Below are 68,689 nucleotides of genomic sequence, written 5' to 3' on the forward strand. Positions count from 1 at the left end.
GGCAGAGAAGGCAAGGCCCACAAAACCTGGAAGACTTACACCTGGCCTTTTACAGAAAAAGCATACCAGTTCCTGATACAGAGCAATGGGCCTCTTGAGCACCTAGAGGCCTGGACAAAATAAAGAGGAAATGGGGAAAGTGAAGTAAGAATGCTTTACCCTTGGGGGGCACTCTGCTTTTTTTTTTAAACACACCCCCACGTCTGAGCAACATTCTGCTTTTAAGAAAGGATCTTTGCATAACTAATTCTCACAATATAACCTGCAGAGATTGATATCACAGACTCTGGCACATGTAGGTGCTCAAGAAATATCTGTTGGATGCATACATTCATTCATCCAACAAATAATATATCAAGACTTATTATATGCAAGCACTATTATAGGATTTGTGAAAAGAGCAGTAAGTCAGGAAAAAGTAAATTCTACTCCCATAAGCTTTCATTCTAGTGTGGGGAGACAAAAAATCAACATGTAATTATACAAATGATTAATAATATGTTAGCACAAAGAACAGTGGAGAGGTACGATTTTACAGAGCAGTCACAGAAGGTCTCCCTAACTCCAAGACATTTGAGCAGAGACCTGTAGGAAGTGAGGGAAGTTACAGGCTACCTGAGGGAAATGCAAAGGCCCTGAGGTGGTAAGGGGCTTGGTGGGTCCCAGGAAGCCACTGTGGCTGAAATACAGTGAGGGAAGCGTCCTGGCAGGTCAGAGGTCAGATGGGGAAACAAAGCAGCAGCAGTTAGGGCCCTGAAGGCCACATAAGAAACTTGGGATTTTACTCCAAGCTATTAAAAGTTTTAAGAAAAGGAGGAGACACAACCTCACTTGCATTGAGAATAGTCCCTCTGCCTACTGTGTGGAGCACCAACTGTGGGGAGACCAAGGTAAATATCTTCATAGGGTAGACCAATTGCTATGAAATCAAACCAACAACAACAACAACACTTCTTCCACTTCCACATAGTAGGCTCTTTCTCCCTTAGGAAAAACACGTTAACAAACTTATTAAAGGTAGACCCCATATGGCGCCCCACCTTGAACATTTCCTAGAAGGCAGAGGTATAAAAAGAGAAGAGTTAAACTGGCCTTTACAATGAATTGACAAAAGTATTTTGTATTCCCCGCAAGGTAGGGAAGACACAGATTTGGGTTACTCTGATGTGGGATAAAGAAGAAGGTTCTGGGAGAAAGAAGTAACCTGAGCCACAGAGCTGGGGCAGGGATATCCGACAGCACCAGAGGTGGAGCTGGCCAGAGACTTTGAGCATAATGATGTTTAATATTCAGTTTTAAGCCGTTTACTTCTCTCTGTTTTGAAATGTAACAATCCCATGCACATTCTCCATTACCCTCAAATATTTCATGAAAATATGTCTGCTATGCACAGCTATTTGGCGCCAGTGAGGTTTTAGAAAATTTTGAAAGAAGAGCAAGAGAGAAGGAGGTTTCGTCGTAATCTGCATCAGGAGAAACCTAAGCTCTCCCATTCTCTCCACCAAGAAAAAAAGAAAGTGCTCAAAAATACTGGTGACGACATGCCATTGTGTGGGTTAGGAAATCAAGATACTTCATTTAGAAGTTCTTTAAGAGTCATTCCAGAATGTTAGAGGGTTTGTGGTCTATCATTTTAGGAGCCAAAACTTTGGTTACATATGCAAGTTCAAATTAAGGATATCAAGGCACTAATAAGGTAAGTGGCCTTGCATACAGGTTAGGTGAAAGTCATAAACCTGGTCTCCTGGTAAAGCTAGGGCCCAAGCCTAGCCTTCTAATTCCATGTTAAGTCTACTCCACCATAGCTGCCTTGCCAACACAACTTTTCCTAAGCCCAAATGTGTTGATGTACATTGCACCAGATTTCTGAAGACTTAAGCCACTTCCTGAGATAAATTACTCATACAGGAAAGCAGACTAGCAGTTATTGCAAACTACTCTAAGACTCTCATCTAAAGAGCAGATATGCCTTCCTGAAGGGCATGCTCCAAGGCAAATAAATCCTTTGCATCTAAGTCTACCTGTTAGCACACGCAAGAACACTTTCAGCTCATTGACCCAGAAGTGATAAAGGAAATGAAAAGTTCAGCCAACCAAAATGGGGTGCTCAAAGGGATTCTTCTAAGGTCTGGGCTGCACAGGGTAGTTCTGCTTGTCCCCACCAAACTTAGCCTCTGCCAAAGAAATGATCCCAGCTCTGGCCACCACATGTGCCTACTACCCCCAAAGTAGAAGGCCTGGGAAAGAATCACATGCCCATAAAGTCCCCATAATTAGGCACTTTCACTGGGAATGGTCTTTAAGTTATCAATCATAGTGCACAAGAAGAATTAATAAAATTCTGTATATTTTTAAAACCTTTTATAGAATCATACATTACTAACATTTCAAATACAAGAATGAAACTGACCAGGTTTTGACTGACTTAATTTTAGCATTTGCATAAGTTACTTAGCCTCTCTGAGGCCATTACCAATAAAATGGAGAGCACAATGTCTACTTTATATGATGGTTTTCAGAATTGGAGATAGTGTATATACAGTGTGTAGCACTATGCCTGGTACAGAGATGGGGTTCAATAAGTAATACCCATTATTATTAATTAGTAGTAATAATATTAATTATTTGAAGTAAGCAGAGCTGATCCCATGCTGAGGCCATGCTGAGAGCCACCCACCTGATTTGTAGAGCACCCTTGAGTACTTGCTGACAATAGTCAAGTTTCAACCTAAGGGTGCCATATACTTCCACAGGTGCCATATACTTCTCTTTTCCAGAATACAAAGATCCAAGAGGCACGACATGGTCAAGATAACAATAGGACTTGAAATTTCTATAAGCAGCATAAATGCCTCCCAGACCTATAATCTGTTTCTGTCCCCAAACTAAGACATTGTATAGAAATCATAACCTTGGCTATGGCCAGGAAAACTCTCATAATCACCATATTTGAAAAATAAAAATGAAATGGTAATTTACTTACTTCTTACCAGGACAAACCTTTGCAATCTTTATTTAAATGACTAATAATGACAAAGTCATAAGTGAATGCAGTAAATAACTCTGGAAATGTTTGGGTCAGTATGGCCAGGCAATAGAAGGCCCTGGGCAACTCAGCCTGAGCCACTCTCCTGGGAAATGTTTCAAAATAAAAGTTGGCACAGAAGACCACACAGATCTCAAGCCAGGGGAGCCTGAGTTCTGGTCTTAACCTCCACCATTTACCAGTCACATAAGCATCTGCAAGTCAAATAACTTCTCCAAGCCTCAGTGTTCCTATCTGTAAATGGGGGATAACAACTTACCCACCTGCTTTACCGGAAGACTGAAATAATGTACATGCATGTGCTTTATAAACTATGAAGCGCTGTGTGTGACGTATTAGCATTATTTGTCAATTCTGCTCCATATACAGTAAAGCAAATAAGCTTTTGGTTTATGAGTATCCAGTAAACTGACAATTAGATATAGGGGTATTTTCCAGTTTTTTGTTTCTTTGTTTCCAGAATTATCTTGTTCCTTCTTTACACAAGTTCCTAAAATAGATAGTAAATTAGGCAGTTGGGACTCCCATAGACCACCAAGTGACCTGAATTCAGTAAGTTTTCACTGCACTCATGATCTCATTACAGACAGAAGCTTTGCTATGGGCAGGATGAATAGGGTTCCCTATGTGAAACCTGAAAGCTTGATTAGTCTTTAGCAACCCCTCCTCTCCTCTTCACCTCTCTCTCTTTTAGTAATACCCTAAACTCAGTACTCAGGATTCTCATATTTTTCCCTGGTCAACAACTCTACCAGCAGCCCACTCCAGCCTGGCATCCTGAGGAAAGATCCCCAGTTTGGGCCTTTCTAGTCCCCCATCCTCACCTCTCATAACAAATTGTACCTGTTCTAAGTTGCATCATTCTTCACAAGACCTACCCTCTGCTGACCTGCTAATGAAAGACAGTGACGTCTCTCCCACATAAGGGATTTTCATTTGGGTCTTCTTAGATAATGCTTAGGTTTCAAAGGAGAGACTACAGCAGCAGAAAATTTGAAAACCAGCACAAGAGATATTTTAGGTATTCACACACAACCTCATTTATTCACTCATAAAGCATGTATTCAACATCCACAGTGGATTAAGAATCAGTCGGGGAGACAGCGGTTACAATGACAATAAATGCAGTGTGTGATAAGGGACTAGGTCAGGGCTAATTTGCCTGGACACATAAACCAGGGGAAAGGCTGCTCTCAGCCAGAGCCCAGAATCTCTAACTAGGTCAACCCATATCCATTGCATAACACTGCTACCCAGCAACAGACTCTCAACTGCAATAAAAGCATTTCTAGTTGCAATTAAAAATTAATTGAAAACGCAGAAGATATAATTCTTACCCTCAAAGATATCCCAATCAAATGGGAAAGACAAAAAAACAGTATATTATAATACAAGGAGATATGGGCTGATTATTGGTCTAATCAGATACCTCTAAAACCAGACAAATATCAGGAATTTAAAAGAATTTTATCCTCTAGCAACAGAATGCAAGAATCATGTAACACTAATAGCCCATAATAGTAATGACAGTTAGCTTGTGCCCATCAGGAGCAAAATTCTAAAGATGTTCTCAAATTGGAAACTAACAATCAAACCCCTAATCCTGGTCCTGTTCCTTAGAAACTCACAATCTAGTAGGGGAAACAGATAATTTTTTTAACAATGTGATAATCGACATGAGAGAACTGACAAGCTACTGTAGGAATAAGAGATGGAAACAACCCAAGTGTCTGTTTAATTGGGTTATTTGTTTTTATACTATTGAGTTGTATGTGTTCTTTATAATTTTTGAATATTAACCACCCATCAGATAAATGGTTTGCAAATGATTTTTTTTCCCATTGGGAATCGGGGGGAGAGGGGAAGCTACTTTTGTATTTTGTTGATTATTTTCTTTGCAGTGCTTTCCTGTGTCTTTACATGGTCTTCCCTCTGTACCCATCTGTGTCCTAACTGTCCTTATGAGGACACCAGTCATATTGGATTAGAGTCCACACTAATGACTTCATTTTATTTTATTTACCACTTTTAAGAATGTGTTTCCAAGTGCAGTCACATTCTGAGGTACTGGGGGTCAGGACTTCAACATAAGGATTTGGTAGGGACACAATGGAACCCATAACGCTTATGCAAATAAAGCCATTAAGAGGATTTCTGCAAGAAAATGACATAATCCAATATGTATTTTTAGAATAGTATGGCCAAAAAAATAGAGAAGAGGAAAAGTGGTGATGGGAAGATTACTTTGGAGATTATTTCAGTAATCTAGACCCCAAAAGAGACATTCTTAACCTGGAACCCACAGGTAGGCTAGGACATGCTGTATTTATAGAATCACATGAGGATGCATATGTACCCATAGTGTAATTAGTCTAAAAGCCCTATCATATCCAAGAAGCACCGTGCAATAGCCAAAATAAATAAAAACTCATTAACAAATCCCATGCTTTACTCATATTACTCAAAGGAATTCCAACAGAAAACGCATAAAAGCACTTGCTAAAATCTTTTGTTCTCCTGCTCATTTTGCTCTTGTCCTAGAGGTATTTCAGCATCTCTCTCCTCAAAACCCTCAAAGAGAAATACTCATCCATCACTCCTCCACTGCCTTCTTCTTCCATCAGAACAAGAGCCCTTTCTTTTCTCTCTGAGAACTTTACCAGGTACATCAAATTTGCTTCTCTTCTGCAAAAAGAAATATTTGGAGAGAGAGAAAAATTGCTTCACGTAAACTGAGGATTCTATTTATTAGGCAGAGAAGCTGTGGGGAAAATCTCTGAACATTCCCACATTAATCATTTTTGTCCAAGTTCATGCATTCTTTCTTCTTAAAGAGTCTTGATTTTTTTCAGGTTCTCAGAGTGTTTAGTAAATATGTTTGACAGGTATTAAATAACTGTCAAAAGAAAAAGAATGTGGTGGGGGGAGACGGGAAGAGATTGTGATTGTCTAGGAACTGAGCAAGGCCATCTACCATTCTCTAACAGTCAGACTGGTCTTAAATAGACCACCACACCTATGATTATGCATCCTGCCCATATTGCATTCCAAAGCCAACTGTGCACTGATGAGCCTTCAAACAAAGCTGATACAGTGACAGGGTATTGCCTCAAAGGACAAGGCTCTTATAAATAAATGTATTTTGCTTTGAAGATTATGCACTGAGAAACCTTGAGTAAACTGCTGATTTGGGTCATCCAATCCAGTACTATGTGATCTTTTCATTCCACTCAAGTAAGAAGTTAATGAAGATATGTAAATGATGATTCTCTGAAACCACAAATCTACTGTGTATAGACCGTTATGAGATGTTGTGGTAAGAAAGGCTACAAGAGAGGGAAATAAAATGTGCCTTAACCTCACCTTCTTCTCCCAGCTAATTTCTTCCCAGCCTCCTAAATGAGGGCTTATTTCTTTGTAAGCTCTCACTTCAGGCTTAGCCAAATGTCTCATCTCTTGTGCACAGTAGCTTGTCAGTTCTCTCATTTCAATTACTACACTGTTATAAATATTACCTGTTTCCCTTACTAGATTGTGAACTTGTATGGAGCAGGACCAGGATTTTGTTTGTTTGTTTATTTGTTTGTTTGCTGAGTACCTAGAAATTCAATACTTCAAATATTTATGAAGTAGGTAAATACTCACTGATAAGCCTGACTTCAAATTTTATGCCATTTCTCTTACACTACCCTGCATCTTAGAATAAAAAGATGTAAGTACGTTGGCAATGATTTAGAATCTGGGAAGTTTTTCGGAGAAGCTAATTCTAAACAGGAACAGTGGGTATCCTCAGCTCAACCTTGCCTAAGGATTAAGTAGCTGAGCCCATTTTCTTGGAAAGCATTAGGGGTCAGAGGCAGGAAGTTGATGGGAGCTGGTAGAGAAATTAAAGAAAGAAAGTTTCACCCATTCTTCATTCATCTGTGGAAGCATGTTCTCATATCATTCAACCTTTCAAAGGGAACTTCCCAAACTGCTTCTAATATATCCCATCCAAAGTTTCCCTCTGAATCATTCAAGAGCCATCTAGTTGTGGGTAGAACAACACTAAGTTATTGCAATACTGTTTTTCTTAAGTATCATGAGTATTTCCACATCTCAGTGAAGCTATTCATGGTTTGAACCTCCTGAATCAGGTTACATAGAAGTCCAACATGTGAGACTCATTTTGTGGAAGCAAAAAAATTTAACCCTTCTATGAATCTAACTGCATGAGAACTACCTACTAGGTAGGCATGTAAAATGCAGATTTTTAAGTCTACCCGAGACCTAGGCAATAAGATTCTCTGAGGTTGAGAGCTAAATAGATCTCCCTTAACAAGATCCTTGGCCAGGCGTAGTGGCTCATGCCTGCAATCCCAGCACTTTGGGAGGTGGGGGCAGTTGGATCACCTGAGGCTAAGAGTTGGAGACCAGCCTGGCCAATATGGTGAAACCTCATCTCTACTAAAAATACCAAAAAAAATAGCAGGGTGTGGTGGCATGAACCTGTAATCCCACCTACTTAGGGAGGCTGATGCAGGAGAATCACCTGAACCCAGGAAGCAGAGGTTGCAGTGAACCAAGATTGCACCACTGCACTGCACTCCAGCCTGGGTGACAGAGGGAGACTCCATCTCAAAAAAAGAAAAGAAAAAAATCCTGGGTAATCCCACCCATCTATTTAGACTCAGTTCAGAGATTATATCCTTTCCTTTTTTTTTTTTTTGGGGGGGGGGGTGCCTCAGCCTCCCGAGCAGATATTTTATCTTCTTCAAGGAAATATTTTTGGACCTTCAGCCTGGATTGTGAGCTACCCCTAATGTCTCCTCTCATTGTGATTGCCATGTGATTACCATTGTGATCATTGTGGTTACTCATGTTATCTGTCTCCTGTGATACACTGGGTTCCAAGAGGTCAGCAGCTTTGTCTTGTTTACATCTGATCCCCAAGGTTTTGAACAGGGCTGATGAGTTTAATGAACGAATCTTATGCACTACAAGATGAACAGCCAGAATGCTAGGGTTGAAGCACCCTTCCAGGGCATGCAACATACTCTGAGGTCTGGCCCCTGTCTACCTCTCCATCTTCTCCCTGCAACTCTCTTTTTCACACTCCCCTACTTCCTATGTTTTTGTTTGATTTGTTCCCTCTTCTGAACTCCTATCACTTTGTGCCATCTCCTCCATTCACACCATCCCCCATGCACACCTCCCTGCCACTGAATAATTCCTACTCATTCTTTCTAACTTCCCACTCAGCCATCTACACCTTTCAGGAAGTTCCCCCAGCTCACACTACCCCAGCATATCTTCTCTCCCCTAGGGTCAGTAGCAGACTGTACATATTTTTATGTTTTCTTTTACTAATCACCTCTCTATGTTGGTCTCCTATGAACTATGAACTCATTGAAGATGCAGACCATATCTTATTCATCTATTCATCCCTAGTTTCTACTCCAGTTCTTACATAGAGTAGCTGTTCAGAAAGTTACTATTAAAGAATGGATGAATAGACAGGCAAACAAAGCCAAACATCCAGGCACATCTGTAAACCAAAGCAGAAACAAATGCATCTGAACACTGCCGAAACAAGAGTTGAGGGCCTATATGTATAAGTCAGGCATCTTATCACATTGGCCAGGAAGGATAAGCCAAAAAGGACTGACATGTGCATCACTTCAAACCAGACAGAAGAGAAGCTGAGGATTCTAAGGCTCATTAACTAAATCATAGTGAGAAACTAGATCATAAGCCTGGGTACAGGTCAGTGACCAGGCATGGTGGCCAGAGAACATGGAGGGAAGTAAAGAAGGCAGGGAGAGAGGGACCCAAGGTCAAACCCATAAGACAATGAGTCAGTCCTTGAGGCTTTTGGGTTAGCAAAACTGCAGCTGCTTTCATGAGACTATCACAGCTTCTTAAAGTGACAATGCTCCCTGGACAGGACCTGTCACTAAGTTTTAGGTTAAAAGAATGAAAATCATGCTGTGTTTTTTACTAAAACTTCCAGTATTTTAGTTTTCTATTGCTGTTTTAACAAATTATCACAAACTTAGTGGCTTAAAACATCACAAATGTATTATTTCGTAATTCTAGAGAAGTCCAAAAATGGGTCTTACAGGGCTAAAGTCAAGGTATCAGCAGGGCTGTGCTCCTCCTGGAGGATTTCAGGGAGAATCTGTTCCTTGCTTCTCCAGCTTCTAGAGCCTGCTTGGTTCATGGCTCCTTCTAGCATTGGCATCATTCTGACCTCTGCTTCCAACATCACATCTGCTTCTCTGACTCGCTCTCACTCTGAACTACCTGCTTCCCTTTCATAAAAACCCTTGTGATTACATTGGGCCCACCCAGGTAATCCAATATAATCTCCCATCAAGATCTTAACTTAATCACATTTGCAAAGTACCTTTGCCACGTAAGGTAACGAACAGATTCACAGGCTTGAGGATTAGGACATAAACTTCTTTTGCAGACCATTATTCTGTCTATCACACTCAGTCATAGAAAAAAGTATTTTTAAAAATCGAATCAAATTTTGATAGAAACAATAAGTATATAACTCTAAACTTTCTATCTGTGACAGGAAATAACATGACACAAGAATCTGAAAAACAACAAATGAGGAAAGGAAAATTAGAATTGTATTATAATTTATAGTTTCCATTGGTTTTCTTCAATTAAAATTCTAATATAAATATAATACTGTCACTTCTAAAAGATTACAGCTGAGCACTACTACCTTTGTTTTCACTGGTTATGCATCTTTCCTCTCCAAGTCCCTGTCTTTGTGGGCAAGGCTACATGCCTCAAAACTTTAGGTGGTACCCTCTGGAATGCATCACTGCCAGCAATCCGTGTTGCGCAGGAATTCAACTGAGAAGCATGAAAAGGAAAAGGGTAGAAAATAATTCAGTCCAAGACATGAAAAGGAGAATAGTCCATTTTCTTCAAAGAAAAAAAAAATAGCAAATGCATAAAGAGGAAGCTCTACATTTAATTGAAAGTATGAATACCCTAGGATTTTCCATCTATAAATTATTGAAGATAAAAATGAAAAATATTTTAAATGCCATGTATGACCATGATGAGAGTCCACATTTTCTGACCAGGCTGGACAAAGACAAGTTACAAACTCATGTTTTATATAGCAGCAGATGTGGCCAGGAGGGGCCAATGTTGAGTATATCAGTCTGGCAGGGATGGGGGATTGTCATTAAGAGATATTTACCCTTCCCTCCAGGCAGGGAAGAAGAAAAATCATTATCAGCAAGCAGACGGTAACATTGGCAGACTTTCAACATGGTCTTCTAATGTGTCCGTTTTCCTCCTTGATCAAAATGGAAGAGAAAGAAAAAGAAAAGTTCAGAACTCTTTTCAAAGACAATTGACGGTGTATCACTTTTTAAGACAGCTTGGTTTATCTCTACAAAATTGTTCTCATTTTAACAGGTCAGGTCACATAATTATAAAAGTGTTGAGTACTTGGTATTGTTCAAAACAAAAAAGATGTCAGCATGTTTATCAGCACTGGGAATGGATCCCATAGAAAGAGCTAAAAATATAATAGAAGAAGAAATAATAAACTGAGTCTTCAAGAACATGGACAGAAAAAGTCAACAATACAGAAGGAATGAGGGGGATGTGTCTTTCTCAGAAACTGGAAGACAGCTGAGGTAAAGCTATGAAACTTGGTGGGGATGGGGATGGGAATCTGAGGAATTTTATCCCTGAGAACCTTGAAGTTTCTCCCATTAAGGACAAGGATGGGAGCAGCACAAAACAAAGTGGAAGAGCTTAGAAGGCAATGATAAAGGTTTGGAAGAGTCACTGGGGACAATTAGGAGAGGCAGCTGGCCAGATTTTTGGACCATTTTGAAGACTTGCCTGAGACTGGGGACTACGAATGTATAGAGGGAAAAAATCCACACAATTATATCAGTTTTCCCAATAGCCTAAAGGTAGAAGTAGAGAAAGTATATGGTGGGATTGATCCATGTTTGAGGATTTGCAGGACCAATGGAGTGACCAAAAAAAGGGAGGGGGGCAAGGCGGGCCAAGGCTTCCCTGCTAAACAAGCACTGAAGCTACAGGAGAAGAGAGAATATATGATAGGTGGAGGGAATTAGACAGATTTAAACATGGAAGGGACAGGGCCAAATTGAGTTTTGACTATAACTATTCTGGGTGCAGAATAGAACATGTAACATAAAAGGGCTAAGACTGGAGACAGAGAAACCACTGGGAAGCTCTCTCACTAATCCAAGACAAGGATGACAAGTTTCTGAACTGGCAAAGGGAGTGCATTCAATTCCTGTGGCTGCCATAACAAATTACCACAAACTACATGGCTCAAAACAAGGAACATATACTCTCTCACGATCTCACATTTCTAGAAACTAGAAATGAAAATCAAGCTGTTGGCACGGCACTCACTCTGAAGCCCATACAGGAGAATCTTTCCTTGCCTCTTTTGCCTTCTGGAAGCTGTCATCATTCCTTGGTTTCCTTAGTTTGTGCCCACATCACTGCAACCACTGCCTCTGTCTGCACCTCCACATTGCTTTCTCCTCCATGTGTCTGTATCTTCCCCTCTTCTCTGTGCCACAGTTCTCCCTCTGCCTTTCTCTTGTCATTGGATTTAGGGTCTACACAGAAAATCCAGTATTATCTCATCTCAAGATCCTTAACAATAGCATCTGTAAAGACCCTTGTTCCATATAAGGAGCACAAGTTCCAGGGATTTGGTGTGGACTTATCTTTTAAGAACTATCACCCGACCCATTATAAGTAATAAACAAAAAGAGGGAGAGACAAAACTCAGAACTATTTGAAAGGTATAGCCAGCAGAACTTGACGATTAGTTGGCTGTGGAGAGCAAAGGAGAGAGAGAAGTCAAGGGTAACTTATAACTAAAGTATCTAGATGGTGCCATCCCCCGTGATAGAGAACATGAACAGAAACCCAACGTAATAAAGAAGATGACGACCTTTTGAACACGTTGAGTTTGAGGTGGGCCTGGGACACCTAGAGGGAGATGTTCAGCAGATAATGGGACCTATGCATCTGAATAGCAAGAGAAAGAACTAGGCTCAGAATAGATACTTGGGAGTTTATGAGCATATAAGTTGTCACTTAAAACCTCAGAGAAGATAACATTGCTCAAGAAAATAAATAGGTGGCAAGAACTCCAGAGGACTAAAAGTGGACAAGTGGCAGTTAAGGGACAGACAGAGGAAGACAAGCTTATGAAAGAGATCAAGAGAGAGTGGTAAAAATTACAAGTTCAAAAATTTAAACAGTAATAATAATTAAAAAAAAGTCTGCCAACCAAACAAAGCCCTGGGCCAGATGAATTCACAGGCAAATTCTACCAGACATACCAAGAGCAGTTGGTACCAATCCGACTAAAACTATTCCAAAATATAGAGGAGGATAGACTCCTCCTCAATTTGTTCTATGAAGCCAGCATCATCCTGATACCCAAATCTGCAAAGACACAATAAAAACAGAAAAATATAGCTAATATCCTTGATGAACATAGACACAAAAGTCCTCAACCAAATATCAGCAAACTGGACCCAGCAGCACATCAAAAAGTTACTTCACCATGATGAAGTAGGCTTTTGTCCTGGGGTTGTATAAGTTAGTTCATCATACACATATCAATAAATGAGATTCACCACAAAACATAATTAAAAACAAAAACGACATGAACACCTCAATGGATGCAGAAAAAGCTTTTGATAAAATTCAATATCGCTTCATGATAAAAATCCTCAACAATTGGTATCAAAGGAACATACTTCAAAACAATAAGAGCCATCTATGACAAACCCACAGCCAACATCAAACTGAACAGGCAGAAGCTGGAAACATTCTCCTTAAGAATTAGAACAAAACAAGGATGCACACTCTCACCACTCCTATTCAACATAGTACTAGAAGTCCTAGCCAGAGAAGTCAGTCCAGAGAAAGAAAAAAAAGGCATCCAAATAGGAAAATAAGTCAAATTATCTCTCTTCCCTGACAGTATCACTCTATATCTAGAAAGCTTTAAAGACTCCACCAAAAGGCTCCTAGATCTGATAAATGAAAAGAAGTCAAACTATCTATCTTCACTGACAATATGATTCTATTTCTAGAAAACCTTAAAGACTCAATCAAAAGGCTCCCAGGCATGATAAATTACTTAAGTAAAACTTCGTGAAAAAAAATTAATGTAAAAAAATCAGTAGCATTTCTATACACCAATAATGTTAAAGTTGAGAGCCAAATCAAGAACATAATCCCATTTAAAATGTCCACGAAAAATTGTTCTCCAACAATTATGAGAACAAGAGATGAAACTCAAAAGACAAGTTGGAGACTGACTGTATGTATGGGTCTTGAACACAGATAAAATGGCTGTGTAAATATGAGGGAGGATGTACATAGGGAGATTAGTTAGGAAGGAAGTGATTGCAACAATCTCAGCAAGAGATGATGGCAGCTTAGAACAAGGTGCTAGCTATGAAAGTGAGAAGAGATGTGATTACGGATATATTTGAAGGTGGGCCCCACAAAATAGCTGAAGGATTAGACACAGAGTGAGAAAAATATGAGTCAAGGATAATCCCAAGGATCTTGACCTAGGATACTAGAAGACTAGAGTCACCATGAGGGAGAAACACACCTTCTATGTACAAACAGTAGGCTCACTATACAAATGAAACTTAAAAGTAAAGGTCTAGTCCTTTATTCCAACCAGATCACCTACCCTATACCCCTTCTATGTAATAATTTTGCTGCAGTCACTACATATTACATTTCAAGAGACATGTCAAATACCTATGTCATTAAAGTTCAACGTGCAAAAGCAAAAAAAAAAAAATGAAGCTGATACTAAATGTTGAAGAGAGACTGCAAAGGACTGGTAAAGTAAACCATTCACTGGCCAGGTATAGTGGCGCACATCTAAAATCTCAACACTTGTAGGGGCCAAGGCAAAAGGAGTGCTTGCGGCCAGGAGTTTAAGACCAGCCTGGGCAACATAGCAATATCACTATCTCTACAAAAAAAAATAAAAATATTAAAAATTAAGAATCAATTTAATTAACAGGTGTGGTGGCATGTACCTATAGTCTTAGGAATTTGGAAGCCTGATGCAGAAGGATAGCTCGAACCCAGCAATCTGAGGCTGCAGTGAGCCATCCATGATCATGCCACTGCACTCCAGCCTAGGAAGCAGAGCAAGACCCTGACACTAAAAAATAAATAAAACTCACTTGATTGACTTACAGCATGTTTCATTGCATACCACAAGCTTGAAAATGCACAGATGTTCCTCCCATAATATACCAGAAAACCTGGTGATTCACTCTTTAGCAAGAAAGCTCCTGGAAAACTTTGATTAAATTGAACCCACCAGTACTACATCATTACTGAAAAATTCATGCTTAAGGGGAAAGAAAAATAAGGGTGTTCTTCATGAGAAAAATGTGTCAACTACATATTCTCAATATCCCCCCTACATTAGAGAATCATGACCTATAAACGTTGTGAAATGATACTAGTAAATTGAATAGGTTTTCTTCCCAAAATCTTTGGGTGTTGTTTGAGACATTTAAAGGGTCAGAGCTTGGCAACAACTCAATCCTGTGTGGAAATGACTGAGGATGTATTCTACCTTTGGAGCCTCTCAGTCACTCAGGAAATCCTCAATTACGGGAATAGGTTATTGCATATGCAAATTGCATTCACTCTGAAATTTCTTAGTGTTGCTCCAACATCTTCTATTCAAAGGCAGCCAGATTCTCTCCCATGGGCATATGGTTCTCCACTGAACCCAAGAGGAATTATGCCAATCTGAGAAGAGTGCAATGGATCCTTCAGAATTTTGGAGAACTAACATTTTGCAGCTGAAAATAAGTATAAGCATCCCAGAATGCTTTCACCTAGAAACATGTTGTAACTTAGATTCCCAGGTCAGTCCACTAACATTGATTTAATCCATCCTTTTCCTACAACACTCTGTAAACAGTACTGCAGACCTGTCAACATAAGAACCTTGTTTCCATTGATTTAATGAGGGAGTATTTTTGGAACACCGGTTCCGCACCATGCTTGTACCGGAGTTACAGAGTTGTGGAACACAGAGAACACAGTCCTCGCCCTCGAGGAGTTCACAGGGAGTGGCACAGACAAGGAGAACATTAAATCCAACAGAGAGCAGTCAGTGTTGTGACAGAAACACGGGCTGGGTGTTGAGGAGGCACAGGCAGCCGTGAGGGGAGGGGGATATCTAGTGCTGACACCTGAAGGAAGAACGGGTCTTGAAGGCAGATAAAATGGTTGTGCAAAGCACATTGCAAAGCACACTCAAAGCTAAAGCTTATGTCATACAAACACATCTCTCCAACAGTTATTACTCTCTATAGCCCACATGATCTGTAGCCCACCAGGTTGTAAGCTTTCACTAGGGGATCTGCTGGCTTGGGGCAAGACCTTTGGCAGAAGAGAAAGTATTGAGGAGGGTGAGGAGCCAGAGAAAGTGCCATGGGGCATAGAGTAAAGCATGGGAAGGCTAAAAGAAGAGAACAACATCTCTAGGATACAGGAATGAGACACTTTGTGGGAGGGAGTCCCATAGATCAGCCATTATAAAGAATCTATCCAATTCTAATATTGTGCAAGTTCTGTAGATACAAGGATCCATAAAATATGTCCCCTAGCATCAATGTATGAGACACATAAAATATGTTACTCAACATCTTGAGGTCTGCCAGGGGCACCAAGTGCAGTCACATGTTGTAAAATGGTGAATATAATAGTATCTAACCTCAGATGATCATTATAAGGAAACCATCTCTGCTTCCTATCCCCAACAACCATTTTCAAGAAGGAGATGCTGCTACAAATCAGCTAAGTTCAGTGATACTTATTAGATGACAATAGTAACAATAACCATAATTGCTGTTATTATTATTATATTACGAATACTTACTGTGTCCAAGATATAGTGTTAAAACCTTCATAGACATTCATGTCAGTTAATGCTCACAGTCAGGATGTAGGTATGGTGATGAGTCCCATTTTACAGGTGAGAGAGGTTCAGTTTTCAAGAGCCATACTCTTAACCACTACTCTGTACCCGCTACCATATAAGGGAAGCATGAGAGTCTAGTGTGCCTATTTTTAAATTACTGTTCTTAAGTTAGAGACTTCCTGTATGGTGCTATATTCATTTCTGGATTTTTTTAAAGGTGTGGCAGGGAAAAAACAGGTGAAAGAAGAAGAGGTGTATTTCTTTCCATTGTTAAGAAAAATAAGCAAAGGAAGAAAGGGAGGGAGGGAGGGAGGAAGGAAGAAACGAAGGGAGGGAGGGAGGGAGGAAATGGGAGGGAGGGAGGGAGGGGAAAAAAGGATGATTTTATTTCAGGGACATATTTTGGTGTAGTTCCAACCCAATATTTTTATTCTTTCTATATTGACTTTATCCTATATTGAGGATTGATCTTCAATTGAGACTTGATATTTAAAAAAAAAAATCAAAGAATGCCCTCCGTACACACCGCCAAGAGAGCAAACCAACCCCAAAGCTAGCAGAAAACAAGAAATAATCGAAATCAGAGTTGAACTGAAAGAGACTGAGAAACGAAAAACCATTCAAAATATCAATGAATCCAGAAGCTGGGTTTTTGAAAAAAATAACAAAATAGACAGATCACTAGCTAGAGACTCTTAAAACTTCCTGAACACAGTGAGTTCTTTTAAGCCTTCAGAAATCAGTCATTCCTCTGCTATTTATACTATTCTAGAGTTACAGAAAATGAGAGAAATTTTATCAATTTAGTTATGAAGCTAGCTCATTCCTGATGGAGAAAAAAATCCTAACAAATATAGCACACAAAAATATAGCAGTAGAAAAAAAAACTCTTTAAAATATTAGCCACCTAAATTCTTTAGTAAATTTAAAAAATAATAGACCACAACCAAGTAAGAGCTACCAATGTGTGGGAGTCTAACTCTCTTCATGGTCTCTAAGAACTTGTTTCGTGAATCTGGGTCTTCTTGTTTGTTTGTTTGTTTGTTTGTTTGAACCCTTTACCATTATATAATGCCCTCTTTGTCTTTTTTATCTTTGTTGGCTTAAAACCTCTTTTGTTTGATATTAGGATTGCAACGCCTGCTTTTGTCTGTTTTTCATTTGCTTTGTAGATTTTTCTCCACCCCTTTATTTTGAGCCTATGGGTGTCATTGCATGTGAGATGTGTCTCTCAGAGATAGCATACCATTGGATCTTGTTTTTTATCCAGTTTGCCACTCCATGCCTTTTAATTGGGGCATTTCACCCATTTACATTCAAGGTTAATATTGATGTTTGTGGATTTGATCCTGTCGTCAGGTTGGTTGCATTCTTTTCAATGCCAGCTATTTTGTCTGTCAGCTCCTATATTGTTTTATTGTAATTCTTAGCTTCCTTGGATTAGGTTTCAGCATACTCCTGCATCTCAATGATCTTGTTCCTATTTATATTCTGAATTCTATTTCTATCATTCAGCCATCTCAACCTGGTTCAGAACACTTGTTGGAGAGCTAGTGAGGTCGTTTGGAAGAAAGAAGGCACTCTGGCTTTTTTGTCAGAGTTCTTGTGCTGATTCTTTCTCATCTTTGTGAGCTGATGTTCCTTCAGTCTTTGAAGTTGCTGTCCTTTGGATGGTTTTTATTTTTTTAATCCTATTTGATGATCTTGAGGGTTTGATTATGGTATAAGGTGGGTTCAGTAAACTGAGTTCATTTCTGGAAGATTTTAGGGGGCCCAGGCTCAGCTCCTAACTCCTGGACTGCATGCTCTAACTCCGGGGGACTGGTATCGGGCCCTAGCTTTGGTCTCTGGCTCCCTGAAATTAGATCTGTCCTCATTTGCGCATGCTAGCAGCAGCAATAGCAGCACAGCGGGGTGCATGCTTGTTGACCACAGCAGGGTGCTAGTGGGTACCAGCCTTTGTGTTGGTGATCCCAGATACAACAGAGGCAGCACAGCTTGCAGGGTTGCAGGGCCCCCCCCCCCCCCCCCCCCCCCGACAAGTGACTGTGGGAGTGGTCACACTGGTGGTGGTGTTAGCACAGGGGTGGGGTGGTGGCAAGTGCAGGCCTGTGTGTGCCCTCTATGCATGTTCATGCTGGCAGGTGTGGTCAATCAGGGCACAGGAAGGTCTCCTGTTCTCCTTACCTAGTTTGGATAGTTGTTCCAACTCTTTTTTCTATTTTAAGTTCCAGGATACGTGTGCAGGATGTGCATATTTATTACATAGGTAAACATGTGCCATGGTGATTTGCTGCTCCTATGAACCCATCACCTATTTTTCCTGATGCTCTCCCTCCCCACACACACCCCTGCCACAACAGGCCCCAGTATGTGTTGTTTCCCTCCCTGTGTCCATGTGTTCTTATTGTTCAGTTCTCAATTACAACTGACAACATGCAGTGTTTGGTTTTCTGTTCTTGTATTAGTTTGCTAAGAATAATGGCCTCCAGCTCCATCCATGTCCCTGCAAAGGACATGATCTCTTTCCTTTTTATTGTCGCATAGTACTCCATAGTGTATGTGTACCTCATTTTGTTTATCCAGGCTATCATTGTTGGGCATTTAAGTTGATTCCATGTTTTTGCTATTGTGAATAGTGCTGCAATGAACATATGCATGCATATATCTTTATAATAGAATGATTTATATTCCTTTGGCTATATACCCAGTAACGGGATTGCTGTACCAGAAAACAGTATTTCTGGTTCTAGGTCTTTGAGAAATAACCACACTGTCTTCCACAATGGTTGAACTAATTTACATTCCCACTGACAGTGTAAAAACATTCCTATTTCTCCACAATCTCACCAGCATCTGTTTTCTTGACTTTTTGATAATTGCCATTCTGACTAGCATGAGATGGTATCTCATTGTGGTTTTGATTTGCATTTCTCTATCAGTGATGTTAGCTTTTTTTCATGTTTTTTGGGCACATAAATGTCTTCTTTTGAGAAGTGTTGTTCATGTCCTTTGCCCACTTTTTAATGGGGTTGTTTGGTTTGTTTGTTTGTTTGTTTGTTTTTGTAAGTTTGTTTAAGTTCCTTTTAGATTCTGAATGTTAGACCTTTGTCAGATGGACAGATTGCAAAAATTTTCTCCCATTCTGTAGGTTGTCTGTTCACTCTGATGATAGTGTTTTGTTTTTGTTGTTGTTGTTGTTGTTGTTGTTTTCTTGCTATGCAGAGGCTATTTAGTTTAATTAGATCCTGTGTGTCAATTTTTGCTTTTGTGGTCATTGCTTTTCACGTTTTCATCATGAAATCTTTGCCCATGCCTATGTCCTGAATGGTATTGCCTAGATTTTCTTCCAGGGTTTTTATAGTTTGAGGTTTTACCTTTAAGTTTTTATTCTATCTTGAGTTAACCTTTGTATAAGGTATATGGAAGGGACCCAGTTTCAATTTACTGCATATAGTTAGCCAGTTCTCCCAGTACCACTTATTTAATAGGGAACGCTTTCCCCATTGCTTGTTTTTTCAGGTTTATCGAAGATCAGATGGTTATAGATATGTGGTCTTATTTCTGAGTTCTCTATTCTGTTCCATTGATCTATATGCCTGTTTTTGTACCAGTACCATGCTGTTTTGGTTACTGTAGCCTTGTAGTATAGTATGAAGTCAGGTAGCGTGATGCCTCCAGCTTTGATCCGTTTACTTAGGATTGTCTTAGCTATACAGAATATTTTTGGTTCTATATGAATTTTAAAGTAGGCTTTTCTAATTCTGTGAAGAATTTCAATGGTAGTTTAATGGGAATAGCATTGAATCTATAAATTACTTTGGGTAGTATGGCCATTTTCATAATATTGATTCTTCCTATCCATAGGCATGGAATGATTTTCCATTTGTTTGCATCCTCTGTTATTTCCTTGAGCAGCGGTTTGTAGTTCTCCTTGAAGAAGTTCTTCACTTCCCTCATTAGCTGTATTCCTAGATATTTTATTCTCTTTGTAGCAACTGTGAAAGGGAATTCATTCATGATTTGGCTCTCTGCTTGTCTATTGCTGGTGTACAGGAATGCTTGTCATTTTTGCAGATTAATTTTGTATCCTGAGAATTTGCTGAAGTTGCTTATCAGCTTAAGAAGCTTTGGGGCTGAGAAGATGGGGTTTTCTAAATATAAGATCATGTCATCTGCAAACAGATACAGTTTGATTTCCTCTCTTCCTACTTGAATACTCTTTATTTCATTCTCTTGCCTGATTGCCCTGGCCAGAACTTCCAATAATATGTTGAATAGGAGTGGTAAGAGATGACATCCTTGCCTTGTGCCAGTTTTCAAGGGGAATGCTTCCAGCTTTTGCCCATTCAGTATGATATTGACTGTGTGTTTGTCATAAATGGCTCTTATTATTTTGAAGTATGTTCCATCAATACCTAGTTTATTGAGAGTTTTTAACGTGAAGGTATGTTGAATTTTATCAAAGGCTTTTTCTGTGTCTATTGAGATAATCATGTGGTTTTTGTCGTTAGTTCTGTTTATGTGATGAATTACATTTATTGTTTTGCATATGTTGAACGACGTTTGCAACCCACGGATGAGTCAACTTGATCAGAGTGGATAAGCTTTTTGATGTGCTGCTGAATTCAGTTTGCCAGTATTTTACTGAGGATTTCTGTATCAATGTTCATTAGAGATATTGGCCAGAAGTTTTCTTTTTCTGTTATATCTCTGACAGGTTTTGGTGTCAGGATGAGGCTGGCCTCATAGAATGAGTTAGAGAGAAGTCTCTCCTCCTCAATTGTTTGGAATAGATTAAAAGGAAATGGTCCCAGCTCTTCTTTGTACCTCTGGTAGAATTCAGCTGTAAATCCATCTGGTTTGAGGCTTTTTAGGCTTTTTTTTTTTTTTTTTTTTTTTTTGGTTGATAAGTTATTTTTTACTGCCTCAATTTTAGAACTTGTTTTTGGCCTATTCAGGGATTCAACTTCTTTCTGGTTCAGTCTTAGAGAGTGTATGTGTCCAGGAATTTATTCATTTCTTCTAGATTCTCTAGTTTATGTGCATACATGTGTTAATAGTACCCTCTGATGGTTGGTTGTATTTCTGTGCAGTCAGTAGTGATATCCCATTATCATTTTTATTGTGTCTATTTGATTCTTCTCTCTTTTCTTCTTTATTAATCTAGTTAGTGGTGTATTTTATTAATTTTTTCAAAAACATGTATTTGTTGATTTTTTTTGAAGGGTTTTTCATGTCTCTGTCTCCTTCAGTTCCACTCTTATCTTGGTTATTTCTTGTCTTCTGCTAGCTTTAGGGTTTGTTTGCTCTTGGTTCTCTAGTTCTTTCAGTTGTCATGTTAGAATGTCAACTTGAGATCTTTCTAGCTTTTTGATGTGGGAGTTTAGTGCTATAGATTTCCCTCGTAACATTGCTTTAACTGCATCCCAGAGATTCTGGTACATTGTCCCTTGGTTCTCATTGGTTTTAAAGAACTTGATTTCTGCCTTAATTTCATTACTTACCCAGAAGTCATTCAGGAGCAGGTTGCTCAATTTCCATACAGTTGTGTGGTTTAAAATGAGTTTCTTAATCTTGAGTTCTAATTTGATTGTAAGAGACTGTTATGATTTCAGTTCTTTTGCATTTGCTGAGGATTGTTTTACTTCAAATTATGTGATCGATTTTAGAGTAAGTGCCATGTGGCACTGAGAAGAATGTATATTATGTTGTTTTGGGTTGTAGAGTCCTGTAGCTATCTATCAGGTCCACTTGATGGAGAGCTGAGTTCAAGTCCTGAATATCTTTATTAATTTTCTGTCTTGAAGATCTGTCTAATGTTGACAGTGGGTGTTAAAGTCTCCCACTATTGTTGTGTGGGAGTCTAAGTCTCTTTGGAGGTCTCTAAGAACTTGTTTTGTGAATCTGGGTGCTCCTGTATTGGGTTCACATATATTTAGGACAGTTAGCTCTTCTTGTTGAATTGAACGCTTTACCATTGTGTAATGCTCTTTTTTGTCTTTTTTTGATCTTTGTTGGCTTCAAGCCTGCTTTGTTATAAACTTGGATTGCAACCTCCGCCTTTTTCTGTTTTCCATTTGCTTGATAAATTTTCCTCCCTCCCTTTATTTTGAGCCTATGTGTGTCTTTGCACATGAGATGGGTCTCTTGAATATAACACATCAATGGGTCTTGACTCTTTATCCAGCTTGCCATTCTGTGTCTTTTAATTGGGGCATTTAACCCATTTACATTTAAGGTTGATATTGTTATGTGTGAATTTGATCCTGTCATCATGATGCTAGCTGGTTATTTTTCAGACTTATTGATGTAGTTGCTTCATAGTATCATTGGTCTGTATACATCAGTGTGTTTTTGTAGTGGCTGGTAATGATTTTTCCTTTCCATATTTAGTGCTTCCTTCAGGAGCTCTTGCAAGGCAAGCCTGGTGATGTGAATTCCCTCAGCATTTGCTTGTCTGAAAAGGATTCTATTACTCCTTCACTTATGAATCTTAGTTTTGCCAGATAGGAAATACTGGGTTGGAAATTCTTTAAGAATATTGAATATGGGCCCCCACTCTCTTCTGGCGTATAGGGTTTCTGCTGAGAGATCCACTGTTAATCTGATGAGCTTCCCTTTGTAGGTGACCTGGCCTTCCTCTCTGACTGCCCTTAACACTTTTTCTTTCATTTTGACCTTTGAGAATCTGAAGATTATGCATCTTGGGGTTGATCTTCTCAGGGAGTGTCTTACTGGGGTTCTCTGGATTTCCTGAATTTGAATGTTGGCCTGTATTGCTGGGTTGTGGAAGTTCTCCTGGATGATATCCTGAAGTATGTTTTCCAACTTGGTTTCACCTTCCCCATCTCTTTCAGGTACCCCAACCACTTAGAGGTTCAGTCTTTTTACATTATCCCATAGTTCTCAGATGTTTTGTTCATTCTTTTTCATTTTTTTCCTCTAATCTTGTCTGCCTGTCTTATTTCAGCAAGATGGTCTTCAAGCTCTGAAATTCTTTCTTCCTCTTGGTCTATTTGGCTATTGATATTTGTGGTTGCAGTGTGAAGTTTTCATGTTGTATTTTTCAGCTCATTTATGTTCCTCTCTAAACTAGTTATTCTGATTAACAGCTACTATAGTGTTTTATCATGGTTCTTAGCTTCTTTGCATTGGGTTAGAACATGATCCTTTAGCTCAGTAAAGTTCATTACTATCCACCTTCTGAAACTTACTTCCGTCAGTTCATCCATCTCAGCCTCAGCCCAGTTCTGTGCCCTTGCGGGAGTGGTGTTTCAATCTTTTGGAGGAGAAGAGGCATTTTGGCTTTTTGAGTTTTCCGGTTTTCTCATTGATTCTTTATCATCTTCGTGATTTTATCTACCTTCAATCTTTGAGGCTGCCGACCTTTGGATGGGGTTTTTGTGGGGACTTTTTTGTCGATCGTTGTTGTTGCTTTCTGTTTGTTTTTCTTTTAACAGCCAGCCCCCTCTTCCACAGGGCTGCTGCAGTTTTCTGGGGGTCCACTCCATACCCTATTTTTCCTGGCTCCCTCCTGCAGCTGGATATGTCACCAATGGAGGCTGCAGAACAGCAAAGATGGCTGCCTGCTCCTTCCTCTGGGAGCTCTGTCCCATAGACCAACGTGATGCCAGCAGGAACACTCCTGTATAAGGTGTCTGGCAAACCCTGTTGGGAAATCTTACCCAGCCAGCAGGCACAGGATCAGCGACCCTCTTAACAAAGCACTCTGGCTGCCCCTTGTTGGACGAGGTGCACTGCACTGGGGGGAATCTTACTCATCAGGACTGCCCAGATTCCTCAGAGCCAGCAGGGGAAAAGACTAGGTTCACTGATCCACAGAGACCACGTGCACTCCTCCCCACAGGGACTCCATCCCAGGCAGATCAGAGTTCTGTCTGTAAACCCCTCGGTTGGAGTTGCTGAAATTCCCACAGGGAGGCCCCACTCAATGAGGAGAGATGGTCCAGCTTCAGACTAAACAGGCAGCCTGACCATGATCTGCCACAGTTGCTGTACTGTGCTGTGGGGAATGCTTCGTGGGTCCAAACCGTTCAGTCTGCCCGGGACCGGCAGGGGAAAACGGCAAACTGGAGCTGCAGTGATGGCTGCCACTCCTCCCTCAAAAAGCTCAGTCATCTTAGGCAGCAGGCAGCCACAGTGATAACGGCTGTCCCACCCTCCCAGGAACTCAGTAGTCTTAGGCAGTCTCCAGTGGATCAGCCATCTAGCGTCTGCATAGCTCTGTGCTTGGAACCCAAGTTTCTGGTGGCGTGGGCTCATGAGGGTATCTCCTGATCCTCAGGTTGCACAGATCCATGGAAAATTTGCCCATTTCCTGGGCAGGGTAGCACAATCACTCACTGCCTCCCTTGGCTGGGGATGGCAGCTCCCTTCCCCTCTTACAGATCCTGGGTAGGCTGTCACAGCAACCTGCTTTTCCTGGCTCTCTGTGAGTCATGCCAGCCACCTAGTCATTCCCAATGAGAGAACCTGGATACCTCAGTTGCCAGTACAGGATTCACTCACCGTCTTCATTCTTCTCAGAACCGCAATTCTGTTCCAAAATCTTTCCAAAAGTCTTTCTCAAAAATGCCTACCAACTTTCTCTGTAACAAACTCTTAATTTGAGCACTAGATAAAGGCCTTTCCTCTCATTCTAACTTGATGCAAAGAGAATGAAGAAATTAGAAAGATAAAAATATCTGTAAACTATACTATGATCCTGAATTATATTGAGTCAAATGCTTTAAGACTGCTTACTAGAGTCTCAGTTTATTCAATTTACTTAGTGTTTAGAAAACTTTATACGGTAAGGAGTATAATTATGTCTAATTTATTGCTGATTAGATATGGTTATTTCCATCTGATACTGGAAACCTGGCAACATAGAAATGCTGAATTCCAGGTACTTGTCAACCAGTAAGTTTGAAACCTGGATTTGTTTTTTATTATATGTATGCCATGGACAAGTGACCCCCTTCAAAACCTCAAGTTTTTCATTTGTAAAATGGGCATAGTGACTCCTACCTTGCAAGCTGTCTGTGACGCTTGGAGATGGGGTATATAAAGTGCCACTCTACTTCTTCATACTCTCCTTCATCTGTTTTTTCTCCCTTATTCCTTTCCATTGTCAAGGGGCTAACCCTCTTCTCTCTATTGTGGAATAAGAATGATATTTTATTATTTCAATGTTCATTCCCATTTGACCGTGACGCAATCTATTTTAGCAACATCAGCTACACCAGTTCTACATCCATTCTCTTTCTTTTCCCTCAGCTTATAGGAGTTAACTAGTTTCTCTTCAAAGACAATATATTCTAACACTAAAACAAAATGATTCCACCCCTGTGGAAACTCTCATGAAGAAAAAATTAAAGAACTTTCCAAAAAAGTGTAAAAGATACCAGCAGCTGCTCTCTTACATAATGATACACTATTCTTGTGAAAAACTTGGGTGAGAGTCCAGGAAAGGTCTAGAGTGACTGTCTTTCTGAAGTAAACATCTGTGTTGGTGGGAAATTGAGACATAAACACACATTCAGAATTCAAACACAATTCCCAAGTGTCACATTAGAATTCCACTGGTTTTTATGGAAAAAAAAATAGATCTCCTAAGCTTTGTAAAATTTCATGTAACAGCAGCCAAAGTCAACCACACAGGATTTTCATCTGTATGTTTTGGGAAACAATCAGAAAAATTAAAACTGATGTTTTAATGGCTTTTGAGTAACTTGGACATCTTCAACAGCGCCTGCATCAGGTCTATGGTCCTTCTGTGCAACTGACACCAGCCATGGTATTTGTCCATAATGATGGTTTCCTTCCTAGTCTAGTCATTGATTTTTCCATTCTACAAAACACTTAGTCATGAATGTTGTGTTTATATGCTCTGTTACAGAAACATCCTGTATACCACAAGCAGCAAAGGCTGTCGCTCATGTGCCACTACCTTGAAAAAAATCCACATTTCTTCCTCCCATTCCCATTCCCCCATCCAAGGATAGGTCACAGTGGAAAGATTACTTCACTGGTCTTATAAAATACACTAGAGCAATCCCACTTCCTAAAGGAACCACACCCTTGTAATCAGAAAAAGAGAATACTGAGCCAACACAAAAATAAAAAGATAGATTATGTGAAGCCATCCCGTCTCCTTCAGAATGTCTGTCCCCTTCGGGCAGGAAACACTTCTCAGTGTTCGTCATGGTACCAAGTATAACTTTATAGACAAGTGAACTCACAACAGAAATTAACGCTAAAACCTAAAAGGCTTTTCCTAACATTTTCTTTCCTTTGTTTATTTTTAGTACCTTTCTGTAAAATCACATCTTAAAAAGAGAGAGGGAAAAAGGATCAAGGAAAGATGAAGGAGAGGGTATGAAGAAGTAGAGTGGCACTTTATATACCCCATCTTCAAGCCTTATAGACAGTTTGCAAGGAAGGTGCTACTATACCCATTTTACAAATGAAAAGCTTAAGGTTTTTAAGGGTGTAACTCGTCCATGGCATATATATAATAATAAGCAAAGCCAGGTTTCAAACTCACTGGCTGACATGTACCTAGAATTCAGCATTTCTATATTTCCAGGTAAATGCAGAGCTCTTGACAATCATTTGAGCTAATAGTCAAGCTTAGAGGAAAAAAAAAAAACCACTACTGTGATGGAATCATTGTATTCTTGAAATCTGATAAAACTGGTATAGACTAAAGGTCATCTTGGCCATAAATCAATCTTAAGAAAGCATCTACAAAATGCCTAGTTTTGAGCAACATAACTTCCTGATGAGTCCTCTGTAATAAAGTAGCTGCAAAATGTTTATATAATGAGGCAACTTGTTTGATAAGATTACTACCCACAGACTGGTCAGTAGTTGAGGTCTTGTATTACTTTTCTATCGATGAGTAAAAATTACCACAAATTTAGCAGCTTTAAAAAATTCCACTTATGGGAGTTGAACAATGAGAACACGTGGACACAGGGAGGGGAACATCACACACCGGGGCCTGTTGGGGATGGGGGAAAGGCGAGGGAGAGCATTAGGACAAATACCTAATGCATGTGGGGCTTAAAACCTAGATGACAGGTTGATAAGTGCAGCAAACCACCATGGCACATATATACCTATCTAACAAACATGCACATTCTGCACATGTATCCCAGAACTTAAAGTAACATTTTTTCAAAAATCCCACTTATTAATGCATAGTTTTATAGACCATAAGGCCAGCATGGCATGGCTAGGTTCTCTTTAGCATCTGGAAGGCAATGAGTGTGTACCCATTGACTGAATACTTCCTTTTCATGTATGCTATTGTTTCTCTGCCTCCTTGACCCTAAGGGTCATTACTGTCTTGAGTTCTGAAACCATTGATTAAACTTGTCTATTTTGATTCAACATATCATATATACTATTTTCAATTTATGTTGCTTCCTACCAGAATTCTAGAATTTTCCCCAAGATTTCCCTCTTCTTCCTCTGGTGTACATGCTCCACCTAATCCCCCAGATTGGGAATTTGATGGATTTGCCTCCCAGGATTAGGTTATGTTATATGGCAGAAGTGACTTTAGAAAGGGAGATTATCCAGGTGGTCCTGACCTAATTGCATGACCCCTTTAAAGGCAGAGTCTTCTCTGGCTGGCAGTAACTACTAAAAAAATGGGGACCTCAGTACTACAAATGCAGAGGACTGAATTCTGCTGATAACAAAAATGAGCTTGGAACTGGATTTTTCCTCCAGAAAAAAAAAAAAAAACTTTCTTTCAGGGAAAATTTCAGCCAGGCTGATGTCTTGATTTCAACCTCATAAAATGCTAAATAAAGGGGATTCCATGATAATCAAGACAAGGACTCTGTCCTCATGGAGCTTAAAAACCTATCAAGGAATAGCCAGGTGTGGCAGCGGGCACCTGTAATCCCAGATACTTGGGAGGCTGAGGCAGGAGAATCTCCTGAACCTGGGAGGTGGGGTTGCAGTGAGCTGAGATCATGCCACTGCACTCCAGCCTAGGGGACAGAGTGAGACTCCATTTCATATCAGATGAGCCTGGGCAACAGAGCAAGACTGCACTCCATCCCATCTCAGCTGTCTGTGCTTTCAAAGCACTTCTGAATAACACCAAAGTAATCCATATCACATTGTCCCAAAATTGCTTATTCATACGTTCATCTCCTCACTGTTTTGAGCTTCTTGAGAAGAGACACCATGCACAGCACTTGGTACATGGTAGGAGGCAGCAACAATGTTCACTGAATGAACTGAATGAATAAATACTGATGCCTTAATAGGCAATGAATTCCTGCCTTACAAATATTTCAACAAAGACTAGACAATCATTTAGCAGGAGATGCAGAGAGAATTGAAGCATCTGATTACTGGACCGCTGATTAGGATCCTCCAAACCTGAGTTTCCTTGGGACTAGATGAAGAAAGCTAGCAAATGAAAAGTCACAGAGAAGAGAAAGTACTATGTTTGAGGAATAGCAAGTGGCTGTTTTGCTTGGACAAGAGAGGAGAGGATGGAGATAGGATTTCAGCAAGAAAGAGGTGACACACCCAAGAAAGTAAAGGGAAATTATTGAATAAATCTATTCTTTAAGAGGAATGGGCAAGGTAAACTATCAACCCTGGGATGCCGAAGCCAACAGAGATGAGCAACAGCATGCGGCCATTTCCAGCCACGGATCTGAAGGAGCAAAAGAAGTGGAGTTACCAGAACACTGTGAAAGAGGGGTGGCTTGATAGGAGTCGTGGCCTGGGTAGAGAAACAAGACTTGGTTACTGCCAGAATCAAGGACTGACAGGAAGAGAGGGGAGGAATAAGTATCCAGACATCCACTTCCCTCTGTCAATGGTCAAACCCAATGAAAAGCCAGAGAGTGAGGAAGCCCCAGTGAAGCATGTAGAAGCCAGTCCCCCAAATTCCAGAGCATGGCAGAAAGGCACCTGAAGGGTCCAATGGAGTGTAAGCAGCACAGATGGGGAAAGGGAAGCAGAGCCTGACTGTACCACGTCTCGAGGGGCAGGCAAGGGGCTTAAGCATCATTCAGTGAGCCCTCAGGAGCCTCTGCAGAGTTTGAGGCATGACCCAGGCTCTTCCTGAGGATGACTAATTTAGTGGCTGTCGTCAGAATGAATTCTGAATGAGAAAAGGCAATAGTAGGCAGGGAAACAAACTAAGAAACCACCGAAATGGTTGAAGCAGAAGGTGAGGTGCCTAAAGGAGGGGATGAGCTCATCATTGCTCTCAGTCACTCACAGGCTCCTTGTGCCCCAGCAGCTTGCTGCTTACCTTCCAGGTGAGCAGGGCACAAAGTCCTGGGGATGGAGAAGCAAGCTTTTCTCTACACTGGGAAAACACATCCGTTGTTTAACTTTTTAGGCTCCCACTGATGTTCACTTCACCTCCTTTCCTCTGTGGCTGAAATTACACTAAGCATTGCCAGCAGAAAGGAGCAACAGAGACTGAAGGTCACATCTGGAGCAGAAGGCAGTCACTGAGCTGCTTAGCACAAAAAGCCACTAAATGGATAGAGACCCACAGGGAGAAAGCTCTGCTTGATTGTCAGTAGCCACTTCCTAAAGATTCTGATGTCCTGAGGCTTTTCTACCCTCCTCTTCCTCACAGTGACCAAACCATCCTTCCTGTCTTGCCCCTTCCAAAAACTGTCTTCCTTGGGCCTCATGTCAATGGACTTCCTTGGGACTCATTTTCAGGCTTTAAATCCAAAGTCAATCTGACAACTTTATGGGCACAGAGATGACCAGAAGATTAATATTGTTCCATGAAGCTTTCTCTTTCTGCACGAGTACATCCAGACTTTCTTCTTCCATTACCATTGCTCTTGTCTCCATGGAAGCTACGTCACACAAAGTGGGCACAGGCATCGGTGGACAGAGCCAGAGTGAGTGCCTGGTAGTGCCCTTCATCAGGTGGATAGGAAATGGCTCCAGCTGTATTTCTTGTTTCTGTTCAGAATAATAGTCTTGGGTTTTATTGGTATTATTATAGAAAGTTTCCTGAAAAAGAAAAAGCAGCTGCTGTTTGAGTTCTCAGCTGTTTTCTGATACACTATGCAACAAGGCCTCATCTGATTGGGATTTGCATCTTATTTTCTTCACTGCTTCATTAAAAGCTTAGCACCAGGAAGAGGATTATTTACAACATGGTATCGCTGAGGCCTGGAGAGCCTTTAAAGACTTGTCTCTGTGTAAAATCCTTGCCGGGCTTTTCAAGATCAAGGTGTAGAGGGAAAGAGCAACAAAAAAAAAAAAAAAAGAAAAAAGAAAAAGGCTGAATTACCACACACTTAGAAGTTCTTCCCATACTTGTGACACTACCATGTATCATCAGCAACATGAATCAACAAATCTCAATAAATAAGTTTCTATTTCAGACTAAAGGGTGAAATGATACAAAACAGCAACACCAAGCACCAAGTGTGTGACACACACACACACACACACACTCTCTCTAACTTGTTCTAAAGCAGTCCTCCTCCCATGATTGGAAGCCACATTCCAATTGGAGTTCTTACAACAAATAAACTGTTTATGAGAATCTTCCCCACTAGCCCCACATCTGCCAGTCTGTCCACTCCCAAGGACGACAGGAACACCAGTCAACCAACCCATGGGCTTTTGCTTAGACTCAGGGCTGTGGTGGAGACAATCAGACAACCCTCAGTGGAAAATATCAAGGCCAGTTGAAGGCCAAAGTGGCAAGAAACCACTTGGAAACCACGTGTGTGTGCCCTGAAACAGTAAATTACGTTGTGTGAATTCAACCATTCATTCTGTTTATGAAGCCAGCACACAATTATTTATCTTACTACAGATGTGTTTTTTTGTGACATGTTTTTAAAAAACAATTTTGATGACAGAATAAAAAACCACTTTCTTTAACTCTCCCAATTTTTGTTCCTACATCTGTTTTCTGTACTAAGAACTGCACAAATGATTTGCATTGTTATTCTGATGTAATCTAAATCTCTTTTCCGCAACTAGACTGGTTTCTTGTCTTTCAAATAGACACATGACAGCTGCCTTCCCAATAGAGCCGTGTGCAAAAAGGGGAGGTGCAACCCAAAGAGGGTTGGCAGCTGGAATTTCCCAGTGTGGGTAGAAGACCTGGCAAGTTACAGGCAGATGGAGAGGACTACGTGGACAGACAGGACCCATGCGTTGCTGTGGCCATCGCTCTTGCAGCTGCTCTTCCTTTTATCTTCTGAAGGGTGGCTCTTGGCTGCTGGCTTCACTTTCAGAAAGAACCCCACTTTCGCAAGCCTCGAGGATCAGCTTCTACCCTTGCATCCTATTTTCTTGAGCAAAAAAAAGAAGTGAATCAGTATTAGAAAGCTCTGAGAACAGGGAAAAGTGAGTAAACAAACTTATTTTTTCCTCTGAATGGAACATAAGTTCTTCACGGGCAGAAGCATAGTATAGGTGGTTCATTATAAACTATCAATATAATATTAAAATAACCCAGTTAGGCGGGTAAAGGGCTTCTTTTCAAATCAGACCCTCCTGGAACTGGGGAGAAGGAGAATACCAGGGTCTGGACTTTTTTGTTTTTTCAATAAAATATTGTTTTGGGTTTTTCATTTTTGTCAAAAAGTCATTTTTCTGACTGTGAAATTAAAAAAAGGTCTTTTTTTCAGCCTACATTAAGCAGTTCAGCTTATGAAGATGAATGGCCTCTGGCTGTTGTCATTACAATAAGTTTTTTAGTGTACGGTACTCAAAGACAATATTCTCAAACCATTGTAAGCAGGATTTTTTTATTCTTCATTCAAGTAAACATGTATCAACTAGCTTCTATGGGTCTGGTATGGGCAAGGGATGTTCTTTGAGAATCATTTTCCAGGTAGAAGTTTATAATGAACCCCGCCTTTTACCTCACCAATTAATAATGGTATGTGCTTGAAAAGTAGTTCTCCAGGGTCTCACCTGCATGATCTGCACATCTAGAACAGGGAGCACTAACTGGCATTAAGGTACATAGAAGAAAACATACAGCCCAGCACTTATGCACACTGACTCCGAAGCTAGCTGTCTGGGTTCATTTCCCACCTCTGCCACTTGCTAGATCAACGAGAAAAACAATTTCTCATTCAAGTAGTAATACAAACAATTTACATAAGGACTCAGCACATAGTAAGGTACTCTACTAAGTGTTAGTTATTATTAAGAGCCTGGTTTAACAGCGCTCTAAGCCACCACCCAGAGAAACCACTGAGAACCCAAGGCCTAGCCTTCCCCCTACTGAAGTGGTCCGAGTCATTCCCTCCACTCCCCCCAAGCCCTGCTGATGCTGCCCTGTCTTGCTAGTGATGCCACCCTAACAACATGAATGCCTTCACCGCCGCCTTCTCTAGCCTCTCAGTGTTGCCCTGTCAGTCTCCTGAGTTGATCCTGTGGCTCTCTCAAATAGAAGGGAGGATTCTCTTTCCATCATTGTAACTTTCTACCAGACCTTTAAGTGCGATCTCTCTGTTTTTTAATAAATCTCCCATAAAGGGTAGCTTACTCTTTTAGTTTCCTTCAGAACTATCTTCCAAATAACTCAAGAAAAGCAATCCCCTGGGCAAAGTCAGAAAATATTTGAGTGGCAGCTTAAATAACCTGCTCAACAAGTCTCTTCCCACTGATTATGTCACTGTTCCACCAAGGTAGTTAGGCAACTTGATCTCGCCCTATACGTGAGTATCATTATACTTCTTGTACAGTAGTACCCTCTTATCTGTAGTTTCACCTTCCATGGTTTCAGTTACCTGTGGTCCAAAGATAGATGGCTATAGGCAAACTTCACTTTATTTTACTTCACAGATATTGCATTTTTTACAAATTGAAGTTTTGCAGCAATGCTGCGTTGAACAGTCTATTGGCACCAATTTTCCAACAGCATGTGCTCACTTCATGTCTGTCAGCACTTTTTAAGAATAAGCATTTTTTTTTTTTTTTTTTTTTTGAGGTGGAGTCTCACTTTTGTTTTCCAGGCTGGAATGCAGTGGTGTGATCTGGGCTCGCTGCAACCTCTGCCTCCCAGATTCAAGTGATTCTCTCTCAGCCTCCCAAGTAGCTGGGATTACAGGTGTGCACCACCACACCTGGCTAATTTTTATATTTTTAGTAAAGCCAAGGTTTCACCATGTTGGCCAGGCTGGTCTTGAACTCCTGACCTCAGGTGATCCGCCCGTCTTGGCCTCCCAAAGTACTAGGATCACAGGCATGAGCTACTACACCCAGCCAAGAATAAGCTATTTTTTATTTAAGATATATATGTGATTTTTCTAGACACTTAATAAGCTACAGTGTCATGTAAACATAACTTTCGTATGCACTGGGAAACGAAAAAAAAAGTGTGACTCACTTTACTGAGATATTTGTTTTATTATAATTGTCTAGAACCAAACCTATAATATCTCCAAATATGCCTGTACAGAAAATAAGATTTTAAAAGAGAGAGATAACATTCACATAACTTTTAGTATAGTATGTTGTTATAATTGTTCTATTATCAATTATTGTGGTTAATCTCTTGCTGTACCTAATTTACATGTTAAACTTTATCATAGGTATGTATGTATACAAGGAAACATAGTATATATAGAACTCAGTACTATCCTTAGTTTTAGACATCTGGTGAGAGTCTTGGAAATGGATCCCCAAAGATAAAGAGAGACTATTTTATATCCCCACAGATACCTCACATCAACACACACAAGCATACACATGCACACACACACCCACACACACAGCCTTGCATAACACCTTACTGGAGAATTTTAGTCTCCTTATCTTGAGGATCAATCAACAATTCCAAATTTTCTTTACCATATTTTCAGGGCACCTATCAAGTTGTCATGCAAATAGAGCTCTGAAGTCTGTTAGCCTCTGTCTGGGACTACATATAAGACTTCCTTAATCCTGTGTTTTTCCTGATGTTTACCTGTTAGTATTTCTTAAATGATGATCAAGAACCATTGACAGCAAAATCACCTGAGCAGTCTTGTTAAACATTTATATCAGCTGGGTCAGAATCTCTGGGACCCTAATTAGGATGGCTATTATGAAAAAGTCAAAAAATAACAAATGCTGGCAAGGATGCAGACAAAAGGGAACTCTTCTACTCTGTTGGAAATGTAAACTAATACAGCTAGTTAGGAAAATAGTATGGAGGTTCCTCAAAAAACTACATATAGAACTACTGTATGATTTAGCAACCCCTCTACTGGGAATTTATCCAAAGGAAAGGAAATCAGTATATCACAGAGACATTTGTACTCCCATGTTTATTGCAGCACTATTCATAATAAGATATAGAATCAACCTAGGTGTCCAACAACAGATGAATAGATAAGGAAAATGTAGTATATATACACAATGGAATACTATTCAGCCATAAAAAAGGATGAAATCCTGTCACTCACAATAACTTGGATGGAACTGGAGGACATTATGTTAAGTAAAATGAGCCAGGAACAGAAAGTTAAACATCACGTGTTCTCACTCATCTGTAGAAGCAAAGAAAAAGATATCATAGAAGTAAGAAGAAAAACAGGATACTAGAGGCTGGGAAGGATAGGGGAAAGGGGGGAATGGAGAGAGATTTGTTAAAGGATATAAAACTTCAGCTAGAAAGAAGAAATACGTTCTAGTGTTCTATGCCACTAGGATGACAATAGTTAACAATAATATGTTATATAGTCTCAAATAGCTAGAAGAAGGATATTGAACACTCCCAACACAAAGAAATGATAAATGTTTAAGATGATGGGTATGCTAAGTACCCTGATGTGATCACTGTACTTTATATGTATCAAAACATTGCTACATACCCCATGAATATATACAAATATTATTTATCAATTTTTTAAAAATTAAATAAATATATTTTTTTAAATAAGACAGAAAAGAATCCCTGGGCATAAGAGTCAACATTTTCAATTTTTGTAAGCTCTACCTTGATATACTCTGACGTTTGAGAACTACTGTTCTGCATCATTTTGAAATATATATTGTTTTGAAACAAACATTAACTGCATTAACATGCATTATGTGTCTATCTGATCACTTAAATTATTGTAAGCAATTACAGTGATATTGAACATAAAATCCTGTATGCCATCCTTTATTATTTAAAATATGCTCCAGCACTAAGGTGAAGAATGTCAGCAAAGCAGGAAAATCTCTGGTCTCAGGAACCAATGAGAACAAGTCAAAGAATTGGTACAAATGTACAGTTGAAGCCCCTAATAGCAAGTCCAAACAGCCTCTCGGTTAAATACATGAACACTGCAGTCAGCAAGACCTGGATTCAGTTCCCAGTATGGCCACTAACTCCCTGTGTGACCTTCAATTTTCTTAACCAGTCTGTGCCTCAGTTTTCTCACCTGTAAGATTTAAGTACTAATATGAACCTCATAGATTTATTCTAAGAATGAATCAAGCAAAGATAGGCAAGGTATTCAGTAGAGTACACAGTAAGCCCGGTAAGTCATTATTTCTGGATAAAAAGTAACCCCAATGGATTCCAAATAAACCAAACAGCTCTCATCTAAATAAAATCTTCAAGATTGTTAGTGAGCTGCTGGCCTGATGCCACTTTGCCTTCTTTCCAAGTACCTGGATACCTTGATAGTGTGATCTTCAAAGCACGACAGAGCAAAGCAAAACAACATGAGTCCAAACAGCCAGATATTCTACCAGACAACTCCAGCCCTAGAGAGGAGTCAAGAAAAGGCGGGCAAAATCCAAAGAATAAACCATCTTCAAAAGTGGGACAGATTCGCTCAATAGATATTCATAGAGCACCTGTACCAAGCACTGTGCGGTGCTGGAAATACAGCTCAGAACAGACTCTCTTCCCTTGTGAAGCTTATACCCCAGTGCAGGGAAGCAGACAATAAACAAGTAAATTAGCAAAACATAAAATATACAATACTGTCTGATGGTGAAACGTGCTGTAGAGACATGGAAAGCAAAGTTGAGGGAAAAAGAGAGCCAGGTTGAATAATAATCAAGATAAAGCAGAAAAATCTATTACAAGAGATAAGGCAGGAGGAATTGCTTTTCCCTACTCTCTATCATCCACTCAATACAGCACTTCAGACATCAGATTTGTGGGGGTTTTCCACACATGACAAGCAAGCAGTTCTGTAGAAGACACCAGCTGAGTATCCTCTAATTCAATTCAATTCTGACACTGTCCACCTGTAGATAGCATCAGATAGTACAGGTTGAAGGCTCAGTACCACAAGACAGCCCCTCACTTCAGATGCCAGTGGCAAGTAGTACGTTGTCACCATGTCTGACTGACTGGGTATAAACCGGGGTTCCCACAACCCTTTCCTTGGGTGCAATTGATTTGCTAGAGTGGCTAACAGAACTCAGGAAAACACTTTATTTACCCATTTATTAAAAGATGCACAGGGCAAGGTATGGATCAAGTAACACACCACCCTCCAGGAACCCCCACAAGTTCATCTATTAGGAAGCTCCCCAAATCCAGTCCTTTGGGCTTTTCTGGAGGCTTCATTACATAGGCACAACTAGTTAAATCATTGGGTATTAGTGAACAATTCAATCTTTAGCCCCTCTACCATACCAGAGGGTTGAGAGTAGGGATGAAAGTCCCAACCCTCTAATCATGCTTTGGTCTTTCTGGGTGACCAGCCCCATCCTGAGGCTACCTAGGGGCCCCCAGCTACCTCATTAGCAAACAAAAGACACCTAAACTGGTCAGGCATAGTGACTCACACCTGTAATCCCAACACCTTGGGAGGCCGAAGCAGGAGAATCGCTTGAGCCCAGAAGTTTGAGACCAGCCTAGACAACATGGAGAAACTCCATCTCTACAAAAAATACAAAAAATTAGCCAGATGTGGTGGCATATACCTGTAGTCTGGAGGCTGAGGTGGGAGGATTGCTTGAGCCTGGAAGGTAGTGGTTGCAGTGAGCCGAGATTGCACCACTGCACTCCAGCCTGTGTGACAGAGCCAGATCCTGTTGCAAAAAAAAAAAAAAAAAAAAAAAAAAAAAACACCCAGACTCAGAACTTTTTAATTTCTCTGCCCTTTCAGTCATTCTACTGGTGTTATCCAGCACTCACTGTGCCCAGAGCTCTCTGTAGAAGAAGCAACTGGAAGAGGCTCTGGCCCCTCCAGGAGTTTACAGGCAGACTCAGAAAGAAGGTTCAACCCTTTGGAGTGAAAGAAAGCAAAGGAATGAGCTTGCTCTGGGGTGCAACCAACAAATGCAAGACGGGACTAAGGGCTTCAGGTGATCCTGTTTGGAGCTAAATTTGATTTCCATTATGAAGACCATTTGGAAGGAGTGAGGACAGAGATATCTGCGAGTCAGTCTGTGCAGCTCCTCGCTGCTGGGATAAGTGCTGGGTGAGACTGCGCTCCGGCTGCACAAAACAAGACCCCAGAGAAGGGCCACAGTATGAGCCCCACTGGCAGCTGCTTGCCACAGGGAAACCAGTCACAGACAAGGTTATTAAAGCCCACACCTCCACTGCTGGATCCCATTTTTAAGATTGAAAAAGCTGAATACTAGTACCAATTCACAAGTCAGAGCTACCAAAAACTCAAATCATAATTAAGAAAGGGTGAATTGTATTTACCGGGAAAAACAAATTGCCACAAAGGGAGTGCTGGAACAAGTACTAGGAACACACAGTGCCCATTTCATTCTTTTCTCCGGTCAATTTCAGGGTGTTTTAAAAGCAAAGAGGCAGCAGTTAGAGAGGAAGCTGAGGGAACAGTGCAAACACACAGAGGAATGAAACTGGAGTGGAGGCCTCATGACCCTGAGCCAGACCAAATGGAATGCGGATTTGACCAAGCTGCTCCTTGTTTAAAACCCTGCAGAGGCCGCCCACTCTGCTTTAAGTAAAGCCCAAACTCCTTCACGTGGCCCACAAAGGCAGGCAGAATCTGGTTCCTTGCCTGGCTGTTTCTCACCATTCGCCAGAAAGGGATATACTGGTTGGTTTAAGCCGGGCAGGTTCCACCGCTGGAGCCAGATGTGGTATCCATGGTATCCAGTCCATGCCAGATGCGTAGCTGAGCAAAGCAGAACAAGACCCTAGAGACAAAAACCCAAGTCTGTTAAAGAAATGAAGAAATAGACACCAAGAAAGCAATCAACAAATACCCATTTTAAAGGTTAATCAACTTTCCAAAGCAGTGTTCAAGTTTTTCCACCATGTAAAAAAGTATTCTATCACTCCTGCATTGTTTAGAGAAACTGATGCTTAGACTCAGACAGAACTGTGGAGACAGAGCCCAGTCTAACCCCTTGTGTTACAGCAATTAAGGCATAGAAAAGTGAAGTAATTACCCCAGTTAGTGCCCTTGAAAAGAATAATACCTAATTGTTTTTATTTCTGAGCTGACACACTCCTTCTAGTATGTCATTACTTCACAACCAGGACAGAATCAAACCATAGGATTTATCGATTGTTATTCTAAAATATAGTTTATTGGCAGAGAGAGTATGTTTGTTGGATTTGTAAGGAAGGGAGTAGGTAGAAAAAAATGAAAGAATGGAAAAAGAGAGCAGTTTTAATATCATTTTAATTTTGTTTTAATTCATAACTTTCTTTTTTATATTTTATTTTATATGTTTATTTTAGACTCAGGAGTTAGATCTGCAGGTTATCTGGATATATTACATAATGCTGAGATTTGTGTTTCAATTGAATCTGTCACCCAAATAGTGAACATAGTACCTGATAGGTAATTTTTCAACCCTTGGCGTCCTCCCTCTCTCAGTATTTGGTTTTCTGTTCCTGTTAACTCACTTAGGATAATGGCCTCCAGTTGCATCCACGTTGCTGCAAAAGACATGATTTCATCCTTTTCTATGGCTGCATAGTATTCCATGGTGTATATGGACCACATTTTCTTTATCCAATCCGCCGTTGATTGGGCACCTAGGTGGAGTCCATGTCTTTGCTATTGTAAATTCACAGAACTTTCTAACGCATTTACTAACACTTAAAGCAACAGCTTTTCTTACAGTTGAGAAAATGTGACATCCAGAACTTTGATAATAAGAATCCATATAGTAACAATAATTGGGCTTATAAGTCCTGGTTCCCAGGCTGAACACCACTGGGGGAAAAGACAAGTTGTTGACTCTGCCCTCAGCACTGGTGTGCTTGAAATCTTCTAGGGGATCCTCATTTGGAATGGTTTTGATGTGAGGAGGCACTCTTCAGGGTACAGAGAGTAAACACTCGTGTTGGTCAATTTTCTTTAATCTTTTTTTTTTAATTTTAGTTTAAGTTCTGGAATACAAATGCAGAATGTGTAGGTTTGTTACATAGGTATATGTGTGCCATAGTGGTTTGCTGCACCTATCAACCCATCATTTAGATTTTAAGCCCCGCATGCATTAGCTGTTTATCCTAATGCTCTCCCTCCCCTTGCCCCCGACCCCCCAACTGGCCCCAGTGTGTGTTGTTCCCCTCCCTGTGTCCATGTGTTCTCATTGTTCAACTCCCACTTATGAGTGAGGACATGTGGTGTTTGGTTTTCTTTTCCTGTGTTAGTTTGCTGAGGATGATGACTTCCGGCTTCATCTATGTCACTGCAAAGGACATGATCTCATTCCTTTTTGTGGCTGCATAGTATTCCATGATGTATATGTACCACATTTTCTTTATCCAGTCTATCATTGATGAGCATTTGGGTTGGTTCCATTGATGAGCATTTGGGTTGGTTCCATTGATGGGCATTTGGGTTGTAAATAGTGCTGCAATAAATATACGTATGCACGTGCCTTTATAGTAAAATGATTTATGTTCTTTTGGGTATATACCCAGTAATGGGATTACTGGTTCAAATGGTATTTCTGCTTCTAGATCCTTGAGGAATCGCCACACTGTCACCTGCAATGGTTGAACTAATTTACATTCCCACCACATGTTGGTCAATTTTTTAAAATCACAGAGCATATGTCTTCATCTATGTTGTCATATATGGCAGTATTTCCTTCTTTTTCAAGGTTGAATAATATTGTATTTACAGTTGTCACTTGGTATCTACCCCAGATTGGTTCTAGGACCCTCAAGGATACCAAAATCCAAGGTTGTACAAGACCCTTATATAAAGTGGCATAATATTTGCATATAACCTACATACATCTTCTGATACACTTTAAATCACCTCTAGATTACTTTTAATAGCTAATACAAGGTAAATGCTATATAAATAGTTGTTATACTGTATTTTTTATTTGTATTATTTTTATTGTTTGGGGATTTTTTCATACTACATTTTTTATCTGTGATTACTTGAACCTGTGGATACAGAGAGCTGGCTGTATATACCACATTTTCTTTATCCATTCATTCGTTGATGCACAGTTAGTTTGTTTCCACATTTTAGCTATTGTGAATAGTGCTGCAAGAAATATAAGCGTGCAAATATCTCTCTGAGATCCTGATTTCAACTCTTTTGGATAAATACTCAGAAGTAGGATTGCTGAATCATAAAGTAGTTCTATTAAAGGATAAATACGGTATGATTCCACTCACATGAGGTATCTAAAATAGTCAAACTCATAGAAGCAGAGAATAGAATGGTGGTTATCAGAGGTTGGGGAGAAGGGGAAATGGGGAGTTGCTAGTCAACAGGCATGAAGTTTCAGCTGTGCAGCATGAAGAAGCTCTAGAGATCCACGGTACAAAATTGTGCCTGTGGTTAATGGTCCTGTATTACACACTTTAAAAGTGTTCCAAGGACAGATCTCATGTTAAGTGTTCTTACCATAACTTTTTTTTTTTTTTTTAATAAATCATAAAGCAACCCAGGCTCTAGGACCTGTGAACTCTCAGTCAGGTCACAAAACTGCATTTCACATTCAGGGCCGAACAGCTAGTAAGAGCCAGTTATGGGCTTGGGAAGAATGAATCAAAAATTGGCAAATCTTCCCAGTGGCCTGGCAAATCTATCCACTAGAAGTCACACCTCCTCCAGGTGAGGAGGGGCCAATTCAAAGGCAAACAGCTCACTCAGAGGAAGTGTGTCTTAAGCCATTATTTACTTTAGTATCTCAGCAGGAATTAGTTTAGCTGAAGTGTGGCTCTCGCCTGGCTGCCCTGCCGGGATTCCTCCCTCTGCCCTTCCTTTCCTGCAGGCCTTCCTCTCCTGCAGGCCTTCTTTAACCCTCTGGCCCAAATTCTCTTCCTAATGTAAGTTGAATTGTGTGATTCTTCTGCTTAAAACAAACACTTTGACAAATTTAAATGTTCGTATAATAAATCCCCTCTCGTTAACACCCATTAACACCCAATAAACCCCCCTTTTTAACCCATTAACCTTTGTTTGAGGTCCAGATCCCCTAACCATAATTCATCCTGTGCTCTCATCCACCAAACCACAGAGGCCACCTCCCAGGTCACCTTCACTTTCACGCCTTCTATTCTTATTCTGGCTGTTTTCTCCACTGAGAGTCCTTCCCTGCCTTAACTGTAGAACAAAGCTTGACCCATTTTTAAGGCCCAGGTAAACTTTATCCCTTCTCTCAATTTTCCTCCATAGTTTTCCTTTTCACATTCCATTCCTCCCCATACAAATATAACATTATGTTTCAGTCATTTCTTTGCCTTTTGGTCTCCTACAAGGCAAGAACTGTATTTTACTCACCATTGGGTTGCCAGCCATTGTGCAGAGTAGATGCCCAACTAATATTCATTGAGTTGGATTGAATTATTCAATATCTGTCTTGCTTCAAGCCAGATTCAAATCACACCTTCTTTCAGAAGTCACCCTAAACTATCCTAACTGTAGCCTCAGCCAATGTCTTGAAGCAGTCTGATTCCTCCCTCTCTTAAGTCCAATCTACAAGTGCAGCTCCAGATCCAAATCCCAGGACCCAGTATGAACCGGGTCACCCAGACTAAGTAACTCCAGCCCACATTCCAGAGTTTAGCATCAAATCACCCTTGCCAATCTCACATTTACTTGTTAACTTATTTAAAAACATCTGAAAGCCTACTTTGCACCAGACCCTATATCAGGTGCAAAAGAAATAAGGACAAGGAAGTGAAGAGCCCTGCTCTTAGGGAGCCCACAGTCTAGTTGAGGAGGGTGAGAGATAAACAACTCTGTTGCAAGTCCTTTATCATATCTTGCCCAATTCCCCGTCTCTCTGCTCCATTTCTTGTTCTTGGGATTCTTTTTGCCTTGATTCCTGTTTCAGAAACCCCAATTTTCTTTTCAGACAAATCTTGCAATCTCATTACCAGGACAAAAGCCCTACCCCAAATTTTTCTTCAGTATAACCAGACTTCCTACAGACTATTCTTTATGGAGTAAGGAAAAGCCTATTTCTTCACAGGATTTTTTGTTTCAGGACTCTCTAGCATGTCTCTGAAGTCTGGAATGTAATATGAATTATCCAGTGTTCTTTAACTTTAACATATATAAGATTCTCTAAAATCCTATTTAAAATGGATGTCCTCAGAGTCTATTCCCAGATATTTCTAGCAATCTGTATTTATTGCAAGTCTCCCAGGTGATTTTGAAGTAGGTGGTCCAGGAACTTTGCAAAACACCATCTTAAGATCCACAGGTGCACTGAGTCTTGGAAAAATCTACACTGTATCTTACCCTTCCCCACCACCACCACCATAGACTTGGACCCTAAAAACCTTCACTGGCTGGGCTAATCCTCCAAGTCTCCTGCCAAAGGAAGTATAATTTAAACAACAAGGACCTACTGCGCATGACTGCCTCAACTTTTGAATATTACCATTCCCAACTCCCCGCCATTGGTCACTGTCCTCATGCTTTATCTTGACCTTTTTGCCAGTTCCTTGCTAGGGCTCTGATCTATTTCCATTACCACTGAGACACCATGTTTTGCGAACTAACATCTAAAATTCTGTTATTCTTTCATCCCTCTGTCCACCATCCCTACCTAGATAGGTTTCATTCCGGTTCTAGCCCTTCCCAACTACTCCATTCAAGTGTAAATTATCAACTGTGTCTGCTCAAATCATCAAAAATCCCAGCCCATGGTCATATTTAATTCATCTGAAATACTACAGCACCAATTGTCTATGTCACTCATTGACACTTGTTATACTTTGTCCTGTTACCTATATCCTATCTCTCCAGCTAGACTGTAAATTAGTATTTGTAGATTAAATAATCATAAATGCCCTGGCCTGGAGGAAAAAAAAAAAAAAAAAACAAGAAATGTATGATAACGGTAAAGGTCTAGAGGAACTAGCGTTGCCAGAAAAGTCAGGCTTTGAAGAGATACTACAGTTTGTATTGACTCCCCAGAAGAAAGGGTATTTTAACCATCATCATCATATTTCCCATTTATTGAGGGCCAATAATGGGCCAGGCTATGCCTGCTGTATTACCTGTCTTTCCTCTAATCCTCACAACCATCCTTTGAAGAAACTGAGGTTCAAGGAAGTCCTTATATTTCCAAAGTTTATACAGCCAAAAAAATGAAAGCGTTGAGATAATGACTCAGCCCATGTTCTTACTGCATGGTCCAAAGTACCATGGTCTTTCCACTACACTACAAATCAAGGAAACAAGTATCACCAGCTCTTCTATTTTGCCAGAGCCTCCTAGTCCCTAAAAAGCTCTCATGTCCCTTGGAAATTTCCAACAAGTTCAAAAATGTATAAGAAAGAAAAAGCATTTTCCTAGAATAATTAGGGAATAACACGCAGTTAGGTGTACAAAGCAAGAAGGGAAGTTTTTCTGCCCAACAACAGTGCTTATTCCTCTGCTCAATTTTGTGGTACTAAACATAAAGCAAAACAAACTCTGGACATTTTAATGTTGTTTTCTTATTGGAGAATCTGACTTCTACTTCACAGGACAGGAAAACAGACCACTGAGCAGAATGAAGCATGGGGGCCCCTTCTAATAAGACTTTATGGCTGAGCTTGTGTAGGTTCTGTATCAGCCTGAAAGATCCCTTGGCCCCTCTCCTAATTGCAGAGGCTGTTCCTAGCATGAACACTGGATAAGCTGCCCACAGCTTGGAGGCATGCTAGGCAGAACACCCTCATGGCTTCCAGGCAGCTTCATTGGATGCCAAGAATTAATTAATTAGCCCTGAGGACTTTTAGAGCAAGAGCCAATGGGAGTTATTATATAAGCTTGGGACTAGAGCATCATAAAGACAGGAAGCAGATGCAGCAGAGCCACAGACCTCACACTCCCTGGCACTCCAGCTGCTGTCTGGAGTGTTGGTGAGTGCATTCGGTTTGGAGTCAAAAGCCCAAGTCTGGGTCTATGGGGACTTTGCATCTTGCTAACCTTTCTGAGTCTAATTCCTCATCTGTAAAATGAGAAGAATAATCCCTGCACTACTCATTGCACATGGCTTAATAAGGCTCAAATGAGGTATTTGTATATGAACACTCTATAAAGACTATAAATGTTCCCTTGACTGCTCCCATAGCAATCTCTGCTTCCTTAACAAGCATTTATCATACTTTACAGTTATTACTTTTTTGTCTGTCTTTATCTTCTAGGCTATACATACCATAAAGACAGAGACTAGATCAATATTTCCCACCACTGTCTCCCAGTATCTATGACAGTACTGGACACTTGGTTGATGCTCAGTAAATATTTGCAAGATGAATGAATGAATGAATGAATGAATGAGTGAATGAATGTAGTCTCTACAGTGTTCATTTCTTTTATGAAAATCTCATGGCATGGTAAGAACAAACCCCGTGTCATCATCACTGTCTTAATTTATCTCAGTTACTTCCAACTTTATTTCACTCTATAACTAAAACCATTCATCAGACACAGCTGTGGTGCTCAAGAAGTATATAATACACAGGGAGTAAGGCATGTACAAACAAAAAATCAAATAGTAGCAAACAGAGCAAATGCCATTTCTGACAGATTCCCCTTTTTATTTCAACTTTTTTCAAAGACAATTTCTGGGGTAATTGCCAATATCCTATAACTGTAAGTTTCCATATTTATAGGCCATGGACCTAGTATAACCAGGTGGACTATTTTAAATATAAATTCAATCATGTAGAAATTCCAGAGTTTTCTTTGTGGAGGAATGACTTCCTCAAAGCTCTGAGAACCAGAAGTAGACAATATGTGAGATAGACAGTATTTCGAGACAGGAAGTGTGGTGGGGGGGGTGTTGAGGTTGCTTCTATAGATTCCGGTGAAACATTTTGTGGAACTAAAGAGTCAGATTCAAACTTAAAGGTAGGCTCTATCATTTACTAAGATTTTCATGCGATGAGAAGAACTGGAAAGCCAACACATGGCAGAAGTTCAATGCCCCAATATTTTTAGTACTTTAAAATTACAAATGTTCTTTTAACTGCTTTTAGGTGGAACAAATATGCAAACTAACCTAATAACTTGAGCAAGTCACTGAGGGTTTCTTTTGTGGGATATTTTTGTCTGGGTCTACAGAGGAGCTAAGAACAAAGACATCACATAAAACAGGGAAGTTTGGGAACACTTCTAACAGGGAAGAGTTGAGTGATGTCTTTACCACTACGGAGAAGAGTGAACAGGAGAAGGGAAAATGATGAAAACAGCAAGCTGGGCGGTCTAATAGAAAAGCCTTCTCTTTTTGATATGCTAGAAGCAATTGATCAGGTATTGAACCCTGCAGTAGTTAAGTCTGAAAAAGAGATTTTAGAATTCCTTAATCATTTCTAACACCTCAATAAATACAACAAGCAATTACATGATGAATAAAATTTCCAGTGTATTTGTTATTCAACAAATAATTGTTAAGAATGAAACTCAGTATTACTTATTTGCTGTAAGTTAATTTTAAGCATTTACCTGGGTAAGTGCCTATGATAGACACTTTGGGGAGTATAACAGAGCCTGAAAGTTATCCCCCAATATCTATTCTCCCCTTTGTTCACAGCTGAGAATGTTAGATGATTAAGTTTAACAAATAAAGACTGCATTTCCCAACCACCCCTGAAGCTAGGTATGCAAATGTGACTGTTCTATCAACAGGATATCAAAGACATGTCATATCAGCAGCTTCCACGAACTTTCCTTTGGAGAGAGCTGGTCCATACGATTAACTCCTTTGTCTCTCCCTCCTTTCTTCTTCCTGAAACAAAGATGCTACCATCTTGAAGCTAAGGACAACCACACTCTTAGGATGGAGGAGCAGTGAGATGGAAGGAGACTGCAGCCCTGAGGACTTTTAGAGCAAGAGTCATGACCAACCTGTCCTGCCTACCTTCCAACTTTTATATGAGAAACAACACACTTCTATTTAGATGAAACCACTATTATTTTTGGAGGTTTTCTGTTACTGCTGAACCTAAGGTTCATTGATACAGAAAAGACACCATATTCAGAGGAAATAGGAAATAGTTCTCAACTTTAAGAAATATCATAAACTTGAGAAGGATGTGAGTAGTATACTTTTCACGAAGCAGAAAATTATGAGTTTCACGAGACAGATCGAACAAAATATCATTGAAGACGGAAAAAATAAAAGGGAAACAAATCACTTCTGTTAGAAGAGCATAAGAGAAGGAATCATGCCTCAGGTGATATTTGAGACAAGTCCTGAAAGAAGAATAGAATTGTGATAGATGAAATGAGGAGGCATTGAAATAGGAGATGAAAGGCAAACTAGGCAGAACGAACAGCATTATAAAGGCATGGAAGTGGAAAAGCATGAATTGTGTTCTGGGAATGTTAGATGATTGAGTTTAACAAGAGCACAGGTTGTAGATAGTGATTGTTACTGACCACCCAATGGACTTATTTCTTCAATCTGCTGCATTTTATTTCATGACCTTTGCCACTAGCTGACAGCATATTATTATATTGACTTTATATTGTCTGTTTATTTTTCTAGAGTTACTAAAATAAAAGTTCTCAAACTTTTTGATCATTATCAAAAATTATTAAAAGCCCCAAAGAGCTTTTGTTTATGTGAGTTATATCTATAAATACTTACAGTATCAGACATTTAAATTGAGGAAATTTTAAATATTTAAATATTTATTCATTTTTAAAATAAACCCATTACATGTTTACCATATTGTATGGGTCAGAGTTCTCTGGAGAAACAGAACCCATTGTGTGTGTGTGTGTGTGTGTGTGTGCACGCATGAGGGGATTTATTATGGGAATTGGCTCACATGATTATGGAGCCCAACAAGTCCCATCTTATGCCATCTGCAAGTTAGAAAACAAGGGAAGCTGGTGGTGTGATTCATTCTAAGTCGAACGGCCCAATAGTCAAGGGAGTGGAGGGTGTAAGTCCCAAACTCCCAAGGCCCAGACACCTGGAGTTCTGATGTCAAAGGCAGGAGAAGATGGATGCCCCAGCTCCAGAAGGTAAATTTGCCTTTCCTCTGCCCTTTTGATCTATGTGAGCCCTCAGTGGATTGGATGATACCTGCACACATTTAGTGAGGGCAGATCTTCCCTACTCAGCTCACTGATTCAAATGCCAATCACTTCCAGAAACACCCTGACAGACATGCCCAGAAATAATGCTTTGCCAGCTATTTGGATATTCCTTAACCCAGTCAAACTGACAGCTAATATTAACCATTACACATATATTCATGGGAAAAAAAACTACCTTTCAAACAAAAAAAAAAATTAGACAAGTGGCATTGCTTTGCATTTTTGTGATGCTCCTTAATGTCTGGCTTCATAGAAGGCAACCGGTTTCCTATGTCTGCTTCTATATTCAGTCTGTTTGTGATATCACATGTCAGGTAGCCTCTGGGAAACTTCATGTACGTACATTTTTTTTAATGAGAAAAATGACAAATTGCGTCATAACAAATCATTTTGACTTGGCAGACACCCTAGCAGGGTCTCAGAGACCCTCAGGGTTCCCCGATTACACTTTGAGAACTGCTGAACTAGAATATAAGCTCAGTAAGGGCAGAGACTATATATCTGTTATATCCCAGCACCTAGACCAGAGTCTGGCACATAGTAGGCACTCAATAAGTACTGATTAGCTAAATATATGAACCTGAGGCTATAGTGTGAAAGATATTGAGTGCCAGGCTAATAAGTTTGGAATTGACTTAGTAGACACTGGGCAACCAGTAGAGGTTTCTGAGCAGGTAAATGTAACAGTGTGATTAATCTGACCACACCAAGGAGGACGAGCTGGAGAGAAGAACAACTTGGATCAGAGGTGCCAATTAGGATACTTTTGATGTAGTCCAAGAGAGTAACAGAGAGATTCTGAAGTAGGATGAAGACTATGCAAACTGAAAGAGGAGGACAGAAGTGAGAAACTCCCCGATACACTGTGTTAGCCCTCAACTAGCAATCCATTAATCTATGTAGGCTTGCCTTTAACAGTGTGATCTTGAGCAAGTCAATCAACTCCTTGTTCAATACACTTTCTTCATTAGTAAAATAAAATATTGTATTAAACATGGATTGTCACTTTCTCTGCAACAACTCAAAGTAATTTGCAAATAATAGTTATATCACTAAAATATTAATTTTAAATGTCACAAAATCTTAATTTCTTATTGCTAACTTTTCCTGCATTTACTTTTGCTAATATTGGTTATTAACCATGCCCTTTAAAAGTAAGATTAGAGAATCAGTATTAAACTTCAATATTAGTTGAAGTGTTTACTTGGGGGAAAACCATGTATCATTTATTAAGGCCTTTTAACTTATTTAAATCTCAAGTGATTCCTACAATATAGTTATTTTCCACCCTTTCCAATTGGGAAATATTAAGAAATGTACTCAAGACTTCATACCTTGTAGTAACAAGACAGAATTCAAAAAGATATATATGATTCTAAAACATATAGTCTTCCTGTAACACTACTCCAAAGAAATTGAGATACCATTTAAATTTGGATATGTTGTTATTAATTTGGACATCTTGATTGATAAGCATAAAAATATAGCACATTTGGAATTAAACTGACTACCACTTTAATTATCTAGAAATATCAGAGAAAATCCAATTCTACAAAGTTCAACATGGCAGGAAAATGGCTATATCCAGATCATTAAAATGTATAGGAAACTACAGGAAAAGGTGAAGGAAGGAGTTAAGACCTTGCAGAAACTTGAGGGAAACAGAAAAAAACAATCACCTCATCTTATTTTCAAACCTGAGTACACCACTGAGAAAGAAACAGGCTCTGTTCTTCATCATTTCTTGGTTCGTTTTTGGCTGAAGTGGATTTAGGTCCATGCTGGGAATAAATAGGATATGCCCTGAAGTGGTTACCAAATCAGCAATGGCTCAAGTAGTACTATTCATGAACATTATTCCAACTGTCTGACTCAGATAGATGTCAGCTCAGATTTCAACTCCCTGCAGCCATTTGGTTGAAAGGATTTCATAACTTTCAAGGAAGCATTTAAAGTTTGTATTTCATCTCAAGGAAAGTAAAGGACATATTTGTTCTCTGCCTTAGATCAGAAATGTGCTTGATTTTGTAAAGACTGCATAGAGAGAGAACACTCAACTCTCATCTCTTTAAAATTATTCCTCATTGCATCCCTTTTCTGTCTAACTTCACAGCAATTGTTTGAAGACCAATGCAGTCACCTTTCCTTACCTACTTCTGCAGTAGTATATTCTGAAATTATAACATCAGAGTTAATTATTATTTTATAATATACTGAGATACATGTATAAACTCCTGATTATTACTCATTTTCTCAGTAAACTTTGCTTGAGAATCTATGATATGCCAAGCATTATGTTAGGCACTAGGGATCCAAAAATGAATAAAACAGGTCCTTACATTCAAAGTGGTTATGTTTAGTGGGGAGAGAGTCAGACAAGTAAGTAGATACGTCTTTCATTGATGAGTTCATATTAAACAAATATTTTAGCAACCACTTTTTTCCAGATGTTCATATCAGATGTTGGGGATACAAAGATAAAAATTTACTCCTCAACAGTAAAGTAATACTATCCAGGTAAAGCAAAGAAAAATTCAGAAGGGAAAAAAAATGTAGTTTACAAATCAGAAAGCTATGGGGGTTCTAAAATGATTCATGTAGAAATGTGATAGACTTTTCCTGGGATAAACCTATACTTTTAGAAATAGGATGAAAGAACATGAAGAAGGTAGTCAGGAGGGCAGAAAAATGGGAAAGGAAGAAGAGCAATGCCATGGAAGCTCTGCCTGGTGAATTAACAGCCTGAGAATGTTCCTATGTGGCTTTGAGGAACAAGTCAACTGAGTTTAGAGTGTGCTCCTTTGAGATTTTTCCATGACTTCCATCATGGATATAGATTAGCAGGTTGTTTATGTCACAATCAAGCCTGGGTATAGAGGTTAGGGATGGAGAGAAGTACTGGTTAGTAGCTAAGTGCAAAATTACCCTAGCATAACTATTCTGGTGAAAAATTCCAACTGCTTTTTGGACATATCCTTTTACCCATTTTGATTCCAACCCAACACCGTTCTCTATATTTACTAAGCTTTGGAGTTTCTATTGACTTCCAATTATTTCACTTGAGTAATACTGTTAGTATTACTCAAGTATTAGTACAAGCACGAGTCCTTTATCGTCTCTGAAACACTGCCAAGCTTTGCTCTCCCCTCAGCAAGGGAAAACTTAATTAACATTTTGTTAATTTCTAGAAGTGTTTCAGTTTGCCCTTCTCTGGGGTTTCCACTCGCTCTGAGAAAGGAAAAAACTGCTCATAGATAAAGAATATAGTAGATGAGGCATAAACATGGAACTAATCAAGTTCTCAAAATTATTTAGAAAACCTAGACTGTTTTCGAAACTATTGTGGCAGGTTGCTTATGAAGTATTAACCCACAAACAACGGGGGAGGGGGAGACATGAGATAGCCTTGCAATCCCTTTGTTTACCCTGTAGCTCCCACCCCCACTTTAAACTAATCCTGGCCTCTGCTGCCCCCAGAAAAGCTAGACCATAGTTGAAATGCAAATTGAGGCAAAAGAAGTTAATTTTTAGCTTTTAAACTTCCAGACCTGAAGACTTGGCATAAGCAATACATTTCAAAGACTATTTAACTAGCCATGCCTTCTGTCCCTCCCCATCCCCCAATGGGAAGAGTCAATAAAACCTTTATTATAGAGGAGGTAGCAAGAGTTTGGAGATTAAGCAAAAGATGAGTCCTGTTTTTTGCCTACCCCAGCCAGAGACTTGTGGGATTTAAAGGAGGTGGTTCTCCCTGTAAGCCTGAGGATATGAGATGGACTCAGTGAGAAGGCCTTCAGCCCTGCAGGTCTCTCAGTTACAGACAAGAAAGGTAAACTACAGAACAGGAGTGTAAAGAGCCCTGAGTTTCCTCCAAGTCCCTGAGTGTCACAGCACAATGTCTGAAATTCCCATGCCCCAGAACCAAGGGAGATATAAAAGCTAGCAGAAAAACTATAACTTCAAGGGTTCAACAGTGGGGTTGGCAGCCTTCTGAAATAGGCCCAAGATTCCCAGCCCCTGGTATCAGCCTTTGAGTGTGGGTAGAACTTGTGAATGTGACAAGATTTTACAGGTGTGATTAGCTTATCTTACACGGCAAAGGTGAAGGGAATTTGAAGATGTAATTAAAGTGCCTAATCAGTTGACTGAGTTAATCAAAAAGGAAGATTATCTTGGGGGGTGTGATGTAATCAGATGAGCCCTGAAATTGAAGGTAAGAGAGATTATTCTGCTGGCCTGGAACAAGCCAAAGGTGGTGTGTGAGGAAGCCTGTGAGGGCCACAGGTAAGGCCCTAAAGGCCATCCTAAAGCTGAGAGATGTTCCCAATTGGTTGCTAGCAAGAAGACAAAAAGTCCAGTCATACAACCACAAGGGAATAAACTCTGCCAATAGCCTAATGAGAGTAGAAGCAGATTCTTCCCCAGAGCTTCTGAGTGAGAACACAGCCTGGCTGACCCCTTGATTTCAGCCTTGTGAGACATTAAGCAGAGGGCTCAGCTCAACAGTACCCAGAATTCCAACCCATAGAAATTGTGAAATAATATTGGGGGAACTTTAAACCACTAGGTTTGCAGTCACTTATGCAGTAATGGAAAACTAATAAACACAGCTAGGAATGAGAATGCAGAGATGGGGCCATGGGGCTAAGCACTGGATGGGAAATGGGTAGCTTGGGTGAGACACCCAAGGCTCAGCAAGACAGCACATTCCCAGAAGACATCAACAGAGACCTAGATGCTTTTAAAGGAGATACAGAAATCTCCCACCTATTTGAGATGGCATTTGCACCCCTCCCCAAGCCAAGCTTAGCATCAACTCCAGAAGCAAGAAAATTGAAGACAAAAGTGTTAAAAATCTTAAAGTTAACTAAGTTTAAACCTGAAATATGTAAGAAAAAATGTCAGAAGTGTTTGACACTATTGCTAAGTTGTTGGATTAAGATTTCTGCCTCAGATAGAAAAGGAGTTCAGGCTAGAAATTTTTGTTAGAGAGGAGAAGTTTCATTTTTACACAGTCAAGTTTACGGTATGTGAAATCCATCTCCACCCCAACATCTTCTAGTGGAGTCTTGCATCCACTGTCAGGGCCATACTATAGAAACACAGAGCAAAAGGCAAAAGGAATTTCTTCTCTTCAACATTGTTACCCTGAGAACGTCCATTTAAAATTAACATCAAGGGCAGCCTCAAAAGTAGTCCCAGAGACTTCCAGGGACAAATGGAAGAATAAAACTAGAATACAGGCCATTGCCCGGTCAAACCTAACAAAATGAATACCAAATACTTGTTAAAAACCAGGCACACTCAAAAGAAAGGACACAACTTCAAGGCAACATTTAAAACAATGACTAGACAAAGAGAAATAGAAAGATTCCAGAAATCAAGCTATGTTTCCTCCCGCTACACTCCCCTCCCAACCTCACCAGTCCACCAAACCCGTTCTCAAGCAATACATGGGGCAAAAGGTGAGGTGACAAAGTCCTGGGAAAATTCACTAATCTCCTCAATGAAGCAATAAGTAGATGGAAAAGGGAAGTAGCAACCAGGAAAATATGGTAGATCCCTTGACAAGGGAATCTTCTTCACTGTAGTTCATCGTTTACTTTTTCTAGCCAAGAGAAAGTAAGCAAATGCAGATTCTACCCAAAATATATAAATGACATCAAAAAAGCTATAAGAAAGATGAATAATCCAATAGAAAGGGGGGTAAAATTCATAAACAGATGTTTCCAACAAGAAACAAGACTGCCAATAAAAAATGTAAAAAAGAGGTTCAACCTCATTGGTAACCAGCAAAATGCATTAACAACACAATGAGATTTTATTTGACACCCAAGAGATTGGCATACATTAAAAGATAGCACAATAACTAGCATGAGTAAGGATGTGAAAGACTGGGGGTTCTCATAAACTGCCAGTGGGAGAATAAAATATAAGCCCTGGAAAGCAATTCAGCATTGTTTTGGGTACTACAGACAACCAATCTCACATGTGGATATGCTGCTCTGACTCATTTACCAAATAGCCCCAAGGCTGCTAGTTTTGAGTGGGGCCAGAACTAGAGAAGTCTCTGCAGGAGGTCCAAGTTTGGATGTGCTTCATCCTGCTACCCACTCCTCATGACCAGGAAATCCAGGGGAACTCCAAGTGCCTGTGGTAAAGAAAGATGTGGCAGGGAGTCTCTGGCAATTCCTAATAAAAGAATCTCAGCAAACACCCCTGGGGTTCTCCTCTGCTGATAACTTCAGTTTTACCTTTTAAGAAATAGCTCCCGGCTTGCTACTGGGCATAGTTGAAATAAAATGCTTGAACGAGACCCCAGCTACCCATCATAAACCAGGTGCTATTTGATCCACTGTTTCAGTTATTTATTGTTGCATGACAAATTACCCCAAAACTTGGTGGCTTAAAACAAGTCAGATAACAGAGTTCTGTATGCAATAATCAGAAAGGAGCGATGTGCTGAAATCGTGACTTTTAGGCCCCCTAATGGTTTTTAAATTACATTTATAGATTTTAATAATTCAACTAGTGACTACCTGTGCTTCACCTCTCAAATAATTTCCAGATTTTTGCTGACTTAAATAGTTGTGTCTATAAAAGGTAAGAATGGAGAATCATAGGAATTATAGGAATAGACTGTAGTAAAAAGTAGGTCAAGTATTTTCTATATAAATCCTCACTTTCCCAGAATTATGATACTGAGAACATTTTGGAATGCAGTTATTCTGAAATTCATAATGTAAACACAAGTTAGTATTCCTGTTTATTCTCAAGTGAATCTTTACCAGGAAATCAACCTGACAAACTTTGACTGCAGAGAACGATGCCAAATGTCTCTAGTTTCTGATAAATACCATTACTCTCTCAGCTGCATCTTTCCTCAGGCAATCACAGAGATAGGTCTCCTGAGAGTGCATTTTAAAGAAAAGATAAATAGAATGGCAATAACCAGCGCTGAACTAATGACTAATCTTCCATTCCCACAGAGGAGGTATGTATTCTCTCATACATCAACATCTGGAGGACACATTCACACTGCATCTGTGCAGCCAGACATTGCCAGGCAAGGTGAACAGAAATAAAGTAATTTAATCCATCTCTGAGTCCCCCACAACCATAAAAAGAAAAAATCCTTAATGAAGAGATTCCAGTTAGGATTTAGAATACTTAACCAAGATTCAAAAATGTTCCCCAATACACCAGTGCACTGTAATTTCCAGAATAAGAAGTAGTTCACTGCCGTTTCTCCCATCCTGTAAAATCAATATCAACTTTTATTGATTACCCTGTAAGTAAATATTTTCCTGCTTTTCAGCTACATCCAACAGAACTTACATACGAACTATTTCAGGTCACTGGCACTGTTTAAATAATCTCTACTTCAAGTCAATGAAAGCAAGGTCAAGGTTTCTGTTTCATATGGCCCAGACAGCATCTCTCTGTTCTTTGAGTAATGTCGAGCCCTCCAGAGAGCATCCCATAGGTGCTATTGGAATCAATCTCATTACCTTGCTTGCTTTACTTCTTGCCCCCTTTAAGGATCAGAAACCAGAGTGGCTCAGAACCCATTCTTCACCAAGTGACCCACAATTTACCTTCTTATTGTTCAACTTTTCATTTTATTCTTGGCCCAAGTGTGGCTTTCTTGAGCCCTTTCTCTCAGCCCTCTCCTGGCAATATAAAATGGCCTTCTCGCTTTCAAATTCGCAGAACCTAATCTTTCCCTGCTTCGCATAACTATGATAGCACTTACCACCCTGTGTTGTAATTACTGGATTCCTCTCTACATGATAAACTCTCCGGCACACTGTGCCCCACTTAGTAAACCCAGTGCTTAGCATAGTGCCTGACACATGGAAGTTTCCCAATCAATGTTTTTTTAATGAATAACCTGGCTTCTTGGCTATAGCCCTGGATTTTGCTTTTTAAGCCGGCTTCTAACCACACTTTCTTCTCCTAAGATTGGGGAACACTTTTGCTTAAACACTGGCCTTGGCTTCCCGTAGCAGCCCACGCCAGCCATAAAGTCTTCTGAAATAAGGTAGTGTGACATTCTGCTGTGCCTCCTGGCCACAGCCGGTCTTGTATTCCACACAGTAACCCTTTCCTCTTTCCCAAGTGAGAAATAAGTACATGTCCTTGGACATAAAGGAAAAGGTAAAAGAACACAGAAGAATCAGTGCAGATCTATTTCTTCTATTTGAAATATAATTCTAAGAAATGCTATCTGATCTGCCAAAGACTACACACACAGTCCAGCACCTGCCAAGTGGTAGGCACTGTGCTGTGTTTACGTACATCGTCTCTCTTGATCCTGCCAACCCTAGGAGAAAGAGATTATTGTCTCCATTTTATAGATGAAAAAATTAAGATTCAAAATATATATAACTAAACAAATATGATATAGCTAAGTAAATAGAGGAGTTGAAATTCATACCCAGGTCTGCCTAACTCCAATGCCAATGCTGTTTCCACTATACCATTCACCATACTACATGGTCCTCAAATTAGGCTCTACCACATATACCTAAAGAATACACTTGAAAGAATGAAAAACATATCTTCAAAACACTAGATAGCAAGACTAAGAAAAAAGTAAGCCTTGGAAAATGAGGGGAAAAAAATCCTTTGACCAAAGGAATTTGATGACAGTTAAGACAGCCATAGCAACGCAAAATATTCTGGTTGAATGATGGTGCAAGTTCTGGTTGAATGATGGTGCAAGTTTTTAATGAATCATAAATTCAAAATAATTAGGAACATCAGACAGGCCTTCATAAATAAAAATCTCTGGTGTATTTTTAAAATACATATAACACTATTGAATCAAAGAGAATCCTACACAAAGACTATGCTTTCAGGGATCATTTCTATAGTTCATTTGAGAATGCTACACAACCAAGAGTTAATTATAAAATTGTAACATTTTTCCCACCTACTTTTTTCAAGCACACAAGCTGTCCTGCATTCGTTTCTGTGAATATTAAATAACCCAGTCCAAAGGTGACTAGCATGCAAATAACTGTGCAACACAAAATGTTCTCCTACAATCAGATAGCTGAACAAGATTAATCAGAGAAAGCATTTTGACTTCAGATAATCTTTGAATACTTACCTACAGAAAGTATTTAACTATTTTCCTTGATCAAATGACAGATAGTAATACAAACAAAATTTACATGAGGGGGAAAATTATGTTTGAGAAAGAGTCGGATTTTTAATATATAAATCTGTGCTTCTTAATCTAGCTTCAAGCTACCTATGACTTGCTTCTTCTCCCCAACTTCCCTCCCCAACCACCTGACTACCTTGATTTATTGCAAGCCACTAAAAAAAAAAAAAAAAAAAAAAAGGCCACTCATTCCAACATTCCAGCTGCAGTGACCTTATTTTGGTTCCTCAAATGTGCCCGTTTTTTCTCAGGTCAAACCCTTCACTGCATCTGCCTCAGTCTCCCCAGCACATCCCCTGCTCAGCTGTCTCCTCATCCATCCAGTCCCAACCTAAGAGTGTTATTTCCTTAGAGAGGCCTTCCCTGACCACTAATGCCAGGCCCATCTCCCTTGCTATGCTCTCCTGCTGGACCCTTTCCTTTGCCTTCGAAGCACTGGCCACTCTTTACAAAGATATATCCCATATGAATTTGTTTGCTTAACTCACTTCCACACTAGCCCCATGAGGCTAGTAAGTACCTTGCTATTTTGTTCATCACGGTTTATGCAAGATCTAGCACAGTATCTAGCAGTTAGTAGAGCTCAAAAATATCTGCTAAATGAACCGAAATACACAATGTCCCCCTATCCGTTACCAAGTCAGTCCTCCATCAAACTCAATTTTTTGATAAGAAAATGTTTAACATAGAGAAACAGAGATGTACACCACTGTTGGAAGGCTGGGGATCAAAGGTCAGGAATGCCACTCCTGGACAACTCCAAATTCAAGGATTCCAGGGACATCTGCAACAACAAAATAGGCAAACCTCAGGAAGTTGATAGAGCTGTGTGAGAGCTATTCTACAGCCCTGGGTACAATGCTACTTCTTTATTTTCTCTATTTAAACATGCTTTTTCTCAAGGATAGAAATTTAAGAATTTTTTTAAAGAGTTATTTTAAAAATAAAATCGAACTAATAAAGATATTATAAGACAGCAGAAGTTTCTAACATAAGTATGTTCAGAGCCTTGTAGAACTTCAGAAGAAGAAGTAATAGTGTCCCGTAAGAGGAACAGTATCACACTAATAGAAGAGGTGATATTTGTGCTCAACCTTGAAGTATGAATTACAACACAACAGAGAAAAGAAAAAAGACATTCCAGATAGAGGAGACAGTACATGCGAAGACTCAGAGACATTCCCTCATATAGGGCTCCATCAGGGAAGCAGAATCTGTATGACGGGTATGGAATAAGAGATTTGTTGTAGAAATTAAACCTAACAGTTGTTGGAGAAGCTAGGAATGTAAAAGTCTGGAAGGGGAAGAATGGAGGATCAGGGAAAAGTCACTGATCAGAGAAAACGAAAATGGAAGCTGATGGAAAAAGCAATGGAAGGTGGTTGTCTCTGTGTCTAGTGGTTGGTCTAAAGTCACTGTGGGTCATCAGGTGTGCAAGATTTAAGAAAAAAAAAATAAAAAGGACAGGCCGCGCGCGGTCGCTCACGCCTGTAATCCCAGCACTTTGGGAGGCCGAGGCGGGTGGATCGCGAGATCAGGAGATTGAGACCATCCTGGCTAACACAGTGAAACCCCGTCTCTATTAAAAATACAAAAAAATTAGCCGGACTTGGTGGCCGGCGTCTGCAGTCTTAGCTACTCAGGAGGCTGAGGCAGGAGAATGGCGTGAACCCAGGAGGCGGAGCTTGCAGTGAGCCGAGACCATGCCACTGCACTGCAGCCTGGGCGACAGATGACAAACCTTAAGGTACAAAGACAAAGAAGACCTTTAAAAACAAGTTGGAACATACGAAGACAAAGCGGAACCAGCATCTGTCTCTAACTAACAGTGCAGGTACCGTGTGGAAGAAACTGGTATTCTTCACCACAAAACACAGTTATTCCTGGCCCAGGGCTCAGAGAAGTTGAAAGAGTGGCAAGAGCTGGAGGAGCTGTGGGTCCAGCGGTTGTCCCACACCTTCCAGGTGAGCCGGCCCTGGGCCCTGCTTTGCCCTGCTGAGCATGATGCCTGCTGCTTTGCTTCCATCTCCTAAATCCTGCACAAATGTCTCTCGGAACCAACTCTAATGCAGAACCATACAGAAGTTAATTCTGAGGTTCATAGTTACAGTTCAGCTAAATTGGCATAGTACAAAACCCTACATACTTGGAAGACTGTTCAGGAACAGCACATAGCTCCTTTTGTTGGAACGTGAGGAGTAAGTTGGGAGAAGGTAGAAGAGGAGGAATATTAACCTATAAAGAAGGTCGGTAAGATCCAAACTCTAAGATCCCTATTTTTTCCAAAAGGGTTTTAATAGTTGTGGCTGAGTAGTAATAAAGCACAGTGGCAGGCCAGCTAGATGCTCACGAGTCTCATCACCTCTTCTTGAAAACATGAAAAGACTGTATTTCCTGATGTATAGATTGTGAAGATTTTCTCCCACTCTGTGGGTTGTCTGTTTACTCTGCTGACTGTTCCAGTGGGGGTGTGTGTTCGGGAGAGGAGGGTCTCCCTTTCCCACATCCACAGTTGGGCACTCACAGTTTTGGGGGTTGTCCTGGGTCCTGCAGGATCAGTCCACTTCCTACAGAGGGTCTGTGGCTCCTCTCGGAATAGCTATTTGTTCTTGCAGTCAATCTGGAGCTAAAATTCACAGTGTGGGCCACCTCCCACTACTCCGTCCAGAGCTGCAATCTAGTCCTGCCTCCCAACTGCCATGATCTTGGGTCTTGCATCTTTACGAAACTTACCTACTATGTGCCTTTTAATTGGGGCATTTAGCCCATTTACATTCAAAGTTAATATTGATATATCTGGATTTCTTTCTGTCATCAAGTTGTTAGCTGGTTGTTATGCAGACTTGTTTGTGTGATTGCATTATAGTGTCACTGGTCTATGTATTTAAGTGTGTTTTTGTAATGGCCGGTAATGGTCTTTCCTTTCCGTGTTTAGCACTCCCTTCAGAACCTCATACAAGGCAGGTCTGGTGGTAACAAAATCCATTGGCCTTTGCTTGTCTGAAAAGGATTTTATTTCTCCTTCACTTATGAAGCTTAGTTTGGCTGGATATAAAATTCTGGGTTGGAAATTCTTTTCTTTAAGAATGCCATATATAGGCCCCTGTTCTCTTCTGGCCTGCAGGGTTTCTACTGAAGGGTCCACTATTAGCCTGATGGGGTTCCCTTAACATTTTAAACATTTTCTCTTTAACATTTTTCTTTCATTTCTACATTGAAGGATCTGATGGCTATGTTTCTTGGGGATGGTCTTCTTGTATAGTACTTCACCAGAGTCCTCTGCATTTCCTGAATTTGAATGTTGGCCTCACTAGCAAAGTTGGGGAAGTTTTCATGGATGATATCCTGAAACATGTTTTCCAAGTTGCTTGCTTTCTCTCCCTGTCTTTCAGGCATACCAGTGAGTCATAGATTTGGATAATCCCAAATTTCTCAGAGATTTTTTCAGTCTTATTTAGAATGAACAAATAAAAATGAACAAATAAAATGAACAAATAAAAATGAACAAGTAAAAATGAAAAAAATGAACTTTTTTTTTTCTTGTCTGAGTTATTTCAGAGAGCAGGTCTTTAAGCTCTGAGATTCTTTCCTCAGCTTGGTCAATTTTATTAATAGTTGCAATTGCATTCTGAAATTCTTGAAGTGAGTTTTTCAATTCTATCTGCTCAGTTTGGTTCTCTCTTAAAACGGCCATTTCATCTTTCATCTCCTGTATCATTTTATTGTGTCTCTTAAGGATTCTTGGATTGGGTTTGGACTTTCTCCTGCATTTTGATGATCTTCATTCCTGTCTGTATTCTCAATTCTATTTCTGCCATTTCAGCCATTTCAGCCTGGTTATGAACCATTGTTGGGGAACTCATGTGGTTGTTTGGAGTAAGAAGACACTCTGGCTTTTTGAGTTGCCAGAGTTCTTGCACCGGTTCTTTATCATCTGTGTGGGCTGCTGTTTCTTCCATCTTTGAAGTTGCCATCGTTTGGATGGGTTTGTGGGTTTTTTGCTTTTATCTTCTTCATTTCTAGTAGATATTTGAGGGCATAGCTCAGCACTCCTGGGCTGCATGCTCTAACCTTGGGGAGCTGGTATCAGGCCCCTGGCATTGTTCTCTGCCCCCTCAAGGCTGGGAGGGAACCTGTTTCGCTGGAGAGGCTGAGGTGTTCCTGGACTGCTGGTCACAACACTCCAAAGCACTTTTTTGGATGGTAGCGTCTCATGCTAGCAGCAACAGCAATGAAACAAGGTGCATGCTTGTCAGCTGGGGCAGGGCACTGATGGGCTTGGGGCTGCTGACCTCTGTGTGGACATTAGCAGCTGTAGCAGTGTTGGCACAGGTGGGGGTTGAAGGGCGGGGACTGCTGCGGTCTGTGTGCACATAAGCACCTGCAGCAGAGTCATCATGGGGCAGGGCAATGGCAATCCTGCAGCATAGTGGTGGAGGCGGGTGGGTGCATTCATACCAGCAGCGATGACACAGTGGGGTGCATGCACACCCATGCGCCAGCAGAGAAAGGGAGGTGAGGTCCACCCATGCACACATGCACTGGTAAAGCTATGACGGGGTGGCTATGGCACAGGGAAAGTTGCAGTTGTGGGAGGGTACAAGCAGGCTGGTGCATGTGAGGAAAGTCCACTCTGCTGGCGATCTCTGACAGTCGGACATGGTCTACCAGCACAGGAGCTATGAGGTGGCCCCTGAGAGGCACCCCAGGATGCACTGCAAGCAGGCACAGCCAGGCCCCAGGAGAGGCCAGGAGACAGAAACACACTCAGGTCAGACTGGCCCTGTCTCATAGGCAAGATCCTCCTGTTCTGTTCAGTCCCAACAGTTCCCCTAAGGCTAAAGTCTTGTAGGTGAGCAAAGCAAGCCTTGGGGGATGAGCATCACTGGCCATACTACCCTGCAGATGTTCCCACACCAAACCCTCTGGACTCCACACAGGCTGGAGCCCTGCCCCTATCACCTCTCTAAGCAGCTCTCCTTGCCAGCTCACGTGTTCCATGTGAGTCATGGGGCTCACCTGCTGCCTGGATTCCAGAGGTCCATGGGGAGAGTGGATCGCTTTTTGTCCGCCCCCTCACCCCTACCCCAGGAGTCACTCAGGGCCAGGAATGAGTCCCGGTTTACAGTAACCCCATGCAGGGTTACACCTTCGTCTCCCTTTAGCCCAGTGTCTGCGTCCTGCCTCCATCCACTCTCAATGCCACCCTTCTGAAGATCTGCTTGGACTGCACCAGTCTTCCCTGTGTCCTGGTCCTTGGTGGCAGATGTTCCTCCTAGCTGCATCTAGTCAGCCATCTTGCCACAAATTAGTTTTTTTAAGGTTCCTTAAAAATTTCAGTTGTGACATTTGATTTAAATTATAATAAATATATAAATTCTCAATTTGAAGTCATTTATATCTTCAAAGTTTTTGGTACTCCAGTCAAGAAACAATGTATATCTCTTAATTATTTGTCTTTTATTTTTCTTAGAAGAGTTTTTAATATATTTCAGGCAAGTTCTATTTATTCACCAAGATGGTTTTATGTCTTCTAAAATTATGACAGTTGGGATGCTTTTTCCTGTTGGATTTTTTACCTATTGATAGATATGTCTAGCTACTATACTAAACATTCACTCTCTAATCCCAATTATTTACAACCTTGTTTCTCTTGGAATTTCTGGGTGCACAATAATATCCTCTGAATATAATAATATTATCCAATTCAGTATACACATGCCTAATTTCTGTTTCAGGCCTTATTAAATTCACCATAACTTCCAAAACATGTTAAATTTTAAAATGGTAACTAGTATGCATCTTTGTTTTATTTATTATTTTAATACTAATGCCTCCAGGAATTCAATGTTAAATAAACATTAATAAGAAAAGAAGATATCTCTCAGAGGTTTTAAAATAGCAACATGATATAGTCATGTTTGTGACTATATCACTATTATTTTGAGAAAAAATAAAGGTGTTTGTTTTTGCATGCAGGCTATCCTAGTGAAACAGCATGGGCCTTGGAATCCAATATATATGAATTTAAGACTGACTTTACCTCTTTGTGGTAGGTGGAATTCTAACATGATCCTCTAGTGACTCACATCCTTGTATAGTCCTGTCCCCTTGAATGTAGGAGGGACTTGGGGATATGATAGGATAGCCTCTCTTTAATTGGTGTATATTATATACCACATTTGACCTTCAAAAAGAGAAATTATCCTCAGTGGGCCCAACCTAATCAGGTAAATGTTAAAAAGGTGAAGCTTTCCCTGGCAAGAGATTCGAAGCATGAGAGGGATTCAACACAAGGGAGAGTCTCTCTTAATGGCTTTGAAGATGGAGGAAGCCATGTGGCAAGGAATACAGAAGATAGGACTTGAAAGTTGCCCCAGCTGACAGCAAGCTACAACCACGAAGAATTTAATTCGTCCAACAAGACTGATACTGGGACCAGATTCTTTTCCAGAGACTCCAGAAAAGAAATGGCAGCCTGGGCAACATCTAGATTTCAGACTTTCAAGAATGTGAACAGAAAAACCACCCCTACCATGACTAAGCCTCTAATTTACAGAACTCTTAGCTAACAAATGGGTGTTATTTTCAGCTGCTACGTTTGTAGGAACACATTATGCAACAAAGAAAAGTAATATACAATAGCTGAGCGAACTTGAAGCCACTCCTTAACCTCTCAAAGCTTATATACCTTCATATGTAAAAGGGTCATAGTAGCCACATTGCAAGATTGTGATGGAGGCTAAAAGAGGTAATGTAAGTAAAACATATGCTATGGCTGCTGTGGCATGTTGCATATAGACACTCAATAAAGTCTATATTCTGTTTTTTAATATTTTTAATTATTTAGATAAGTTGCTAACTATATGTACTTTTTTATTATACTTTAAGTTCTGGGGTGCATGTGCAGAATGTGCAGGTTTGTTACATAGGTATACATGTGCCATGGTGTTTTGCTGCACCCATCAACCCGTCATCTACATTAGGTAGTTCTCCTAATGCTATCCCTCCCCTAGCCCCCGACACCCTGACAAGACCCAGTATGTGATGTACCCCTCCCTGTGTCCATGGGTTCTCATTGTTCAACTCCCACTCATGAGTGAGAACATGCAGTGTTTGGTTTTCTGTTCCTGTGTTAGTTTGCTAAGAATGATAGTTTCCAGCTTCATCCATGTCCCTGCAAAGGACAGAAACTCATCTTTTTCTATGGTTCCATAATATTCCATGGTGTATATGTGCCACATTTGCATTGGTTCCAAGTCTTTGCTATTGTGAACAGTGCTGCAATAAACACACGTGTACATGTGTCTTTATAGTAGAATGATTTATAATCCTTTCGGTATATACCCAGTAATGGAATTGCTGGGTAAAATGGTATTTCTGGTTCTAGATCCTTGAGGAATGACCACACTGTCTTCCACAATGGTTGAACTAATTTACACTCCCACCAACAGTGTAAAAGTGTTCCTATTTCTCCACATCCACTCCGGCATCTGTCACTTCCTGACTTTTTGATGATCGCCATTCTAACAGACATTAGATGGTATCATATTGTGGTTTTGATTCACATTCCTCTAATGACCAGTGATGATGAGCTTTTTTTTCATATGTTTATTGGTTGCATAAATGTCTTCTTTTGAGAAGTGTTTGTTCATAACTTTTGCCCACTTTTTGATGGAGTTGTTTTTTTTTTTGTAAATTTATTTAAGTTCTTTGTAGATTCTGGATATTAGACCTTTGACAGATGGATAGATTGCAAAAATTTTCTCCCATTCTATAGGTTGCCTGTTCACTCTGATGATACTTTCTTTTGCTGTGCAGAAGCTCTTTAGTTTAATTGATCCAATTTGTCAATTTTGGCTTTTGTTGCCATTGCTTTGATGTTTTAGTCATGAAGTCTTTCCCCATGCTATGTCCTGAATGGAATTGCCTAGATTTTCTTCTAGGGTTTTTATGGTTTTAGGTCTTATGTTTAGGTCTTCAGTCCATCTTGAGTTAATTTTTGTATAAGGTGTAAGGAAGGGGTCCAGTTTCAGTTTTCTGCATATGGCTAGCCAGTTTTCCCAACAGCGATTATTAAATAGGGAATCCTTTCCCCATTGCTTGTTTTTGTCAGGTTTGTTAAAGATCAGATGGTTGTAGATGTGTGGTGTTATTTATGAGGCCTCTGTTCTCTTCCATTGGTCTATATATCTGTTTTGGTACCAGTACCATGCTGTTTTGGTACCAGTACCATGCTGTTTTGGTTACTGTAGCCTTGTAGTATAGTTTGAAGTCAGGTAGCATGATGCCGCATGTTCTTTTTGCTTAGGAGTGTCTTGGCTATGCTGGCTGTTTTTGGGTTCCATATGAACTTTAAAGTAGTTTTTTCTAATTCTGTGAGGAAACTCAATGGAAGCTTGATGGGGATAGCATTGAATCTATAAATTACTTTGGGTAGCATGGCCATATTCACAATATTGATTCTTCCTATCCATAAGAATGGGATGTTTTTCCATTTGTTTGTCTCCTCTCTTATTTCCTTGAGCAATGTGGTTTGTAGGTCTTGAAGAGGTCCTGCATATCTCTTGTATGTTGTATTCCTAGGTACTTTATTCTCTTTGTAGCAATTGTGAATGGGAGTTCACTCATGGTTTGGCTCTCTGTCTATTATTGGTATATAGGAATGTTTGTGACTTTTGCGCATTGATTTTGTATCCTGAGACTTTGCTGAAGTTCCTTATCAGCTTAAGGAGATTTGGGGCTAAGTTTTCTAAATATACAATCATGTCATCTACAAAGAGAGACAATTTGACTTCCTCTCTTCCTATTTGAGTACCCTTTATTTATTTCTCTTGACTGATTGCTCTGGCCAGAACTTCCCATACTATATTGAATAGGAGTGATAAGAGATGGCATCCTTGTCCTGTGCCAGTTTTCAAAGAGAATTCTTCAAGTTTTTGCCCATTCAGTATGGTATTGGCTGTGGGTTTGTCATAAATAGCTCTTACTATTTTGAGATACATTTCATCAATACCTAGTTTATTGAGAGTTTTTAGCATGAAGGGCTGTTGAATTTTATCAAAGGCTTTTTTCTGCATCTATTGAGATAATAATGTGGTTTTTGTCATTAGTTCTGTTTATGTGATGGGTTATGTTTATTGATTTGCATATGTTGAACCAGCCTTGCGTCCCAGGGATGAAGCCAACTTGATCATGGTGGATAAGCTTTTTGATGTGCTGCTGGATTTGGTTTGCCAGTATTTTATTGAAGATTTTCGCATCAACATTCATCAGGGACATTGGCCTGAAATTTTCTTTTTTTGTTGTGTCTCTGCCAAGTTTTGATATTGGGATGATTCTGGCCTCATAAAATGAGTTAAGGAGGAGTTCCTCTTTTTCTATTGCTTAGAATAGTTTCAGAAGGAATGGTACCAGCTCCTCTTTGTACCTCTGGTAGAATTTGGCTATGAATCCATCTTGTCCTGGACTTTTTTTGGTTGGTAGGCTATTAATTACTGCCTCCATTTCAGAACTTGTTATTGGTCTATTCAAGGATTCAACTTCTTCCTGGTTTAGACTTGGGAGGGTGTATGTGTCCACGAATTCATTCATTTCTTCTAGATTTACTAGTTTATTTGCGTGGAGGTGTTTATAGTATTCTCTGATGGTAGTTTGTATTTCTGTGGGATCAGTGGTGATATCCCCTTTGTCACATTTTATTGCATCTATTTGATTCTTCTCTCTCTTCTTCTTTATTAGTCTGGCTAGTGGTCTATCTATTTTGTTGGTCTTTTTAAAAAACCAGCTCCTGGATTAATTGATTTTTTTGAAGCATTTTTTGAATCTCTGTCTCCTTCAGTTCTGCTCTGATCTTAGTTATTTCTTGCCTTCTGCTAGCTTTTGAATTTGTTTGCTCTTGCTTCTCTGTTCTTTTAATCATGATGTTTGGGTGTCAATTTTAGATCTTTCCCGCTTTCTCTTCTAGGCATTTAATGCTATAAATTTCCCTCTACACACTGCTTTATTTGTGTCCCAGAGATTCTGGTGTGTTGTGTCTTTGTTCTCATTGGTTTCAAAGAAGATCTTTATTTCTGCCTTAATTTCATTTTTACCCAGCAGTCATTCAGGAGCAAGTTGTTCAGTTTCCATGTAGTTTTGTGGTTTTGAGTGAGTTTCTTAATCCTGAGTTCTAATTTGATTGCACTGTGGTCTGAGAGACTGTTATGATTTCCATTCTTTTGCATTTGCTGAGGAGTGTTTTACTTCCAATTATGTAGTCAATTTTAGAATAAGTACAATGTGGTGCTGAGAAGAATGTATATTCTGTTTATTTGGGGTGGAGAGCTCTGTAGATGTATATTAAGTCCTCTCGGTCCAGAGCTGAGTTCAAATCCTGAATATCCTTGTTAATTTTCTGTCTCATTGGTCTGTCTAATATTGACAGTGGGCTGTTAAAGTCTCCCAATATTATTGTGTGGGAATCTAAGTCTCTTTGCAGGTCTCTAAGAACTTGCTTTATGAATCTGGGTGCTCCTGTATTGGGTGTATATATATGATAGTTAACTCTTCTTGTTGAATTGATCCCTTTACCATTATGTAATGGCGTTGTCTGTTTTGATCTTTGTTGGTTTAAAGTCTGTTTTATCAGAGACTAGGATGGCAACCCCTGCTTTCTTTTTTTTTTTTCTTTCCATTTGCTTGGTAGATCGTCCTCCATCCCTTTACTTTGAGCCTATGTGCATTTTTGCCTGGGAGATGGGTCTCCTGAAAACAGCACACTGATGGGTCTTGACTCTTTATCCAATTTGCCAGTCTGTCTTTTAATTGGGGCATTTAGCCCATTTACATTTAAGGTTAATATTGTTATGTGTAAATTTGATCCTGTCATTATAACGCTAGCTGGTTACTTTGTCCATTAGTTGATTTAGTTTCTTCATAGTGTTGATGATCTTTACCATTTGGTATGTTTTTGCAGTGGTTGGAACCATTTGTTCCTTTCCATGTTTAGTGCTTCCTTCAGGAGCTTTTGGAAGGCAGGCCTGGAGGTGACAAAATCTCTCAGCATTTACTTGTCTGTAAAGGATTTTATTTCTCCTTCGCTTATGAAGCTTAGTTTTGCTGGATATGAAATTCTGGATTGAAAATTCTTTTCTTTAAGAATGTTGAATATTGGCCCCCACTCTTTTTTAGCTTGTAGGGTTTCTGCAGAGAGATCCATAGTTAGTCTGATGGGCTTACCTTTGTGGGTAACCCAACCTTTCTCTCTGGCTGCCCTTAACATTTTTTCCTTCATTTCAACCTTGGTGAATCTGACAATTATGTGTCTTGGGCTTGCTCTTCTCAAGGAGTATCTTTATGGTGTTCTCTGTATTTCCTGAATTTGAACATTGGCCTATCTTTCTAGGTTGGGGAGGTTCTCCTGGATAATATCCTGAAGAGTGTTTTCCAGCTTGGTTCCATTCTCCCCATCACTTTCATGTACACCAATCAAACGTAGTTTTGGACTTTTCACATAGTCCCATATTTCTTGAATGCTTTGTTTGTTCCTTTTCATTCTCTTTTCTCTACTCTTGTCTTCACACTTTATTTCATTAAGTTGATCTTCAATCTCTGATATCCTTTCTTCCACTTGATTGATTCAGCCATTGATACTTGTGTATGCTTCGTGAAGTTCTCATGCTGTAGTTTTCAGCTCCATCAGGTCATTTATTTTCTTCTCTAAGCTGATTATTCTAGTTAGCAATTTTTCTAACCATTGTTCAAGGTTCTTAGCTTCCTTACTTTGGGTTAGAACATGCTTCTTTAGCTCGGAGGAGTTTATTATTACCCACCTTCTGAAGCCTATTTCTGTAAATACTTCAAACTCATTCTCCATCCAGTTTTGTTTCCTTGCTGGAGAGGAGTTGTGATCCTTTGGAGGAGAAGGGGCTTTCGATTTTTGAAATTTTCAGCCTTTTTGCGCTGAACCCATCTTCATGGATTTATCTGCCTTTAGTGTTTGATGTTGGTGACCTTCGGATGGGGTTTCTGAGTGG

General features: G+C 40.0%; 1 protein-coding gene and 1 long non-coding RNA gene across 3 annotated transcripts; one reads left to right on the plus strand and one right to left on the minus strand.

Moving 5' to 3' along the window:
- Positions 1–30,431: 30,431 nt before the first annotated feature.
- Positions 30,432–55,311, minus strand: LOC102140699 (putative phosphatidylinositol 3,4,5-trisphosphate 3-phosphatase TPTE2P1). 2 transcript variants are annotated; one of them, XM_065519935.2, is made up of 4 exons: positions 41,726–41,930; positions 38,033–38,156; positions 36,960–37,067; positions 30,432–31,381 (listed from the first exon to the last, which is right to left on the minus strand). In XM_065519935.2, the coding sequence occupies exons 1-4, from the start codon at positions 41,772–41,774 to the stop codon at positions 31,375–31,377; spliced, it is 288 nt and encodes a 95-aa protein (XP_065376007.1). In that variant the 5' UTR covers positions 41,775–41,930; the 3' UTR covers positions 30,432–31,374. The 2 variants fall into 2 exon arrangements, 1 of the variants encoding a protein (XP_065376007.1); XR_006691294.3 differs by lacking the exon at positions 41,726–41,930 and adding an exon at positions 55,096–55,311 and having other exon boundaries at positions 30,883–31,381.
- Positions 31,175–46,968, plus strand: LOC141409311 (uncharacterized). The gene is made up of 2 exons (XR_012429208.1): positions 31,175–31,436; positions 46,187–46,968. It is a non-coding gene; the product is annotated as an uncharacterized lncRNA (long non-coding RNA).
- Positions 55,312–68,689: the final 13,378 nt, after the last annotated feature.

Source organism: Macaca fascicularis, chromosome 1, assembly GCF_037993035.2.
Source record: "Macaca fascicularis isolate 582-1 chromosome 1, T2T-MFA8v1.1".
Taxonomy (NCBI): domain Eukaryota; kingdom Metazoa; phylum Chordata; class Mammalia; order Primates; family Cercopithecidae; genus Macaca; species Macaca fascicularis.

Bases quoted from the DNA above. Each gene is read 5' to 3' on its own strand.
- LOC102140699 (XM_065519935.2), bottom strand. From the start codon at position 41,774: ATGAATATTAGTTGGGCATCTACTCTGCACAATGGCTGGCAACCCAAT. The intron at 38,157-41,725 runs GTGAGTAAAATA...TTTTGTCTCTAG, and splicing joins CAATGGCTGGCAACCCAATG to GGTCTTGTTCTGCTTTGCTC. The intron at 37,068-38,032 runs GTGAGAAACAGC...TTTTTGCAACAG, and splicing joins ATATCCCTTTCTGGCGAATG to GATCTGGCTCTGTCACACAG.